Source organism: Nothoprocta perdicaria, unplaced genomic scaffold (assembly GCF_003342845.1).
Source record: "Nothoprocta perdicaria isolate Ctin4 unplaced genomic scaffold, notPer1 scaffold_1, whole genome shotgun sequence".
In the NCBI taxonomy this organism is placed as follows: domain Eukaryota; kingdom Metazoa; phylum Chordata; class Aves; order Tinamiformes; family Tinamidae; genus Nothoprocta; species Nothoprocta perdicaria.
Window position 1 is genome coordinate 5,146,924 of NW_020454093.1, and position 71,774 is coordinate 5,218,697.

Consider the following 71,774-nt stretch of genomic DNA (forward strand, 5'->3'; position numbering starts at 1 on the left):
TTAATGATATGCAGATATGTTTATAATAAATATATCAACTGAATTCTCACTTGAAAAGTGAGAAATACGTATATATTTATATGGACATCTGCCAAAATCTAGCAAGTAATTTGGTTTTGCTTTTGTTTTCTTTAATACCGTTTCTTAATATACATCTGATTTAAGTTCCTTGTATTATTATTAAAATCCAATATTGTTTTCATGAATAAAGCTGCTTTTGCCTGGTACAAAAGATTTATTTAAGACTCTGGTTTGGCTTCAATCCCAGAATATCCTGATTTCTAAACAAACGGCAAAGTGTATCATATGGGTATCATGATTAAGAAACAACAATCTTCACTGTGGATTCTGAGCCATATTAATCCCTGTTACAGCTCAATTTATTTCACTGGAGGTTACATTTCTTATTTTAATATACTTGCCATGCTCTGTCTCAGTGCAAAATTTGAAAATGGATATATGTAAAATGAAACATTGTCCTGATACAACTTTCATTATTCCGCATCTGGTCCTAGGTTCTGATTCAAAAAAATACATTGTAGCTGCATCCCAGTCTGAAAAATGTTTCAAGAAAGTTGAATAGTTTCCCAATACAGAAACATAAGTTAACTGGGTAAATGTATTTTTATTATTCTTAATCAGATAACACTTTTAAAAGCTCTTAAAAAAGCATGCAATCCTCTTTTATAATGCTGAACTTCTTATCATAAAGTATATTCTAAACATTCTCCTGGACCAGCTCCCATAGGTCTTGTCTAGTGCAAAAGATAAGAAAGGAACCTAGAGAAAAAGCCTGACTTTTTAAGGTCAGTAAAAGGTTTCCACAGAAGATTACATTTCCCCACTTTCTCTGCTTTTGCTATTAAATGCTGAACTACTTTGACCAAATTTTCCACCTTCAGAGAGCAGCTAAGCTTTGAACATTTTAGTGCAAAAAGAGTTTCAGAAAATTATGAATAAAACCAAACAGGAACTCTAATGTTGTTAAGTTGCCATCCTTCACTGTTTTCAATCAAAATTCATGACCTCATTTCTACATTTTCAAACCATTCTATAACTGAGATTGCAGCTGGTGTATCAGAGATTTCTTTACAATGACTTTGGAAGCCATTTTCTTCTTTAATCTTTCAGGGCCAAATATTGCTCACAGTTTTTAAGGTTTCTGTTTCTATTATAGATCACACTTCTTTCACCCTTCCTTCAAATTCTTTGTTTTTCTAAAAGGTTTGCCCCACAATCTATCTTGTTACAATAAACATTCCATATCAAAAATTTCTGTAGAAGTATAAACATGAGATCATTTCTAATCATGTTCTACTGGGGAGATCTGCTGAAGTCTCAAGTGCTACTTCTCAAATTCCCTGTTGCTTAGGTTGTTCACTAAAGCATCTCTTGACTAGCAGTGTGATTCTTTGTCAGGAATGTGTAAAAGTAGCTCTAAAGTTTTGCAGGTCTATTCGGGAGGGGGGAGGTGGGAAGGGGGGAAGCTATTTATTACCATTATTGTTGCTATAATTTTCTGAGCTCATCATCAGGAGTAGAAAGCAAGGGAAAAAAAGGCACGTGTTGGAAAAATCAGAAGAATACTTCTCAGCGTGCCATGGCATAGGTATTTGTCTCAGATCTGTTGGTGACTTGGAAAATATCACATTATTTAGATGCCTCAGTGAAATGTGTGGCTATTTTGTCAAAGAGATAGCAGGAATTACATGCAAAAGAACCCTGAAGTGTGGGCAGGTTATAGCGTATTTGGTTAAATATGTAGATTAAAGCAAACACAAAATAGCAGGTTGTGCCTGCTAGTGGAATGGAGGAAAAGCAGACAAGTGAGAAAACAGCAAAACAAGTTTAGTGTTGGGAGCTGTAAATCTCTCTCTTTTATTGCTAGTCATACAACAAATGTGGGGCTTAATATACTACTACAAGCATTGCCTACTATCAATGCACAATTTACTGAAGGGCCATGGCAAACATGAAAAACCTTGAAGAATGGCATGTTCCATTTTGTTTCCAGCTAAATATGAGAGCATACAAAGAGGGCTGAGTTCCAGGTGAAAATCAAGTTGAAGTCACATGTAAGTGCACATTGGCGTATGAAAATAGAGGTCTATTATACTGCTCATCCTCTGTTAAAGCTCCCTTGGGGTTTAACACCTTCACAGGGCAGAACTGATTTTCTCTCAGCCGTTCTATTGCAAACTCTTATCAACACTCAACTCCTGCCTTTTAAACCACAACCTTTATCCTAGCCCTAAGCTTAACTCTGGGCTGATCAGCAAATCTCTGAATTCTGCATTTTTCAGGGAACATTCATTTAAGGAATTCTTGACACCCCGAGATTTGTTCTAGCGCACCTACCATCTCTGGCGGCCAGACCCTAACTCGGTTACTCAGATATTACCGCTTTGACACACTTCCGCACTGCAGCTCGGTTAGAAACCACGAGGGAGTTTAAACGTCAAAGTACCTGCGGCGCCGTTCCTATCTCTTGGCTTTAGCCAGTACTGCTTGTCAGGGGAGCCCCGGCGGCTGCAGCCTCTTCCCTCTACTCGCGATGCCGGCGGTGGCGGCGGGCGGGGCTTGGCAACGCGGGGCGGTAACGGTCGCGCAACGGCCGCCCAACGTTCGCGCGGCGCCCGTTGGGTGCGGGCGCGCATGCGCGGGGCGGCGCCGGCAGCCGGCCCCGGCCGGGGCAGCGGCGGCTCCGCGGCCATTTCCTGCCGGCGCTTTTGCGGATCCGGGTCGCGGTGGCGCTAAGCTGGAGCGGCGCTTCTTCCAAGCTCGCGGCCCGTGCGGAGAGCGGAGCCGAGCGGAGAGTGGGGCCGCACCTCGCACCCCGGCCCTGCGAGCGGAGCGGAGCGGAGGTGGGAGGCTGCGCGGCGTCGCTGGCGCGCCCAGGCCTGGAGTGAGTGTTGCGGCGGCGCCTGGGCAGGGCAAGGGCTCCTACCCTGGGTGTGCGGCCGCGGAGGGGCCGGGACCGCCTCCCCGGAGCGCCTCTGCTGCTGTCGAGCTGCGCTGCAGGCCTTGACTTGGGGAAGTAGCTTCTCTTTCTGGTGTCTGCTCCTGTGAAGGCCCGAAGGCCCTTAATTTCGGAACTACACCCCGAGTTCCGGCGCGCGGTTCTACTCCCGATGAATGTCACCTGCCGAATCCTTAGGCCTGCTTCGTGTGGTGCTGGCGGTGCCCAAAATGTCCAGGGCTAGATGGGGCGCATAAACAGTTACCTTGTTTACCTAGGACTAGAAATGGAAAAGTCTAAGAAGCTTGTTTTGGTGAAACTAGGTTCCTTTAACAAGCCATGAAGTTATCAGTGCAGTCATTTTCTACGCCTTTCTTCTTTAATGCGAGTGAATTAGCGCTTCTGCATAGGTGTGGTGTGTTTTGCTCTGTGCGTTGTTAGAATTGCGTGTAAATTTCACTCAGACTACACCTGGATATCGAGTTACTTTCTTATTGTGCGGTGTTGTCTTCTGTCTATGGTAGAATCAGAGATGAACACCTCAGATGACTTAACCTAGGGACTGTGTTGATGCTGCATGGTGTTATAGCAGGAACTATAGCAGAGAATGCCCATGAATGTAGCTGTTAGTGTAGTTTGTACTTAAGAGCTCCCAATCACCAAAGTTTATTCCAGTTTTGCATGTGGTAATTGGCTTTTGCATGCCAGTGCATGTGAAATAAATTTCGCATCTTAGGTTGAGTTTTAGGCCAGGAATACTGATAAACTGCAAAATGTTACGATTATATATATAACTATATAATGTTACATTGTTGGACAGCTTGTAGAGGCAGATTTTTTTTCATTTAATTTTCTGTTAATGGATATTATATTCATCATATATATATCATATATATAATGTGTATAATGATGCAAAATCAAGCTGTCAGTTGTGTCAGAATCAATTTTAAAAATTAAGAGATAAAAATGTAGACTTGCTGTCAAAGGACTTACTGTCCATTCTGCAGGCACACACACAAAACTACATTATGAATGTGATGTTCTTAAAATATGAGTAGATTACTTTCAAATAACTTTAATCCTTTAGCTCTCTGTTTGCATATCATTATGAAAATGAACCAATTTTGCTTGCAGTTTGTGATCAGCTGCATCATTCTTGTGGTGTAGTCAAGTGTTTATGTATGTTGTGAGCATCTTGGGGTAGTTTTTGAAGTATAAAACATACTCCATTAAAATAGTTATTTTATTTGAAACAGTGAACAACTTTATTTTCTCTCCTACAGTAACTCTCCCACAGTAAAAGCTGCAGTTGAGAGATCTTTAAGCAAAGCTAATGTTTAAAGTAAATAAATCAAGTAGTAAGAGTGAAACTTGAACAAGACTTTTCTTTCAGCATAACCTGAAAAGTGATAAGCAGGTCCACAATCATTGCACAATTTGTAGAAATAGATTTTAGATTATAGCGTTCTTAACCCCAGAGTTTAAAAGATAACTAGTTGCTATTTTGTTGCCTGATATATTTTTCTCTTAAAATATTTTTGGCTAGGTAAAAGGATACATGTTTGCTTTCAGTAAAGAAGAGCATGTTCCCAAATTCCTCCAACTTGGGTCGTCCATCCTTCCCTCCAAAACATCAGCAACACAGTAGCTTCTTCAATAAGCTTCCTCTAAACATACCACCTGCTCTTCTCTCACACCAGCAAATTGTTGATGCTCAGTTTAACATTCAGAATGCAGCGTAAGTACAATAAGAGTTGATTGGGGGCAAGGGTTTGTAAAAGGCAGCTGTCTTCTCAAAGACATATTTCTGTTTATAGAAAATTGTCAGCATTTTAAAAATTATATTGCGTAAAACTTGAAATCTAAAGAAAATATCTTATATGTCTTTAAAAAACAACTAAAAAAACATTATTTCAGCTCTGTTGGTGAGCTGTAAGTTTTAATGCTCTTGTGTGGAATATATGAGATACTCTTTCACTAGTTAACTAATTTACTCACTAGGTAATAAATTGTAAAATTTGTAAGTTTCAACAAATTCAGTTGTGTATGTTCACTGGGGAATCCAGGAAGGAGATGAGAAGAAGAAACTCTTAACACATTGTGTGAAATTTGAAAAATAATAGTGCTTTTAGCCCCTTAGCTTTAATGCTGTCTTAAGCTAATTTGTTTGCAAAGCTTTAGCATATGTGCTTTGAGGAATGTCTGCCTTCTGTTTTGCAATGAAATGTGTGCTGTCTACTGAAACTTCCTTTTTTGGATAGAAAGGACAGGTGTATTGGTTCTAAGAAAAAAAAAAAAATGACAGGGCTTGCAAAGTTTGCTTTTCTTCAGTAAATAAAGCCAACCAAAAAAAAAAATTGGGGAGGTATTGTATGAATAATAATTATGGACTATAGTCTTTCTAGGGCTCTGTTGAGTGGGAACCTTGCAACTCTTCCAACTGTTACACCTCAGCCATTGACTTATGGAAATGGCAGTTCAGTACGTACATCTGTTGCGCCTACGTCATTTCGAGGAAGAAAGTAAGTTCTTTTGTGTGTGTGTGTAGTTAACTGTGTAATAATTAATGTATAACTAATTCTGGTCATAATGTGTGACACAGGTTATATAATGCATACTTTTGTGACTTGAATTTTGATGGAGCTTTTAAGAGTAGTTAATAAAGCCTTTCTGTCATAGTCCACATTTCATATGTTATGGCGCTTTGTAGCGTTCTTTTACTTGCTTTGAGAACTTTATTCCATATTACTGATTTAATGTGTAGCTTTTCTCTTACAACAGTTGTAGCAGAACAGACTTTGTTTTATTTGAGTGTTGCAATAGGTCCTAGTCCTGACTGGTAGAAGGCTTGTATCGCTGCATTGAATGTTTTCTTTTTGATTTTTACCAAGTTGAGAGCAAAAAAGTTTGTTCAGTGTTTGGGGAAATTGTGATATTTTTCTGATGATGGACTAGATATTTCTCCTGCAATTCTTAATTAAGTTCCTTTAGTTTAGGGAGCTTCCTTTGTACAACAAGAAGAGAAACTTTGGATTAATGTGACTTTTATTTCTTCCTGACATTTTAGAAGAATGACTTTCTTGCTTATCAGCTTAGAAATAATTGATTTTTTTTAAATGATTCTGTGAATTGGGTAATAGGAAGGAAACCTTAAGAAACCCCATCTTTGAAACTGTTGCCTGTACATTATTCTTATTCCTGAGAGACTGTGAATAGCTGTGTAGTGCTGAACTATAACCAATTACATAGCTATTTATCTTATTAACCAAAGAAAGTCCTGGTTTCACATGCAGTGTGTATATTTTTTCCTTGAGCAGGCTGACTTATGGAAAACTGCTGTGTTAAGGGACTTGCAGTCAACTAGTTCTTTAGATCTTTAATGAAATCTTCTTAAGGTATTTTCCCTAGAGAGCAGTTCATGTAAGTTCTTCTTGGTCAAAATAAGCTGAAGTAGTTTTGTATTTTGATTTAATATGACATGAGCATTAAATGCCTCTAATGCCTCTAAGATTGTAGTAGGTACTGTTATTAGTAACTTTCTTCGGACAGAAGTTGAAAACTTGAAAAACTGAAAGGATGACTTGAGTTCTTGTCGGTTAGATAATTAATAAATCTTCATCAGAGTTACCAAGGAATTCTGATGTCTGCCTTACTGACTACAAGGAATAACTGTAGTTTTATTGATGATTATTTTATTCATATAAAATATGAACATTTGAATTTCCTGTTTTTTTAAAATGGGTGACTGTCCCCATACGCCTTAGCTTTTATGCCAGTACATAATGTATAAACAAAACCTAAATGACCCTTTTAATATTCTTTAATGTGGCAGTGTATTCAACCACTTCACCTTTCAGTGAAACCCTTTCTCAATAAAGGGTTCAGATGCCAAGGGGCTATCCATAAGATCACCATCTCTTTTAAACTACATATGAATTTCTAGTGGCTAATGAATTGAGGTGGGGAATTTGTTTGAAAATGAGACATTGGGTTTTTTACCTGCATAGCTTAGTATTAGTTTGATTTGTCAAATGAATAGTGGTTCTTTTTTGCCCAGATTACACATTTTACTGTCTGTACAATCTAAGCCTACACAGACAAATGCTACATTTTGAATGGCTATTATGGTAAGTGGTGTTTTTTTTTTTTTTTTCCCCTCCCTTCTCCACTGCTGAGTTTCGTATTCATCACTGGGTATTCAGAACTCACAAAACTTCTCACTGCACTTCTGTTGATTTTAGTTGAAAAAAAAAAATGTACTACACAGTCTTTTTTTTTTTTTTAAGAATATATGGTCACAAATATAGTATGACCAGTATTTATCTTCCCTAGCTGTCCTACTTGATTGGACTTGCAATTTGGTTTCAAATAGTTAGTATAAATACTCTTGTTAAGCAGTTTGCATCAGTCCACTTCAAGGGTAGCTGTACTTCTGCAGTTGTATATTCTGTTGCATTTTCCAGTCCAGGTTTATTTCACCTAATATCTAGGATGGGGCATGCCTTTTGATTCTGTAAAATGCTTGGTTTTAGTGCAATAGTCACAGTAATTAATCATGAGTATTTGTACTTTGTAGCAAGTATGCTTTAATAAATTGGAGCTTTGCAAGCTTAGAGTTGTTTTTGTGCTTTGTTTTGTAGGAGACTAAGTGAACAAAGCGTTCCATACGACGTTAAACGGCAGCGGTTTCATTCACCTCATCGCGAAGCAACTGTAGTTAACCAAACAGTGCCTTTAGCAGAAGACCGTAGATACTCCTTCCCAGGATCCTCTCCATCTCAACCGTTCCCTGCACGTTATGTTCCCGATTTAACTGGGTGTGTCCCTCCGTTGCGAGACACTTCATTTTCAGACCCTGTGGAGACCACGCTCCCTGTGGCCAAAGATAAGGTAATACTTCTGTATGCTGAGCTTTACGTTGTCCTGGTGAGAAGGTGAGACTTGTGAGGCTGTGGAAAACAACAGAAACTTCCACGGGGTCATTAAGTCTCTGCTGCTGTGCCTTTCTTGTAAGAATAGCAGCGTATCGGAAGAAAAAAAGTTATGGTTCGTATGTGTATATGTAGAAGAGGATGTCCTCAAGTGGCCAATGGAATTGTTCCTTAACAAAAGGATTGCAGCAAATCATTCTTCATATTTCATCTTGCATTAACATGATAGGATTTTTGGTATAAATATTTGTCAGTTGATTATAGTGTGTAGAAGTATTGTCATTAAAGAGGAAACAATTAACACCTCTTTCCACCAAAGATCTGACTGCTACTTTGATTGTTTGAGTGAGGTTGAAATTTAAAAAAAAAATAAAATAAATAAAAGGGGGATGTGGAGAAAGGAAGAAAAACAACTAGCTCAAATCAGTTTTTAATCTTTATTTTTATGTCTATTGTAGCTAGTCAGACTAGTGACTTTAAAGTTGGCAGAAGCTATCTGTGGTCTTTAACTGCTTGTTCCCTGAAAAGCTGCAGATGCTAATGGGGCAAAGCTTATTTTATTTGGATAGACATATTTTCTAATATTGGACAAACTTAATAGAAACTGCAGAACTATCATGTGGGGAGATGTTCAATATGAACTTAAGCAGGATAAACTTTTAAACAAATAGATTATGGGAAACAATGTTGCTCTTTATTTGTTTTTAATGGAATGCTTTCTGTTTTTTTTTTTTAATTTTCATATAATTGCTTTTCACTTAAGAGAAAATATTTTAGTGCTCTTTACTTTTTGAATGTGTGTGTGAAGTTAAGTCAGCAGGTTTTGGAGTTGTTTCAAGCGTGTCAGCAACAGACCTGTGACTTGAACAGAAAAGAACTCTGCAGAACAGAACTCCAGAGGGAAATTCAGCGAATTTTTCCACGTATGTTTTGAATTTGACCATTTGTTATCAGTTTGAATGTTCTTGACATTCCCTGTTTTCCCTTCTTTCCAAAAGAGCACGTCCCATCAATTTTACTTCTGTGGTTCTCTTGTTGACAGAGAGCAGACTCTTTTTGGTTGGATCCTCACTGAATGGCTTTGGCACTCGTAGCAGTGATGGTGATCTGTGCCTCGTAGTTAAAGAAGAACCAGTAAGTAACTTGAATGTATTTAAAGTCTGTTTGCATGGTGCACTCTCTGGAATCTGAGCACTTTATATTTGGTAACTATTTAATTCTATGATTCTATGATTTGAAGAAGGTATGTAGTTTCATCAGGCTTGATTCTAAAATAAGAAACAAATGTCAAATCCTTGGATTTAATAATATATATTTTGCACTAATAGTGGCTATGAACTGTGGCTCCTGTGCTATTGCAAATATAAATTTGACTTTTAAACCTTTTAACACAGCAAAATCTTTGAAAATTATGCTTTACCTTAATTACAGAAATGGCAGAGTAACAGAATTGCTGGATAAAGAGAATCTAATTGTTAGATGAAGGAACAACTTTTTTTTTAATTAAAAAAAAAAAAACTTGTTTAGATTTTTGGCTACCATGTTGAAAAAGCAAAACCAGACATGTCCATAGTATATGTTAAATAATTTTTCTCCTGAAAACTGTTACCTTGGTGAAACTGTAATAGGAGAAGGCAAGGGCAACCTTTCCGCTGAGGAAGTGGGACTTGATCCTTCAGAGTTCTGAGATCTCCAAATGTCTGCTAGGTACTTTAGATCTGAATTATTTCATTTTTAACACTAAGGATGTTGACTGTAACACGAAATATGTCAACTGAGGAATGTGTTGGTATGTATGTTTGCTGCTTATTATGGGTTTTAATAGGCTTTCCTTTCCTTTTTTCTTTTTTTTTTTGAAAAATAAAGCATACTGGTTATGTAAGGATAAAATAAATGGGATATAATACTTTTTTCTTTAATATCATGTTTCAGGTGAATCAGAAGACAGAAGCAAGACATATACTCAGCTTAGTCCAAAAACTCTTCAGTACTAAACTTTGTAAGTTCCAGCCTACAATGAGGTGGTGAGATTACTGGCAGCTCTGCAAGGAGTGTTGACCTACAGTTATAACTACCTGTGTACTTGTGTGTTGTTTAGTTTCTAATCTTGCCTATCTTTTCTCCCCACTCCAGAAAAGTTGGTCATAGTAACACTTCTTATTTTGTATAATGGAACTGCTGGATAGCTAAAACAACCTAAGGGATACCCTGCAAACTAGTGGATTTAAAGAATGGGTAGCATCTAAAATAATTTTTTTCCTAATTGTGGTACATGATTCAAAAGTGGATTTCTGCTTGCAAACCTCTGCTAGTCAACTGTTATTTCTTTTAGAGTGCAGTATTTTACTTAAGATGATACTCTAAAAAGTTGTACAGTGGGATGTCACTCAAAATAAACTGTAGAGAGATTTCTTATGAACCTTGGTACTGGTGAAATAGTTAACTAGTAGCTACTGAAAGAGATGCACAGAGGAGAAACAGGTCTGAACTATGGTTCTTGTAAGTTGTTCAGACTGCCTTTAGATGAAGAATTCACAGATAGTTCTTGTGAAAACTTCCTACTTCAAAGAGATTTTTTTACCATCCTTTGAATTATTAATAGACAGCAGGTTATTTTATATCAATGATTTTGTCCACTTAGTTCTCAGACTTGTGATATGTTCTTTGATGCAGCTTCTTTTGTTGCTGCTCTGAATCCTCTTGCAATGCTAAGAAGAACAAATCATAAATTTCAGTGCAGGTTTCAAAACATCTTCACTGGGAGGTGTTTGTACCCAGATTTCAGCAACTCACTTGAAAAGAGCCTGATGTATCCATTTGAGTATGGGCATCTGATATTTAATAGCTTACTGCTGTTGTATATTGTTATTTGCATAAGCAACCTAGAGCTTAGTGTAGCATGCCTAGCATACAAGTCATTCCAGTGTTTTCTGGGAAGCACAGTGATAAAGTAGTAGTGTTCTCAGAGACCTGAAAGGGATCATCTAAATCAATGACAACCATCTTCTATCTTCAAAAGGCTGTGTTCTGCAAGACTCTTTAGCCAAAATCAAGTTTGTGCTGAGGAACAGAAAGGCGTTGCTGTCATGGGAGTGATTCCTGGTGGGGTTTGTTGTGTCATGGTCCATATCTGATGCAGGACAAGAGGGAGCTAGGAAAGCAAGTACTTTTCCTGAGTTTCAAGCTGTGGCTTGACTATGCTGAAGTTTAATAATCCTGACACAAATAAGTACGCTGATTACTTTAATCAGAGCTTATTTAGACAAATAAAATTACTGTCATTCAAATGTTCAGAATAATTTTTCATCTGAAGATAGACTTTGAAAGCTCCCTGAAAGACAGCTGGGAGTCTGGACAGACTTCATGTCGCCCTTTTGAGACATTAAGTACAAATGGAAGCAAGGGCTGACAATCATCTGTTTGTTGTTTATAAACTTGAATCGGAATTCCCAGTGCAGTGGTCATGAGGGCCATGCTTGTAGACTTTAAAGACAGATCAGGAATATGTGTATCTGCTGTTGTGTATAAAAGCAAGTGCGAGGTTGGTCTGTTCAAAACTTCCTGAAGAATTACAGTAAAGAATTGCAAGTGATGGTAACCTGTAAGCTTAGTCATACTATTTTTCAGCTTCTTATTTTGGGAGAGGGAGACTGCAGCTGTATTCAGACTCTCAACAAGTGTGTGAGCTGTCATTATCCTTTGCTTCACACAAGAGAATAGAAATAAATGTATTTTAGGCCGAGCATGAAAGTGAGGCAAATATGTGTCAGGGTGTGTGAAATACAAGAAGGAGGGAGAGAGAGAAGCTGTTTGATACTATTTAAAGCCATATTTTATAAAAGAGATGAAGGAGTAAACGGAAATAACTTTTGTTAAAGAGGGTACCTGGTCCAAGCCTTTTTAGCCTTTTCTAGTTGTAGGATGAGAGAAATTTGCAGTTTATAAACTTGGGAGAATTTTTTTCTAGATATACTTCCTAAAAGCTTTGCCTTTTTTCCTTCCTCTGTGGTAGGACAAGACTAGACTATGCATGCAGGTTGTTGACAATTTTTGATGTGTGCCATGTTTTGGATTCATATTTTATACAGTTACACTCATTCACGCATATTTGCAGAATTAATCTCTTCTTTTGCTGAAGGAGTTTTACATAAGTGTTCAGTTTTCTTTGAAGTGACTATGCTCTTTTTCACTGCAACTAGCCTCATTTCAGAATGTTCTGAGATGCTGGAGGGAGAGTGTTTAGATGCCTCTGTGGGTACAGCTAGAGAGAGGAGTCACTGTACTGAGTTGTACTAGATTGCACAGTCAGTGAATGTGGATTAAAATTCTTCTCAAATGCCTGTTATAATATTCTTCATTTAAAACCATTAGCAATGTTACTTAAGTTAGTGACATTATCCCTTTTTTTTTGATTGCCAGATTTGCTGCATGTCACTCTAGGATCATACAGTGAAATCAGATTCAGATAAAGGGTTACAAAAGAGCAAATCCATCCAAATGTGCATCTCTGTAAAACACTTCCAGAAAGCCTTAAAGGAAAAAAAAGTTCCTAATGACATATTTGAAGTGTAATATTCAATTATCGCTCAAAAGCAATGTAACTGACACTATTTAATGAAGATTGATACTGAACCTGACAGAAATAAAGGCCTCCTTTTCTTCTCAAAAGGAAAGGCTAGTGCTTATTATTATTTTGTAATCTACACTGCTCTTACCTTGGTCATGCTTACTCAGTTTAATTTCCTCAAACAAGGAAAAAATGGATAATATTAAATATGGTGAAATTCAAGTGGCCCTGTGTTTTTTGACGTAAGTTACTCAAACTGTGATGTTGACTGGATTCATACTGTGAAACTATGGGCTCTGCTTTTCTCTTATTTCATCATCATCTTAGGTACTTTTTTGTTAAGGATTGTGGTCAAATGCCATTTAATTTGTGAAGAATTAGGAAATCACAGATAATATGGCTATTGCAGGAGTTTTGGGGAGCTCAGTGCAAAGATGCATTTGGGGGCAGTGCCTGAATCTGGCAGCGCTTTAACTTCTGGTTTGAGTGGGCTGACACCAAGTAGCGTGTCTGTGCTGTGAGGATGGTCAACTGAGATGCAGTTCTAGGATTCTATGTCTCTGGCATGTCTTATCCCCATTAAAGCAAAAGGCTTTAAGGGAGTTTATCCCATCTTTAATTGAAAGGGATGCCATAGCTGCAAGTCTGATGCCTTGTTTCCTGTGTTAATACAATAAGAAATGTCTTTCTTGTTGCTTTTTTTTGGTAAGTTGTCAAAGGAAGAGTTTGTAAAGCAAACTTAAAGCCTAATCAGTGTGTAATGAGAATACATTAAGGGGTCTGTGTTTTTTATCAGTAGAATACATAATTTAAACTGTAAGCACAAGACATGAATAAAAAAGCAAGCAGATGATCATGTGTCCTCTCCACAGCACAGTGCCAGACTTGAGTGTCTGACCATCTAGGATGGGTCTGTTCTTCCCTGCTTTTTCAACTGTGATGATAATTTTTCAGGATTTGCATTACAACAACTGCAATGTAAGGGCAGTGTAACTGGGCTCCTTATGTTTCAAATTGCTGAATATTCTTAAAATCTTCCACTAATGCTTTTCTCTGACATTTTATGCTTTTTATTATTATTGTTATTGTTCTTACACAGTTGAATAGATTGTATTTTTGTTGCCCATTGCCCTTTTTTTTTTTTTTTTTTTTTTTTTNTTTTTTTTTTTTTTTTTTTTTTTTTTTTGTGTGTGAATATCAACATTTTGCATGGGTCTTGATTGGGTGTTTTCTCCCTTTCAGCAAGCTACATTGAGCGACCTCAGCTGATTCGAGCAAAAGTGCCAATAGTGAAGTTCAGGGATAAAGTCAGGCAAGTAGTCTGATCAACATCAATTCTTAGCCTTCCTTACAGGAAAACAGTTATATACTGTGCGTGTGAGTACTTCCATTGAAGTCATGGTTCCTCATTCACTTGTACTGTAAAGAGATTGCAGATTTGTGTAGCTAATATGCAGTGGTAATGAGTTTGCCTCCCTGGCAGCTTGCAACAATTTTTGTGTTTAGGAATTTCTATGATATGAATTAATAGCATTATTTGGTGTATTTTTGATCAATTTTGGTGTAGCCGACTCCAGTTAACTGATGCTTAATTGCACGAGATAAATTGGGGAAAAAAACTGCTGTGAAACATGTTTTATCTTTCTGTACAAATATCTTGAATATTGAACTACTTGAGAAGTAATTCATAGCTTTTGTATAAACACTATAAAACAAACCATATTTCTTGTAATGACATTTTTCTCTTGCTTAAATGTGCAAACTGTTTGTCTTAGGCTATATTCTTTAGGGAGATATTCAGGTTTTTAATGGTGTGTAGTATAACATGCACTTCACAGCACTAGGCGTTTTGGTACCTAGTTTTTGGTGGCATTTTATTTTTTTTCAGTAGGTAAGTAAGTGGAAAGAAGTGCATGTGTTGCATGTAATTGTACTCATACAAAGTACTCATACTCAATGTACTCGTACGAAGAGATGAAGGCAATTGAGGGGTGCACTAGAATAGAGAGCCATGTAATTGTAATCTTGGTCTTAGGAGAATCACCATGAGTGTGTGTGTTTTAATAACTGAGTAATGTTCAAACCTTTCGATATTTATAGGACTAAATTGCGTAAGAATTATTTATATCACTTTAACAGTAAAGCGTCCGTATTCTTAGTGAATGGGACTTTGAACAACTTTTGCTTCTAATTGCCTAATCCTTCCCATGTACATCTAACATTCTGTAACTCTATCTCTAGCTTTTTTAAAAAAAAACCAAGAAAAAACTCATTTTTAAAGCACAAACTCTGTTGTGATAACACTGAATCTTTTATAATAGGAACTAATAAACACCTCCCGGGTTAACTGCCTTTTTTTAGGGTCTTGCTATATAGTCTTTCATTTACCTGCAATCTAATATGTTTTTGTTTTTGGTTTTTTTTTTTTTTTTTTGCTTCCTTTTTGATCTTGGAGGCTTCTTAATGTTCTAACCTTAAAGAAAGATCACTGACACATAAAGGTTTATTATCCCAATTTTTTTTTTTGGATTTTTTTCGTAGGAAATAACTCTTAATGCCAGCTCTGCAAACACTGAGGCCTTTGGTTAAAAGCAATTCCATGGTGTAGAGGATGCAAAAGCATTCTGTTCTGCTGCATTTGATGTGCAGTGATGCCCTCTCTGTCCATTAGTAGAGCTCGAGTCAAAACATCACAAATCCCGTTTCAGTTGCCAAAACTGCAACATTTATCAAGTGTGCAAATTAAAGTACAAGAGAACTGTGATAAAACTTGTTTAATCAACATCTGCTAAAATGTTATCTTGGCAAATGGAGTTAACTGGAGTTGCATATGCTGCCTGATAATTTTCTTTACAGTATTTGCACCTATAACTAATGTTCTTACTGATGTTTGTACATATTTTAAAAACTGTCAAGTCGTAGCTCAAGCTTGTTTTCCCCTGTTGTTGTTGTTTACTACCTTCTCAAAACATCAAGAAGTCATGCTTAATTCATGCTTTAAACTGTGTAATATTTTTGGTACAAAGAATGTTTTAGCATAGCTAATTCAAAAACCTTTTCTGTATATTTATAATAGCTGCACCTTGCAAATCTCTGTTTTGGGAGGCTCCCAGACAAAATCTGTTGTTTTGTCCACAAGAGGCCATTCTTTTTGCAAGTTAAAATGTTATAACTTATTGATCATAAATTTGAATATTGTATCTGAGCACTGTGCTAAGCTGGATGTGCAATATGATATTATTTAGAGTGGTAAATTAAAGTGAGTAATATTTGTTAACTGTGTTCTTAGTTGTTATTAACAATGGCTCAAATTATAAGCTCTGAAACAGTTAAGATGATTTTTACAAAACATGCACTATTTACTAATATATTTATTGTCCTTGTGCTTGTTGCTTATCTCTAACTATCATTGCAGAATTGAATTGGGGATACTGTTATTAAACTGGAGGATCTCATAGATAAGGGTAGTTAAATTAGAAAGATGTAAGGAGATTCTTACATTCTGAGCTGTTATAATTAGTTGTCTTTCTCAGTTTATTGGTGTGATGTGCTGAACTAAAACCTCAGAATCCTGCCTCATATCAAAAGATATTTTACAAAACACACTATCCGTAGTAAATCATGTATTTGAAAACTAGATGGAAAAAGGATTTGTTAAAAATACAGAAACTTAAGTTGTCCTAAGGTCTAAGTCACTTCAATCTGAATCCTCTATATCAACTGACAACCACATTTTGTTAACAATGGAATTCAAGTCCATAATTTTACTGTATACAGATCCAAAATGATCTGTATACAGATCCATAACCTTAAAACTCTTCTTGTTTGAGGAAGAGAAACCCTAGAATATTACCTTAAAGTTGCACTTTATTTCTCTTGCTAATAGGTAATAAATATTTTCAAGCTCACTGTGATGTTACTTGATTCTTTTTCTCTTTCTCTATAGCTGTGTGGAGTTTGACTTGAATGTAAATAATGTTGTAGGAATAAGAAATACATTCCTTCTGAGAACCTATGCATACAGTAAGTTTTTAATATATTTTCTATTTCTTTGATTTTTTTTGCCAGCTTGTATTTTAGTCTTAATAGACAAACATTCAGTTGAACATATAATGTTAAGTTACTGTGTATAGTACCTAATTAGCTCCATTAGGTAGCTCTAAGATAATTTCTTTTTGCTCTAAGTGTATGGAGAAAAACATTAGCTATGTTTTTAAATGAATATTATAATACTCAGAAGATAACAAAATATCTTCATGTTAAGGTCCACATTTATTACAATGACTGCTTCAGTCTTCTGCAGATAATGAGATGGGGGAAGAAGAGCAGAACCAAATACATTATTGCATTATAATGTATTTGTATATTGCATTACCAATGATTATCATGTGATACCATTTAGGTTTTGTTTGCTTGTTTTATTTTTTCTTCCCCTTTCCTCCTGCAGCTACTGATAGCTATGTGTGCCTGCTAGCTAGGTGAGGTTGTCTTATAATACAGTCTTTCATTGGAAAATCTGAAATAACAAATTTAGTTTTCAGACTAACCCTAAAACAAAGCTGGCTTGTGTCCCTTCATTTCAGTGGGATATCATGGAACAGACTTCTAAAGTAATAAAACCCACACTCTTAGTGCTAAGCTAAGTTGTGGAGTTTTTGTTTGTTTTCTTGCTTAAGTAAGTGCATAAGGAGCAGACCTTGAGCTAGTGTCTTTTGGCCACCTGCATTTTTTTCTGCTTGCCGCCACCTTCAATTCTTGCATACATGAACTCCTCCCAGTTTAGGATAGGATGTTATCAGTACAAGTTCTGCTTACTAGCTACTTTTGACTAGTAATTAGAACTATAGTTTTATAATATCCTATATTCGTGGGCACCTTGTCCTGTAAAAGTTGTTAACTCTAATTTTCTCGTATACCCAGGAAGGCATCAACCTAGAAAGGGATTTCCTTCTAAGCGCAAAAAGTTTAGGAAAATGATCTTTATCATTCACAACTACAGGTATGGGGTCACTTCACTAAGTCTAATGTTAACGTTGTTCCCAGCTTCTGCCCCTGGTTTTCCTGTCTTGATGCTTATTTCTCTCGGCAAATTGCTGTTCACAGACAGAAATACAGATGTGAAACAGGCAGTAGGGGGTCCATGTGGTCCAGCTTATTTATTTTTAAAATTTTATTTATTTATTTTCCTGTCCTGATGTCCACCTTTATAGGGCTTGCAGGCTTCTTAGTATGTTCAGTGTAAATCAGTGTCTCCTGATGATAGTGATAAATGCCACTGTTTTCTTCAAGCCAAGGAGTTACTAAGGGAGAGACTTTTGTTTAAAAAGATAATCTCCCCAATGTGCAAGACCTTCATAAATAGGTCATCTTTATCAAGCATAGTCTGTCATCTCTTCCTTTATATAAGAAGACTCAGATGACTTCAGGCAAACAAAAACAAATGAAAACTATTGTCAGACATCTAGTCTCTCTGCATTTTTTAAAAAGTCATCAACCAGGACAGATGGTATTGAAAATGTTAGCCTGCTAACTTAAAATTTGCATGGCAGACAGGCTTCACCCTACATGTGAGGAGGGGAAACCCTCTTGTATAAGGTATACTGATATATTTATATCATGTAATTAGATGCTCGAGCAGATAAGGAACTGATTAGCTTTGTGAGCATGATAAAAATGTTTATAAATATGGGGTATGTGGATACTCTTCTGTCTCTCCCAAACCAGCCCTTCTATATTGGTGCATCAGGTGCTGTAGAGGAGATCAAAGTTTATATGCCTAGGTGGAGCAGAAGGTCCACAGAAGGAGAAAATGTAGGTAGATTAACTAGAGCTACTAACTGGGATCTATTGCTTTTGTGTTATCTGTTGGTCACCTAAGGAGGCATGTCTGGAATTCAGTCAGCAATTCATAGGTGGAGTTTTTCAGTTACAGCGGAAGCTGAAATTCTGTAGCTTTGAACAAATGGTATTATGATGCATTTTTGTGAGGGATTAGTTTATTAACTGTTGGAAGAATGTCAGAAAAACTTTAGTGGCAGTTTTACCCACTAATTTCATTATATATTAATGATGAATAACGAGCAGACACAACTTGATCTCGAAATGAATTTAATTAAAACAAAGTCCTTTCCAAAAGTATTGTGAAATACGTTTGCACTTCACACTCGGAGCAAAATCCGTTTTATAATTTGGGCCTTTTTGTCTCATGAAAGCATCATGTTTCTGTTATTGAGAATGTTATTGTTATTTTCTGTATACTATTATGTTTTATTTAGTATCAATTTTTAATTTAACCATTAGTGAATGATAGAGAGAATCAGGTGACTGGTCACAGAGAATTTTGTTTTTAAGAGGTCTTCTGGATCTACCTTGGCATGTGCAAGAAGAGCATGCTGTTCAGGGACGTGTCTACTGAACGTGTAAACAGGTTGTAGGAGGCAGCTGCTTTGATAGGATTTCCAGAATAGCAGCATTAGGGAGACACTGCTATGGAAAGCATCTCTTGTCCTGGATGAAGGAGTTGCCGTCTGACAGGCTCCTCGCTTGATAGGCAGCATACAAAACTTTGCATAAAAATGTCAGGCTTAAAAAAGGTACTCCAAGTCACAGATTATCTAGTCCCTAGTAAGGCAGCTCACTGGGCTGACAATCAACTTCCACATACCTGCAAGTAATCAGTGAGGTGTCCTGTGAGCTCCCAAGGAGGTGAGGGTTAGGGACATCTCCCTAAAATGTGTTATGACTTTGTGCAGAAGGCTTTACAATTCTTCTGTGACTCCAAAGATCAAAACCAGAATGTGACTATATTGTCATCTTTCGTGATTAAGTGGATAATTTGATTTAATGTGATATTTTATCTATCAGAACTATCTGTTAGATAAATTTCATCAGTTTCATCAGAAGCTACTGAGGACCAGGCAATCTTAGAGTTAATGTTTGGACGCGGTGTTTACTGCTTTCTTTTTTCCCTCAGGGAAAATTAAGGATGAGCTCTGTGTTCTTCAATTGGAAGAATTCTTTTCTTTGTCCTCAAAGCTTATATAATAAAAAATTTACATTTGGTCTGTCCTGAAAGCAATTTAATTCAGAAAATTAGTACAGGGAGCTGTTCCGTTGCCTGAACATCCTGTTTTGTCTCATCTGAGAGCTATCTGGCATGGCCGTTTTGTAATGCATCTGTGGATCTTCCTACTCAAAAGATATAAAAATAAACCTAAATTGAAAAGTATTTTTTATTTAATGGATGATGATTGTAGGATAATTAAGTCAAGTCTATAAATGGTCTATGAAGAGGTAAAGTCTATAAAGAGGTAACGTTAATGTGTCATTGATCAAGTGGGAATAAAAATTTGAGCACTGTCTAGTTATTGTGCTTTTTTTATAAGTATTTGTTGTATTTACAGTTGAGAATCGAGTTCGTCCACTAGTACTGGTTGTGAAGAAATGGGCAAGTTTTCATGACATAAATGATGCCAGTCGTGGTACTCTAAGCAGCTATAGTCTTGTGCTGATGGTTTTGCACTATTTACAGAGTAAGTATATTTGTCTTTTGAAACTGTTCTTTTTAAGTTTGCATTTGTGTAGCCTTTAAAATTAAACATGAGCAAGGATCATTTTCCGGACAGAAAAATCAGAAAACAAAGTGGTGACTTTATTCCTTCCCTTAGTACTGCATTTTATTTAACAAATGGACCTTTTCTCTGGAGTCAGAGTTACAAATTTGAAAGGAAAAAAGAAAATCAATGTACTGCAGGACGTGGTGTAACTATAAAATAAACTCAAGCTCTCATTTTGTTTTTAAAAAAATGTCCTCTATTAGATATCCACTCTATAGTGGGTAGCAAATTATTTAGTAGTTCCAAGGGAAAAAGCTAAACATGACATTTTCAAGTTTCTTTTATTTGGGAACTTTTGAGAAAATTGAAGACATGAAAAATACTGGGTGGTGGTAGTTCTGTGTTTTGGTCATCAAAGATGAATAATGGGGCTTTTATATGTGCAAGACTGCATGTGCAGGTAGGAAATTTTTCTGATTACTGTCTGCTGTGAGGTGACTGTCTCACAAGAAGTTGGGATATTTGGCTGCCACCAGCAGAATCTTATGTTGTGACTTTAATACATGGAAACACTGAGTTTTTATTAGGAGCTGGGAAGCCTTCCCTGCAGAATGAAGGAAGCTGTGCAGTCCAGAGGTGTTCCAGAAGAATAGACTGAAATGCCTTTCCCCCCATTAGTCTCTGTTGTTAGAAAAATTTGTGTTTGTAATTTTTAAGTTGCAATTTTTGCTGAAGACTTAAGGAATTGTATAAGAAACCATGTAGGTCAGTATGTGGTTTTTGTTTATGAGGAGGTGGGTGATTTCCAAATGGTTGGCTGTAACCCCGGAGGTGCATGTCTTGTGCAGTAACATGCCTGCAGAAATATTTCCTCAGTTCCTGTCAGTTTGTATACAGACTTCGTATTTTGCTGCTTATATTCATTATTTTTTGTAACATGCTGATTGTTTTTGTTTAGTGTATTTATTTTAATAACAGTGTATTCTTAGTATTTTTGTGATCACATCTGTAGATAAGCTGGACAAACTGTCTAAGTTTTCATTTTCTTTTTCAGTAGTGTTTTTGTTTGTCTTGATTTATTTGGCTGAAGAGACAACAATTCAGTTTAGTTCTTTGACAGCTTGTCTGGCCTGAAATATAGATACCCACTCTACAGTGGGTAGCCAACTATTTAGTGGCTTCAGGATCATGCTACACCCACCCTGTACTAGGACTGAAAGCTTTTTATGACTGCTGACTCCAGCTGGTAGTTTTCTTTCAGCTGAGCAGTATCTGTTTTATAGGACTTAGGAAGGCAGTTTGTATGTCTGAGATCTAGTTGCCTGGGCTACATCTGAGCTCTTTGATCTGTGTAAGGTGTGCATGTTTTTCATGTACCAATCATGAGGATAGTAGGATGCAAGTAAGTGTATCCTTTCTCTACATTACACCAAAGGCATTTGGTAGTGTTTCATTGACTTGTTTCTGTGAAAAGAAGAAATGAAAAACGGAAAAAATGCTGTGAATCTGTTACTGCAGCTCTGACATGATATTGTAGGTGATAGATCATTAATACAGATTCTTAACAATAAAAAATGATTGTTGATGGGAAGAGATAAAATGACATGTCCCCATAAAAATAAAATGCTCACACTGGTTATCAGATACAAGAGTGAAACTGGTGAGAGCTACTGGGTGCAAATTGCTCTTCAAGGGTGAAGCACATGCAAGAGATGGAGAGATCCTTACAGTGTCTAGCAAGTCATGACCATCTCAACTGTGATTGTTAGTGGAAGCAGGCCTTTTCACTGGGAAATTTGTTCTCAAAGTATGTTTTCAGGGTGTTGCAGTAACTCTAGAGACAAGGAATATGGAATTTCTTGTATTAGATGCCAGGTGTAGTCAGGAATAGCCAGTTATTGAGCTGTGCATAAAAGTAATGCACAAAAGGAAGAGTGGGAGCTGCAAGCAGATATAAATGTGTAGGCTTGCAATGATGTTAACGACTCTACAAGCATGAGGGCATTCGCTGTAGTTATCAGTGGCAGCTGCTCATGAAGTATCAGCAGTCTTGAGGGCAGAGGTGGGGACTTTTTAGCTAGTGTGCCATGAGTTCTTTCCTTAAAAAGGTTGGAGAAAGGTGCTCTGGACATGTATCTAGTGCCAAGTGTTTGAATGCTAATGCTTTTTTCCTTAAGTCTTAAATTTTTTTCTTACTTATGCTGCTTGTATATGATACTACTAAAAGCTGCTTGTGTGCTAATCATAGAATTTGCTAGTAGGAATTTGTTGATGGTACTGGGCAGAAAAACAGCTAGGAATAATTGTTTTCTTTTAGCAGTAAATGTCATCTCTCTTCATTAGGCAAATTTCTGTACTACTTAATTTATTTCAATATTCTTATACTAGTGTGGAAGCTTTTTGACCTACGGTTAGTGTGGCTTGAGTTTATTTTGTAGATGCATCAACGTTTTGTTCATGAGCCTCCCTCCAGGTAACAGGTCCAACTATCTTGTACAGTAGCAAAAGAAAAATTCAGGTGGCAAATGCTAGTGTTAAGTGGTAACTTTCTCCCTTAACCTTATTGTCTTAATGCATCACATAGGTAATGAAATACCTTCATTACTCATACTGCTCAGATTTTTTTTGCTTGTTCTTTCAGTAGAGTAGAGAATTGGAAAATATTCAAGATGTTGTTGAAATAAGATACTCCTTCATATTTCCAAATGCCCACAAGCAAAATAAAAACGATTATTAAAACAACTGTGATCATATTATTAGCACTCATGTTAGTTAATATAGTATAGTCTTTGAAAATATCCCAAACATGTTCTGAGAATTCTACTATTCTAATTTTTATCCCTATGGGGGGAAAAAAAAAAAGATGTTTGAACATCTCTTCCTCTGCAAGACCTTGATTCAAGGGTGAATTAAAAGCCATGGCAAACTCTGTGTTGGGCATAATTACATTTTCCCAAGTGAATGATATGGACCAATTTTGTTTAAAAAACATGCTGATGAAGTGATATTAAAACCTCCCTATCTATGGATGATCTAACAGTTTTGTAGCTGCTGTTAAGAGTTGACTGGGATGTGAATGTTTGGGGGTTATTTTTCTATCTTTGTATTTGTAGCACCACCTGACCTGTTCCTACATCCAGAAGATGATTCTTTGTCTTGTTGTTTTTAGTATGCAATATGTTTTGCCTACCCGTGATCTTCCTAAATGATTAATTAGTATCTCTAGTGTCTTTATCAACTCTATATTCTCCTTTCTGTTTAATAGACCAGCTAACAGCATTAGATTATATCTACCTTTTTTTTTTTTTTTTTTTAATAGGAATTTTGCTAGCAATACTGGCTAAATATGTTGGGTGTTTTAGCTCTGGTTCAAGTTTTTACTTATGGAGACTCAACGTGAAAAAAACTTTGAAACTGATGAAATATATATATATATATATATTTGTCCAGAATCTGCATATATCACAGCAGGGAATGTAATCAGACTGTATTAGATGATTTAAAAAACAAAAGAGAGTTTGTATGAAGCTGTGTTTCTCTACTCTTTAAGAGGGAGTTTCTTGTGGCCTTGAATTAACATGAATTTTGCAAGGAAGGGGGTAGCAAGCTACTGCAGAGTTTTTCTTGTCTTCTATAAATAGTATTATCTTAGTAATAGCTTCCCTTAACTCAATTTACTACTTATACTACATGTTATCTATGAAAGAAGTAGAAAGATTTGTGGAATGAAAGTAGAAAGATTTGTGTTATTTTGCAAAATGCATGAAAGTTAAGTTCAGGGCAGATGTTTCTAACATAAAATTTTAGTCCAGCTCTTTGATGTAGTCGATATGATGTTGTTTCCTGTGAATTACATGAATCACAGCAACTTTAAACTTTTTTTTTATAGCCCTACCTGAACCCATCCTTCCATCCCTCCAAAAAAATTACCCAGTAAGTGTTTCTTATGAATTATTACTACATCATATATGTGTATGAAACGTATCTAAAATATGTTTTCTTAAGTGTCTATAACAGATTAAGTTAAACCTAGACTCTAGTCATTGATACACTAAGCATGAACATGAAAACGGTTAATTACTACTTTTGATCATTTCTTTAGCGAAAACAGTGAGAACAACTTTTTATACATGTGGAAACTTTACACTGGGACTAGTGCTGCTCATCAAATTGTCTCTATGCTAGGCTGCAAATGCTCCAGTGTCGTCTGTAAATGTTACTTATTTCTTAGTATATTAACTACTGTTTCCATCTGATTGTCATATATCAGGATTTTATAATGTCTGACAACTGGGTTGCTTGTGTCTTTCATGAGATATTTCTTGATTCAGAGGATTCATTGTATACGTATCTTGTGACCTCACAACACTGTGCTTAAGTTGACACACAAAATCCCCTTTTTGGACTTTGCTGTTGTGTCCAGTTTATACTGTGAGGTTTTCTAGACAACTGTGTGGGTCTGTACACTCTGATCCGCAGCAGAATCAAGGCTGTAACTAGTAAGGCTTAATCTAAGGAAGATTACCTAGAAATAACAGCTACTCTTAAATACTTGTCTGCAACAAAGGAGTTATTGCTGAATAGTTGTGAGCAATAATTTGCATAGAGGAATTGAGTGTGCTTTCCTCCTCACCTTACTTCTGATGTATGACACTAATTCATATTCATAGTTGCTATAGTTTGGTCTTCCTGTCTGTGTGTGCTTAGTTGTGCTGAGTTAGTCTCTAAAAGCCATTCTTTCTATTTGCATACACTTCCTATTGTGCTGAAATGAGAAGATTGGATGTCACTGTGTATCAGGGAGAAATATTGTGAGGTCGGCCATCCTGGGTAATTAGATAGTAAAGATGCAAAAAAGACTTTGAGCAACAGTAACCTGCAGTTTTATCCTTATTTTGTGATCTTGTTTGTGTACTTTTTAATTTTGTTCTTTATTCTACCATGCATCTTCTGATCCCTTCATTGTTATGCTGAAAAGCATTTGACTGTTTTTCATTTCTTGCACTTTTTTACTGTTATTTTATTAGGCAGTTTGGTAACTCCACTTGCCTAAAGGTCATGCCGTAGTATTTTGTAGCATGTGGTTTAAAGAAAATAACTAAGAATCAGTAGGTTCTGTATCTCTTGTTTAAATAATTGTTAGCACCAAGTTTATAGTTTGAACTGTGTAAATGTTTTTAGAGTACCTCACAAATGCTTTAAATACTTTAAATGACTAAGGCAAATTGAAAGTTTTGAATTTGTACAAAATGCAGGGGTGATTCTTGCACCCCATGACAGTAGAAAAACTTGCAGGTTCCTGTGTACTTCCTCACTGTAATAAGAGTAACTTTTTATTTTAACATAGATTTGTGTTAGATATTTTGTGTTTGGGAGGACAGACAAAGCATTCTAAGGTTACTAATAAAAATATTTTATATACTCTATACTTCCTTACAGGAAAAGCAAAAAAAAAAAAAGCTAGAAATTTGCAAATGTATTTTAGATGTTGTCCCTATTAATATAATTGTTTAAGTGTCATAAAAGTTAGAATTTCAGAATACTGATACAGTGAGTAAATGTAAGGTTCAAAGTAAGGAATATACTAGAACAATTCTGGATTTATGCCTAGCTTACAATAATAATTGCAAATATGGGAAAATGTCAGTGCCCTAAGAAACAACGTATTTTACTTGTGCTTGCAGCTGCTAAAAGCAATGCCCCTGTTCTCACGCTGCCCATAGGTTCTGCCTCAGAAGGGGAGATGCAGCATTTTTCTACTTGCAGGCAGCTTTTTTTCAGACACAAATCTGCAGCTCTAACTGCAGCTTCAAAAGACTTCTAAGCTTTGAAAAACTGCATGTTTTGAATTGCAGGTGCAATATAGAAGAGACATCATACATGCCTCAAATAAGAAACCAAAGGCAGATCCTCTGCCTCAGAATCCTTTCTTAAGGAAGATTCTTGTGCAGTCAACATTAAGCTGATTTTTGCATTGAGTATCATGATATATAGAATTCTTGTATGTACACTTGTATTGCTTTTCAGTGTGTAAGCAGCAGGGAGAACATGTGTGAGCTTGACGCATGTTGTTGCGCAAATATGGTGCGTGCTGCTCTACGCTAGGGTTTCCTTGAGGAACCAGCCAAACAAAATGAGAGGTCTGGAGAGGGCAGGAAAAAAGAGGGAAGGGGAAAAAAAAGAAGGAAAAAAAAGGGGGGGAAAAAAAGAAGGAAGAAAGGGGAAAAAAAGTTTTGTGAGCACTTTTTCTGGAGGGTTTTGAAATGATGGATAGCTCAAAAATGATGGCTAGCTCAATTATTTCTCTTCCTACCTCCTCTCAGTTTGTGAGTTTCTTTTTCCATTTCTCAGAATGTTATGAGGCAAATGTGCAGCAGGCAAGTGAAGAACTAGTGCTAAAAGAAATTAAATTTTTTTTTGCCCTCTAGAGCAAGTTAAGAAGGGAAAACCTGCAATTCTACTTGAAACTGAGCTAATTTTAAGGATGCTTTGAAATTCCCTCATTACTAGCTTTCCTTAGGTATACTATCTGTAATCTGTACTTTGCTCCATTTATCTAGTTATTTGTTGAGTTCATCTAATAATAAGAGCTGAACTGTTATTCCTATTTTAGAATAGATGAATGACCTGGGATAGACTAATGAGGGTTCATGGGTTGTCTGTGGCAAAGCAGAAAATCAGTCCAGATTTCCTGTTGCCAATCTGATGTCTTATTCACTGGACACGGAGAAATTGCACTGTTAAGAAATGGGAGAGTGGTAAAGACTCCCAGAGTGGGAGTCTTTGAAATGTGTTCTGTTTTCTACTCCTCAAGTGAGTCCTTCAGGTTTGCCTCAGGTGCTTACGTGACTTCTGTAAATTCAATAGAGAAACATTGAATATTCTGAAAAATGCCTTCACTTGGACTGTACTTCTATACCAATCACCATTTTAAAAACACATTTTTTAAATTATAAAACTGCACATTTTTCTAGCTTTATGCTGTATCAGCAAATCTTACTGATAAAATACTTCTGGATAAAATGGTGCTTTGTATCATTTTGCTCTTTCTATTGCATTTAAGCACATACAGACAGTCATGCAAGTACATCTGTCTTTTGCCATGTTTTATTGTAATAGTAATGGATACATTGTCTTTTACTAACTTACTAGTTCATTGTGTTCTTTATTCAAATTCAAATCAGTACAGCATTACTACATGTTGTAGTTACAAATTAACTTATCTTGATTAATATGTAAAAACATAAATAAAACAGACAGTACACTTGCTTCAGTGTTTGAGTTGCACTTAATGTCAAGATTGCTAAGAACAAGCAACATCTTTTCTAAATTAGGACTAGAACTAAAGAAAATAGCTTATTTATTCTGAAAAATAATATCCCATAGACCCCCTAGGATTTTAGTTGCTCAGTATATTAATGGCCTTTCAGTGGCTGATTTTTCTTGCAGATGAGAAATTTCCAGTAATTTGAATATATAAAGCATAAAGGAAAACTTGTGATTTTTAAAAGTGTCTACTAACGCTAGTAAGGAAATGCTTGGTATCAGTAAACATGTGTCATGGTAGCTTTGCTGCACATTCTTGCCTTTATTGTTGAAGTTGGCAGTTCTCATTCCTCTTTCTCCTCATGCACAGGCAAGGAATGACTTTCACCCCTGTAGGTGTATAAAATATCATATGTGCTGCACAATCCAGGGGAAGCTTCTCTTCCCTTTTAGATCTTTGAATGTGTGCCATGTATGTCTTCATACATGCTTTCAACATGCTTTTCATGTCCCCTCCATGCTTTTTTTGTGTTCTGCTGGGTTGCAAAGTGTTAGATTCTGAGTTCTGGTAACTGTCCTATTACCTCATACAAAACTCTATGCTGTGAGAGCAGAAGCTGAAAGGTTTTACAGCCGGAAACATGACTTTTTTTTATGGATCATACGTTGCTCAAGTTGCCAGAAAACTTTGCTGGAATTGACAAAAGAGGACAAGATCTTACAAATCTTCCTCATTTGATCACTAAGCTCATTTGACTCAGAAGAAGTATTGCTGGTGTGAATAGGGAAATAGTGTGCAATATTTTCAGTATATCTAGTACTAAAATTTGGAGACTCCTGCCTGTTTTTTCTCTTTAAAACAACAAAATGGGGAGAGGGAGATGCACTAATACGACTAAATAGGTTCCTAAATTTTTGTGCATCTTGGGTTTATTTTCCTAAAAATTCACCAGACATTGTGGTAAAATATAACATCCTGACATTATCAACTTCTCAAAACCAGTTTTGTCAGCGCAACAGAAATGATATGATGGATGCCTAGCACTGTAGCAAACTTAAAACAATATTAACTTAGTCCTGAGTAACTTACTTTGGTAGTGGTGATTTTTCTTTTTGGCAAGTCTGCATCTTTTAGAAAAGAAAAGCTTGCTTCAGCTTAAGTGACGGGGTCTGTTGTGTAACTCGCTTTTTATTCTTTCAGATAGCTGAGACAGAGGAGATGCTACTACAATCTTTGAACGTATTATGTGGGAAGGCACAAGTTTGAGCTAGTGGGGTTGACATCAAATTAAATTCTGTGCTGTGGGAAATGACACCTTCCTTCTGGACTGAGAGTTGTTGTATTATGGTTATGGTAACTTAGTGACATCTGTGTTAACTTCATACACCCTGTCTCAGCTTGACTGCAGCCAGCTCAGGCAGAGTAAGGCAGCCTGCACTCTACTCATGTGGTTTCACTAGTCTGTAAGCATAAGTTCATGTTGGAGAATTTCAAAATTCTTAAGCAAACAGAAGGTAAGGGATGGACTTGCTCTCCAGGACAAGGTGATTCTATTTGAGCTCAGTATCTAGCACAGCAGCACAGGAAAAATGATGCTTTTCTCCTTTTGATTTGTGCTTGCAATTTTAATAAGCAAATGATGGGCAACCTTAGTGTTGTTATAAGTAAAAATACATACCAAGTTAAAGCTCTGTGTGTGTGTGTATATACTCTCTGTTTTTATTTTGACAGGACTCTTTTGATCCTACTATGCAGCTGCACCTTGTTCATCAAGCCCCACGCACCATTCCTCCTTACCTCTCAAAAAATGCATCAAGTCTCGGGGATTTGCTACTAGGCTTCTTCAAATATTATGCCACAGAATTTGAGTAAGTATTAAACTCATCTACTATTTTGAAATGTGTAAAATTTTGCTTTCTTTTGTTGGACACATCAGTATTATAAGTCTCTTAAATAGGAAAGAATAGCAGCAATGCAGAAGTGATAACTGACAGAGAGGAAACAAGTGAAAGGATTTGAGGGCAGTGGAAATGCTGATATAAAAAGTGTTATCTAAAATCTTTTGATTAACCATCTACTACTTATTCTGTAAAATAGCTGCCAAAAGTTAGATAGCTCTGGCCTCCTGAAATAGCTGGATTATATATATGTAAATGTTTAAAAACTGCATATCTGTACAAAAAAATCTATCCTTGTTTTTAACATGAGATACATCTTATGATGTGGAATTGCTTCAACCCTAATGGTTGCAGGTGTTTTCTATCATTCCAAGTCAGTGAAGAATATTGTCCTTCCTTACTTTATTGTATGTTTCCTTACTTTATCCATAACCAACACTTAGAGTTATAGAGGCCATTTTTACTTAGGAATTTTCTCATGTCTAGGTGGTTCGCTAACCTGGTTGGTTTGATAGAATTTTACCATCTGATCTTTCTCGTGAAAGAGAAATAGAAGACAAAGTTAGAAAAGAATCTGAGGAAAACCGTAGGTTATGAACACTTTACCAAACTGCTAGTTGAGAATCTCCTACAAAGATTGCTTGTGCATATAAAACACTAGAGGTTTGTATGTAAGCAGACTCTTTAGACAATCTTTAAGCTTTCTTTTAACATGTTTTGCAGATAAATGTTGTCTTTTATTTGTGGAGATTCTATTTGGGTTTTGTCTTTTTAGCCATCCAGCTGCTGTTTGCTAAACCCCTAAATTATAGAATGGTGCTATGTGGTCCTTAAAAGTACATCTCCAAGTTCTTAATGTACGTAGGCCACTAGATGCTTCTTTTGCTACTAATATGTATAATGTTAATCTTCTCAGAAACTGATCTGTTTAGTAAATAACTGTCCATGGTGAAAGAAGCTTCTGGATTGCCTGTGCAAAATGCATTCGGAGCAGATTCTTGAGAAGTTGGTCTCTGTGTTTTGTTGCTTAAAGTATCATTACCTGAACTGTTTGCAGTCCCTGAATATTACTTTTTAGCATCTAAGGAAAAGATGTTATCAATATTTAACTTTAGCGTGATGGAGGAACTTCTGGTGGTTTTTTTGTTTGTTTGTTTTGTTTTTTATTTAAAAAATAAAGGCTGAAAAGATTGAGGGGCTTGTGTAGGTCTAGAAGCAGAAGAAAAGGAGATCAAAAGGCCTCTGGATCTTCTAAATCTAAAGAAGGTTGGAATTCAAGTGAAGATTTGAGGATGGGATATGAACAACTGCTAAAAGAAAAACAAGACTACAGGTAGAGAGTGACAATAGGATAGGTTCTGAAGAGAAGAAAATATTTCAAAAACAGTGAACATATTGCCAACTGTTCAACATTAACTATCTGTTCAATATTTAAACTTTTGACTAGTTATATTATGCTAAAAAGAGCTATAGAAAATAGCTCTGTCAGGCTGAGATATATCAGAAAATGATATAGGAGCAGGATGGAGGTCTCAAAGGTATTAGAGTTCCTTAAAGTTTTAGAAAAACTGTTAATTGGATGGAGGAGAAAATCCCAAATTAGTGTCCTTGCTCAGAAAGGCAGATAGAACGTAGTGTTTAAATATTTTTATTTGTCTGATAGCCAGTCACCAAGAACAATCATCATTCCAAGCTGTCCATAGTGTATGTCATCTTTGCTTTTAGGTTGCTGTTAGAAACAGTGTTTGGAAGGATAGAAATATTATTGCAAACGGGAATTAGAATGAGAGTTAAATACACATAACACAGAACTCTTAGTGCTGCCTTTTATGGCACTAATATTTTTTTTCTGAACTTGTAGAATATTTTTATTGTTGTAATCAATGTTATCATGCCTTGCTTTTCCTGTAAGACACTTACTTGGGTCCCTTTTTATGCAGAATTACAGAGATTTCGTTCCAGGTGACATGACTTCTAAGTCAGGTCACATATTTAAATGATCTGTACTGTGCCAGTGCAGTTCTTGCTGTTGAATGTGTGTGTGTTCTTTTGTTTTTTGTTTTTTTTAATCAAAAGATTACTAAACAAAGGACTACAGTAGTCACACAGGTGACTTGAATAGATTCCTATCTATGAAGTAGGACACAACTACTAGGTTTGGTGGAAAGGATGTCATACTAGAAAAACAGCCTGCAGTCAAGAATAACGAGTGAAGATCAATGTTTGGAACACAATGAGTCACTTCAGTTACCTGCCTACTGATAGGGATACACTTGCATGTATTGGTTGGGAAGCTAGAGATGAATTATTTCAAATTTTCCCCAAAAGCCAGTAGGTATTTCCATTAAAAACTGTATGTTATTTTACTTGATGTAGTACTACTTACTTACAGGATGGTACCAATGAGTCAGCAACAAAGGGAGAAAGAAGAGCCTTGCATGCTGTGCCATTTTATCTCCCTGTGTTGTGGTTTTTCCCTTTTGCTATTTCATCTGCTTCATTAATTTAGACTATAAATTCTTTCAGAGGAGACTACTAGGCTGTACTTAACACAGTGCCCATCCAACATTCCTACCATGTTTTTTTAATTTATTTTTTGCTCTCTGTATAGAAAGTCACTGTTCTTCCCTTCATAAGTTACTAGTAGCGTTATCTGGAAATGGCTGCGTGTGTTGGGCTTAGAGGCCACATCTGGCCCAGCTCATGCAGTTTGCCAGTGGGCTTGTGTAACCGGCCTGCCGCAGGGTTCAAGGTGCAGTGTCTGTGTAGCGGTGCACCTGACTCAGCAGCCTCAAGTATGCGTTTAGCATAGTCTAGCATTTAGGCTTTCTCATTATCAGAGTTCTGCTGATTATGCAGAGAATCTGATAAAACAGGAAAATGTATGGAGGTGTTCCCGAAAGAACATATTTGGAAGCTTCTCCTGTGTTTACCAGGCTCTCTGAAGAGTGTCTGATTTCACTTGTGCAGCTGTGAGTGAAGGCAGCAGGTTTTTGCTTGGCTGGCTTTTTACAGAGTGAGACCTTGGAGCAAGGCCTTGCTTCTCTCTCCTGAAGATATTGCTAGGGATCTAGTGATTATCATTTTGAGCACTTGGGACCCTACATTATTTTTTTATTTATGCAGCAAAGTGTGTGGTACTTCACAGTATTTCTGATTCTTACAAACATGACCTAGTTGAGGAATTAAAAAGAGAGACAAAGGGAGTAGAATGAAAACTCCCTTTGCTTTGAGTCTTTGAATGCTAGAAATGGGCATCGACATGTATCCTGATTTTTAAGCACTAGATCAAGAGAAATATCAATAGACATATGTATAAGTAATCCAAGATATCCTGATGAATGCTTCATATGCTGTGGCCTGCACCTTTGTGTGTATGAAATATCATACACACAAAAAGAAACCCTATTCATATAGTAAATAGAAGAATAATGCCTATGTTTTGCTGAGGAAGTGCAGTTATTCAAACAGCTGACTTTCATAAGTAGCTTTAATCATGAGTTGTTTCCAAACTAATTTGTAGAATCTGTGGGGGCAGACTATTAGCTGGTGCAAACTCTTGTCACCATCGGCTTAATGGAGTTATGACAGCTGAGCTATGACCTAAGAAGCACAGAATTCTTCCAGATTTAACTGATGATTTACAGATTGTATTTTGATTTACAGTGGATTTTTACATAGCTGGAGGAATGTTACTCAGCCAGGTTCTTCCCTCTTTGCAATGTATCAAAAGAATCTGTATTGTCAGCAGTTCCAGTCAGCTGTGCAAAAAACATTACTGCTGGCAGCAATGCTGCCCCCTTATTTCTAGCCCTTATCTAATGGTGGGGGAGTGGTGACCCACTGTTGGCATTCCCAGCCTTTTGCTGATATGGTGGTTTCTTGGTTTAGTTAAGAGCAGCTGGGAACTGGCTGTATAGGGTTGGTTAAGATCCTAGAACTGTAAATAGTTTGATTTGGTTGCCATTATTTTTGACCTATAGCTGTGCCAAGCACATATTTCCAGTATTTTTATTATTTCCCTCTAAACTGTATTGCTATTCCCTCTTTGGTAACATCACTTCCTCTGTTTTCACCTTTAGAACATTGTATGTAGAAAGTAAGTTATCTCCAAATGTATATTTGCTGCTCTGGCACTACAGCTTTAGTTCTAAAATTTGGCATATATGAAGCATGACTGCTTCCTAATAGGTTCCTTGCAGCAGGAATGCTGACCTGTAAGTGTGCTATCTTTACATTGGCCCATCACATACTTTGCAATGAAATCCGTTAGGTGACAGTCTGGGCTTAAACTCTTTACCTTCCTTTTTCCCCACAGAAAACTGTGAAAGATGGATTTACAAAGTACTAATTTATTTTGTATTTGGGGGAAAAAAATAGGTTCCAGTGTTCAGGTTGATAGTGGTTTCTGGAAAAAAAAAATCATGAAAGTATGCTCTTCATAGAAACCTGTGGTGTTCTGTATTGCAGATGTTTTCATAAATAAATGTGTTTGAAAAAATGTTGCTTGTTTCCTACCCATTATTCTTCATATTGTGAAGATTAAACTGTTGTCCCTGTTTCAGGTTATTAAAAAGGATTGTGCTATCTATAGTATTTTGACATCTTTTTAATGCAAACTGATATTACTCATTATTAACAGTTTGTAAGGTCAGTAAACTGTTTTTCTTTTCCCTAGCTGGAGTCATCAAATGATTTCAGTTCGTGAGGCCAAAGCTATTCCAAGACCTGATGGTATTGAATGGAGAAACAAATATATTTGTGTGGAAGGTAAAATGTAAAACAGCATTATTATTTTTGGCTGTTAATGCTCCAGACACTTGAATCTGTCATTTGGACTTTACCCATCATATTTAAATGTGATTTTTTTTGTAGAAAACTGTTATCAATGTAGCTTGTTCTATAGTTACGTAACAGTCTCACTAAAAACATCTGAGAAGGAAGCTTTAAGTTCTATAATGTTTAAAAATAGGTCTCCTGACCTTTTCTTCAAGTGAACTCATTGCCCTGTTACTTTTGGAACAGAGATGGGGGATTTTGAGAAGGAATGGTCTTCGTGACAGTAATCTGGTTTTTGCTGGTCTATAAAAAGAATAGTCTTCAATTCTTCCAAATTTGAGCTCCTCCAAAAACACAGTGGGCACATAACCAGATTCCTCTCCAAGACTATGCTTTGTTCCAGTAATGCTTTGGCATCACAGTTCTAGTGACTGAATGTGTGTATGTGGGTTCCTTTGTGGCTACTTGGCTTATACAGTTACTGTGGTGACATTGGTGATGTTCTCCAGAACAAGGGGTCAGCTCAGGCATACTTTTGGAGTTGAAGCTCTTAAACACTTGCTTCACTATATATGTGAATTGCTCCCTGTCCTCTTAATGCCTTAGAGCTGCTATAGGGAGCCTTCATGAAGAAGGACTATGAACAGTTTGCAGGCACAGGAGGTATGAAGCTTGGAACAGCAAAAGAAAAAAAAATAAAGGAAGGATTATTATTTTAGGAGGGAGAATGAAAAGCAGAATAAGACTGGGAACTACAGTGCAAAAACGAAATGGTTAAGTAAATAAGAGAAGGAATCGAGTACTGGAAGGCAGCAAGTGAATGGAAGTCAACTGGACAAGACATCACGATAAAGGAACCAAGATAAAGTGGAGGCAGAATCAGAAATGGTGGCTGAGTATACTGGGGTGAAAAGGGAAAGGTTTAGGATGAGGGAGGGAGCCTTGGCCCTAGGTCCCAGTGGGAGCCTCAGTTAGGATGAGGAGATCATGAGTGAAGTTTCAGGATAAATAAGGAATGGAAAGAATTGTTACAGACTCAGAAAACTTGGGAGGGAAGAAGGCAGGAGTGCAGTGGGCTATGAACACATTCCATAGTTCTTGAAAGTCTGTGTGTGCACGCACACACTGTTTCCTCCATTAATGCTGCTCTTTGCAGAGCATACTTAGCTGCTGGCTGATAGTCATTCTGTGGAGAAGAGCTATTGAACTTGGCAGTAATCATATGGATGAGGGTGTGGAGTAACGTGGTAAAATCCATTTGTCATCTGGAAGAAAATTGACTACCGGTCACAGGGAAAAGTACCCTGAAAGCTGTTAAAAAGGTTGAGATGGCAAAGCGAACATGCAGAATTAAGAAATGTGAGAAGGGGAGTATCGGCACAGCTGAGATGGGTTGGGATAGTGTATTGGAGATTGTTGGGATACAACTGGGATAATTGTAGTCATTGCCCCAGGCACTGCCATTCTCACCATGGGAGCTGGAAATGCTCCACAGCTGCCCCAGCTGCACCCGCGTGGGCCGAGCCAGGGCCTGCAGGGGCTGTTGCAGGTTCACTGTCTCTCTTAACGCTAGAAGGTGGATGAATGGTTGGTCTTTTCTTCAGTTTAGTTTGAAAATAATCTCAGCACAGAAATTAGGCATTTTAGAGTGTGTATTGAATGTGCTTGATTACATATAACTCTCTGAAGAGAGTGTGTTTTGCATTTGAACTGTTGAAGCAGCAATTGTCTGTAGCAGGCACATCTCATTCCCTCCTGCTCCCACGTCCTTTAAGACTTGATTAGTGCGGACATGATTCTCACACAGCAAGTTCCTATTAATAATTCTGAAGGAAAAATTTTGATTTCCTATTCATATTCCAAGTAGGCCTCATATCTGTAAGTCCTACTAGGGTGACATGTTTTCACCAAAAATAGGTAGATAAAATCTTCTGGTACTGAGAGAGAACTCTTGAAAAGTTCGATAAAGATGTTGACGTATCCTAGTTTGAAAGTCTCTGTAAGCTTTATCTATTTAGTTGACTAAAATTTCAGTAGCTATAACTTAGTAATTTTTAAAACTATAGATTTTATAAATCTGCCTGCAAGTTGCCATAATTCTACAGGTAGCATTATGTTTAAGCTTGCCAAAAGGAAAAAAAATCTGCTTTATTTTCTTTAATTATGCCTTAATACTGAATCTCATTTGCATTTTTACCGTTACAAATGAATGTATAATTAGCAGTGTGGTGATAGCAATAATGGTCACTCTTAAAGGATGTTCTGAAAAGATCACTATCAGAAGATCTAAACTGTTAGGGACTATTCTGGTTTAGCTTAGCTTTTGTCTATATTAGATGGTATCATATCCTTTTGAAAAAGACACATTTAGAAAAAAACAGGAATTTGGCAATTTTGTAAGACAATTAATTGACAGTCATTTAGGGAAAACTGTCTATACTGTGCCTGATTCATGCTTGTATTTATAAATCTTTCATCTCCATGAGAATTTAATACACATTAAATTCATTTCTGAAAATAATTCTTCAGAGCTTGCTGTGCAGCTTTGAATTTGTATGGTTTCTTGTATTTTTATTTGGGAGCTTTGAATTTGTATGGTTTCTTTTTTTTATTTGGGAATATGATCCCTTTTCTTCAAGCATCACAGTGTTGAAGTTGTTCAACTTCTTTTCTAAAACTGTCAATGAACTACCTAATGAAGGATTTTCACTGTCCTCATGCTTAGAAAATGTTAGTGGTATAAATAGTTGCCAACTGCAAAATTATTGCTGCGTTTCAGGGAATGAATGAATTTGAGGGTTAGTAAATATGCAAGAAAAATAAAGGGAAGATGTGAGTCAGCTTTTGTGGCAAGGCAGAGCGCCTTTTCTCCCTACTGTCAATTTTACAAGATTTTACCGCTTTGCTGTTGTTACTTTCTAAAAACATTTCTTTGATACAAGATTAAATACATAAACACCCTAGCATTAAAGAAACATCAAATGTGGGAAACGCAGAAGTGCTCTACTGCTGCAGGTGGTAAGGGATCCGGATTTCTTGTAGCAGTATCAGATTATGCGACTGTCACTGTATCAAATTATGCCACTAGAATTAGAGAGCTAGATACTTGTTTTATTATTTGCTTGCCAGTGCTGTGATCCAATATGATGCTGCAATGTACGATGCACCTTAAAATGTGTAAACATTCATTAAAATACTTCATAGATAGTTTAAAGAAAAACCTTCTAGGAATATGCTAAATGCAACTTTTATTGCTTGGAACAATCTCCTTGATTGAGAGTTTAAATAGCTTTCATATTAAAAGCCTCGTGCCATGGAACATTTTCCAGATTTGAAGTCCCATTCTTCATAATGTCAAAATCACTTCTGAGGTGTGTTTAATGTAATATTCATTCTATGTGTCTCTAAATAAAAGCAATTCATAACCAAGTCAATATAAATGTTACCTGATATAACGAAGACTTCTGGCATTCCCAGGATTCTGAGGTCTTTTCAGGCATTCTGCCGGTGTGAAATATGCCACATTTATTTAAGCATTTCTCTAGTATGGCAGGAAAAAAAAAGTATTAGATCTGTTTGCAGTGTGTTGCAATGCATAGTCTTTGCATCTCAGTTCTTTAATATTGGCTTATTTACTGTAATGTGGGCAGCCATCACAGTAACAAGGAGTACTTTTAAGTCTGTCAATATATTTAAAAAAACAAAAATCTGTCAACATAACTGATTATGCTGGCCAAAAAATAGTAGTCAACATACAGATTTTTAATTCATTGGAAATGAGAAGGAAGCCTCAACATATGAATATATGAACATGTCAACAAATGAATAGATGAAGTGGATTAGATTTTTAGTAAGATAAATATTTCATTACTAGTTAATACTTTTTTTACATAAAAAGATGAGGATATTTTACTGTAATTCTTGTATTTCATTAGATTCATGTCATTCAATAATCAAAGGGAACAGTTCCAAGGAGGGATATGTGCAATAAGTTCCAAAACATTTTATTTTGCCAAATCATATTCTATAGGTCAGAACAAACTATTAAGCAGTCACAAATAATTACAGATTCATGAATTCAGCATATCCGTGGTATACTGCAGAAGTAATAGTCTGATTTTTATTGTGAATTACCTAATATTGAGTGTTTGAGGGGAGGAATGAATGAATTGCAGAAGCAAAGTGGACTCAACAGCTTAAAACCCTCTTGGGATCTAATAATATGTTACCTCTTCTGTGTGTATGGGTGTGTGCTTTTTTTTGTTTGTTTGTTTGGTTGTTTTTTGTTTGTTTGTTTTGTTTTTTGTTTGGGTGTTGGTTTTGGGTGAGCGTGTGGTTTTTTTTTTGATTGCTTGCTCAGTGAAGACAGCCTAACGCCACTGTTCAAAACACTTTTAATGTTTGTGTTTGATCTTGCAGAGCCTTTTGATGGGACAAACACAGCTAGAGCTGTACATGAAAAACACAAGTTTGACATTATCAAAGATGAATTTATGAAGGTAAAAAATGCATCCAGTTTAATCTTTCCAGACAATTTAGTTTTATATATATATATATATATATGTTTTTTTACACTAAGGAATCTATTTGTCTCATGGCCATTGAGATGGGATTTCATTATGCACTGTGGTTAAAATGGACTCTGCATAAAGAAAGGAGAAGTAGTGCAATTATTTGCAGGTTCATGGCCTAACAGATATGTCAGAGTTGTCCTGGAATCTAGGAAGAAGTGGAAATAACCTATTTTAAAGACCTATTTATAAGCTCTGGAGATATCAGAGGATAACTTCTTGTATCAGGCACTTCCATGTGTGTGAATTAGAGGCAATCATTTTTCAGTCAGAATATCAATGTTAAGATATCATTATTCTTAACATAAAGAATGTTAACATCTCTGTCTCCGCACATACTCTCTCTTCTTGAATAGACATATATTTCTCAACGGTTCATTACATTTTGAGCATCTTTGAATTCTTGTTCCCTAAAAAAAGAAATCTTTTTCAAGAGGGAAAAAGTACCAACTTTGTTTTTTCTTGCGTATCTTTGGGGCTTAATGCTTACAGTGGTATTTAAGTATTAATGACACAGAAGATGATTTAACCTTTTAAAACCTTGTACTTCTTTCCCAGTCTTGGCAGATATTACGAGACAAGAAAGACTTGCACTGTATATTACCTTTAAGAACAACTATACAGAAAAGATAACCGACTTCTATCATTTGCTCCTTATTGGATCCTGCTGAAATAAAGAACAGTATCAAAATCAAGATGCAGTTACCCTATCGTTTTTTATGACATGTTTTTCTCTTTAAACTTTTGTTAAGAAAATCTTTATATGAAAGATTGCATATTTTATTATTGACATTTGTTAATACAGCTTCAATACAAAAGTATGTTCTCAGAAAATGCTTGCATTGTTGACTTCTAGAAGAGACTGATGTGACTCAAAAAGCAGCCCACAGCAGCCCAAAACTATTTTAAGGAAAGTATTGGAATATATTGACTTCTTGTTTCCATAATCTATGTAATCATTAATTCAGACACACTTAACCATGAAATAAAGGAATTCAGAGCTAAGCAATGTACGAGTCTGACTGTAATCCTTAAGGCACTGCACACAGAACACACCTAATGAACATACAGCCTGGGCCTTCCATCTGCTTAACTCAGTATGCACTTTTGCTCAACCTTGCACCTTCCAATTCCACTTCCCTCTTACGTGGAACGACAAGCAACAGTTTATGAAGATTAAACCAGATTATATTTGACAACATGCTGGATACCAGGAACTGTAATCTAAACTGGAATTTTCAAGCAGCAGATCTACTACAAAGAAGTTGAAATAAAAAATGACAAATCAATATATGTAAATGTCATATTCACACAAAGTCGTCCAAATACCTTTTAGTGCTTCCTTTAACGTATTTGTAGTAGTAGTGATGACTGCAGTCAAACACTCCTCCTGCTACAGGAAGCTGGGCTTTTGTTTTAATTTTGTGTAAATATTTGTAAATTGGTCAGCTACTGTAAATTAAATTAAAATAAGGAATCTTGACAATTTTAGCTTTTCCAAAGTTGTGAAACTTCTTTTAGACCTGCTGTAGCACAGTTTGTGCCTCTCATGTATTTGTTATTGAAGACCAATTCATTGTTAAAACTGTACTTACTGTCAATTTTTTTTAAGTTTAATATTTTGTATGGTGTTCCATGGAATAAAATTTATATGGAAAATACAACTCCTTTTTCTAGTTTGATGTTATTTGTATTGGATATTTTAAATAGTTGCTATTTCTTATAACTATGTAGAAAAGAAAATGCTATGTATAGGTCTTAGGTCCTTTTTTAAAAATCATAAACTTCTATAGGTCTGTTTTGCACTGCATGTGTGTACAGGTAAATGTTTAAACCAGTACTGTTTCTAAGGAGATTTTTAAAGTCCTTATAACAATGTAAAACGTGTGGTGAGTTTTTGGAGGTTTTGAGGTTTTTTTTTTTTTGTGTAGATCTTAAAGTTTTTCTCCAGGGGTTTTGAATTTAAAGTTTAGAAACTTTGAACTCTGCCTACTGTGAGGTTACTTGATTGGGATCTGGTCTGTCTAATAATTTTGCTTCCTTTTACAGTTTAAGCAGTTTCTTTGATTTTATTGAACTCTGGCAGTCCACAAAAACATTCTCATTCTGTATCTCTGCTCTCCCTCACCAACTCCTCCTCTCTTAGTAGGGTGGTAGACTTGGTCTTAATGAAATATTCACTTTATAAATGCCCTGTTCTATGTAAAAAGCAACCAAAGTGGTTTTAGTATGGAATCATGTCTGGATTCTAAGATGCTCTGCAAACCCAGGATGTTTTTTTATAATATTTTTATAACGTGCCCTTTTCTTGAAAGGTGGTCATGGTTCTTGTTTACAAATTTTTCTTGAAATAAGATAAGCCAGGCATATTCATGATTAAACTTTGGAGGAAAAAAATGCATTTTGAGTAAGCTGGATGTGAAGTATGAAACTACATGTACATGTATGTCTTTCTCATAAGAATTTGCATCTGAGAACTTTGCAGCAGAAAGAAAAATAAGTGTCACCTAAGGAATTAATATGCACACTTTATTGCACTATATTTTAAATTCCTTCTTCATATCTGTTCTAAAACAGATAAAAGTATCATTTTCTTGCAATGTGACAACTTCTGTATGTCTCTTTTGCAGCCTATGCCCCACCAGCTCAGTGGTTCTTTTAATACCCTGCAAGATCTGTGACTATACTGGCCTGTGCATTTTAAAAGAATCTTATTGTATTTTTTTCTTAAATTCTGGTACTTTTGGTAAGCTCTATTTATAATCAGAAACATGAAGACCAGATGGTAATTTTTCCCAAATGTAGGGAGATGGGCATGTTCATAGTGTCCTCTAACAACACAAAACTCGCTGCTAATTTGCTGCGTGCTAGCTGAGCTGCAGGCGCTTTCCACTGACAAAGGCAGGGTGTGTGTCTTGGCCTGGCCAGTGGCCACAGAGAACTGCCATAGTCCTGTGTAAAATAAGCTCTCTGTAGCTACTGGCAAGTGGTTCATTGGCAGAAGCACAGAATGGCAGTAGTCACATATGTTAAAGAGCAGCCTGAGTGACTGGGAAAGTAAATTTTATGGAATTCATACTGTGGTGTATGAGTTCCCTCAGGCCAAGCAAAAGCAGCAGCACTTTCAGTGGAAGTGACAGACCAGCAACCAGTGAGTGTAATGGGAGTTATGTCGTGGGCTGTGACTTTTGACAGAAAGTATCAGAATATCACAGCATCAATTGTTTTGGGATGGGGTGGAAGTTCTACATAGGCTGAAGGTTTTGGGGGAAGATGTAATGACCTGGATTTTTATCTACTCTGGGCAGGTATCCAGAGTGAGGAATCCACTAATAGTTATCATAAATCTTAGTGTTAACACAAAGGTTTTCATTTCTCCTCCACTTCAAAATAAAAACCTTTGTGTCCTCCCTATACAGACTAAGGAATAGTCTTATGGGAGATATTCTTTAGAAGGTCTCTCTCTTTTTTTTCTCTTTTTTTCCTTCCTGACTGACCATGGTCTTGATGTTTGTGCAAGGTGACAGCATCTCTGAGGCTTCACTGGCATAAAGAAAAATGCTATATTTCAGCTCAAATGTATTTTGAACCAACTTGGGAAAGGAACATAGCATCAAATAATGTATGCATAATGTAGTCTGTGTATTTTAAAGTGTTTTAATATTTTAAGAGGTTCTTTTTAAGGAATTCTTTATGAAGAATTCAATGTATAACGGTTTTGAGAATCAAACTGAAGGGCAGCGGAATGATTGGGATGAAACAGGATGAAATGCCTATCAGTCAGAGTAAACAGATGCAAGAAGAAGGGTAGTCAATTCAAAGTAGCCTTTGCATAGAGCATCTTGAATGCCTTTTAGAAGCTATGCTTTACTTAAGTTTCTAGACCCAGTTCTAGATTTACTTAATGTTAAATGCAAGTCTATTGGAGAATATTGTTCTTGATGTAATGAATTCTTCTTCCTTTGGGGTTTTTGTATATGTTTTATAGAGTTCTTGTTTTTGTTAGTAATCCTGTTGATCTGTTAATCCCTGGATGTACTGATACACCTCTTTTACATTTATTATACAAGGTGCTTGTAAAAAGAGCATGAAAAAGCACGTTATCTTGGTCTACTTACAGCTCAGATTACGTTATGAGAACTACACTAGCTCTGAAAATAACTTGAATGGGTCCTGGTAAAAGGTTTGTCACCTTCCTGTAGTTGTGTTGAAGATGAAAACAAAACCTGTGTGATGTACGTACTTTCCCTCTATAAGCATTTCTGCAGGACTGCAATACGGTGTCTTCCATAGGTAAGGAATACCTTAAAAGCAAATTCTCTGCTGTGCTGTATTCCCTTCCACTGTGCTTGTGAGAAAATTTGAAGTATAGTTTTAGAGTCTATTTCTAGGATAGTTGTTTAACAAATGATGTTTGAGTACAGAGTATGTCTTGTAAACTGCGCTCCATAGGCCTCAGTGGGTGAGTTGGGGAAATCTTTTTTGTACGTGCTGTTTAGGAAATATTTTGCAATGTGTTAACTTTATCAGGAGGGTTTTAATTTTGTACCGCAGGGAAAGCTTGTACATGGAAATACCAGCTTGAGTATTTCTATTCTTATAGCTCTAGGACAAGTTTGCTGATTCATTTACAACCAGCCATTTATCTGAAGATCCAAAAGAAGGGGAAATAGGAATAGTTATACTGTGTATTCAATGTTTATACTTGAAAGCATATGAAAATTCTTTATAAACTGAGTCTGATTGTCTCTGTTATTTATATATATATTTATATATTTGGTTAGTACAGTTTGGAAATGTTTCTATTTCGTCTGTGAAAAGCACCGCATTTTGTATGAAAATAGAGAATAAAAAAAAAAGTGACTTAAACTCTACCTAGAGATACTGGTTGTCTTTGCTTCCAGCCCCTTGGAAGGGGAGGTGAGGCAATTTGAAATGCCCAATTATTTAATATCTGGGCCAGTTTAGGGAGTTGAACTACATTCCCTGCGCTTTGTTAAGAGGTATCCGATGCACTGTAACTTTTAAGATCCACTGGTAACCAGTCATCCACCAGTAACTTTATCCACCCTTTCTCTGGAGCCAAGCCCAGGCGCCCGGCTTTCCTGAGCCTCCCAAACAGGCTGTTTGGTCGGTGCCGCAGCCCCGGAGGGACAAGCGCCATGGCCGCGTCGGTGGCCTCAGCGTGGGCGGCCCCCGGGCCCGCGCCGCCCCGGGCCCGCTGCCTGGTTGGTGCTGGGAGCCGCGGCCGGCAGGCGCGGGCCGAGCCACTGCCGTAACGTTGCCGCCTGCTATTTAAAGCCTGCCCGGAGCCGGGAGCAGCGAGCGCTGCCGCCGGGCATGACAGTTGCTTCAGGCAACCCTGGGGAGGACAGGGTCGGGGGTAAAGATCACCGGCGCGGGCCTGAGCTACCGGCAGCATGGAGGGTCGCCGCGGCGCCGAGTGCGACCGGGCCTCCGAGACCTCCTCCGTCCTAGAGGATGAAGAAGAGGAGGAGGAGGAGGAGGAGGAGGAGGTTGTGGATCCCGAGGAAGCGGAGGAGCTGACTAACAGGTATGGCCTCTCTGGAGAGGCAGCAGCCGTGGACGGTGCTCACGGTTTCGATGCAAAGCACCGCTCTGGGCCACTATACCTGTTTGGGCCTAGTTTGTCTATTTTACTTTCTTTTTTTAAAAAAAAAAAAAATATATATATATATATATTTAGCCCTTGTTTTTCCCTTTTCCTCTTCTTCCCCACAACCGTGAGCACGCGTGGGTACAGTTAGCGGGGCAGTTTCTGGAGGACGTGGCTGTAACTAAGTTCTGGGCAGTGAGTGCTGCCCTTGGCTCCGGGCAGCGCTGCTATTTCGGGAGCCGCGCGGCGGTGCCAGCTCGGGCGGCGGTGCCCCCTGCGCCTCCCTCCCCGGCAGCTCCTTGTCCCACACCGCTCCGACGCGCTCCGGAGAGCTGCCACCCTGGGGCCATGGCCCAGCACGGGATGGGAGCCTTTTAGCTCCTTCCTTCTGCTGCCTGTCTGTGCCTCCCTTCCCATTCCTCAAAAAAGGGGATTTTTTTCTCTCAGCCTTCCCCACTGTGGATTTGGATTCGGGCGCCCAACACAGGGTCATGGTGGGGAGGTTCAGGCCGTGCTCCGGCGCCAAGGCCGGTTGTCGCCCCGATGTTTTGGTTCCCGTGGGAGTGTGTGGGCCTCGGCTCTCTCCATGGTGCGGCTGCAACCGGATCCTGCGGGGCCGGAGGAGGCGACGGGGCCGAGGTGCGCCCGGGTGTATCACGTTGCGCAGCTCTGCCATGCCCGGAGCAAAGCTGCCCGCTCCCACTGTGCGATGCACAACAGCCCCAGCAGTTGTGTCAACGTCTTCCTTAAGGAACAGGGGCTGCGTGGTTCATAAAACCTCTTGAGTCGTTCTTTATTTCCAGCCCCTCTGAGCGTATCGCTTTTGGAAGCTGTTGCCTGCTTTGCCCCTCTCCGCTGGCGGCACAGGAGGGCAGGAAAGTGGTGGCCCCTGCACAAACCAAGCCATGCCAGGAGCTGCAGGAAGCGAAATGGAGGTCGGAACGCTAGGAAAGCGCAGTGAGAAGGAAGGGCTAGTTTTCCAGAGAAATGGGTGAACGCTCCCAAAAGTGAAAGCTGGTTTTTTTTTAAGGAACGTTTTGCTGGATGCTTTTGCATCCCAGGAGAGGACGGATGGCATAACTAAAAATAAACTTAACATGTATTTCTACATATGTGTGTAGAAATAACCAAGAAAACCAACTGAAGCTGAGGAATAGCAATTACTCCTTGTAGACAATTACAACGTGGTCACTTGGGTAGATATTCTTGATGCTATTTGCCATGAAATACCATATTGTACTATTTAAATTTAAAGCACAGGTAGGAATGTCTAACCCCTCCCACAGGTGTGCTCACTGTCCATCGCAGACGCTCCCGGCCAGGCCGGGAGGGCGACTCTAGTTTGAGGCCTGAGTGCAGCCCTCCTGGCCGGGAGCGTCTGCGATGGCCTCGCAAGGACGTTCAGTTTGGTGCTTGACTGAATCACAGCAGTCTTTCCCTTAAGTTCTCAGTGTTGTGTGGAGTTGTACCATTCGTTATCTATCCTTGCTCGGCTTGATGATAAGATAGGCTGGAGCTTACTGGGGTGTTTTTAACTGTTTCGTGCTACTGAGCTTTGCTTGATTTAACTAGGCTAATGGAGATGTAAAATTTTGAGTTTTGACACAGTTAGGATAGCAGCTCTGGGATATCAGGAACAGTTTGTTAGCATTAAATAGAGGAGATTCTCTAAGGCATATGTTTTGTAGTTGCAGGTGTCAGTATCTGTTGAGCTTTAGGACTTCTCCAATGCTGTCAGTCCGTGCAGAACTCTGAGGAAGGGCTGACCAGGCCCTAAAGATGAACTTGTGCGGTTTGTAAGTTAATTATTAGTTGAGAAACGCATTTTAAAGACTCTGTTGCAGAATAGAATTTCTGTAATGATTTGAAAACACATCTTGGAGGAGATGTGACCAATACCTAAAATTGGCTGAAGACAGCCTGTGCTGGACCCTGATGTCACTGGTTTATTTTTAAGCCCTCGGAGCTGCCTGCTGCTCGGCTGTTCCCGCTCTCCGTGCAGCTGAATAGCACCTGATTCTGCAGAGCTGCGAGCAGCAGGAAACTGCTCGCTGCCGCCTCCAATTTCCATTGAAAAGGGCGCAATCTCTCTCAAGCATGCTAAATATTCCCGTTGTATAAAAGCATTACGCCCCAAAGCAGCGGCTCCCAGGACGTTGCTCTCTTGTGTCGCTGCCAGACCCCAGGGCCTGCCTGAGCCACCACTGCTGCTGTCCCGCTGCTGCCCCTGGGGCTGTGATTCCCCACGCACAGGGCGCTTTCCATTGAGAAAGTGCCTTCCTCTAGGAAACCTCCCACAAACCAGAAGTTTCTTCAGTGAAACTTTTCTTCTTTTAAAAAAAAAAAAAAAAATTATATACATATATTTATATATATAATTATGTATATATTGAAAATGATAAAAGGGGCTGCAGCCTAACTTACAATTTGCCCAACAGTTATCATATCTGCCCATAAAGAGCAGAAAAGTTGGGGCTTTACCTCTTTAGCAGTTGTTTCCATGTAATCTTTAAATGGTCGTGCATTTTCTCATGCAGTTTCCCAGTGCAAACAGTGAGGCTAACATGGGGTGTCAGAAGCAGTTAGGAGGATGGGCTGAGGCATCGTGTCCTTGTCTGCACAAATACTCGCCTCTGATGTTCTGCCTGGGCTGGCCCTTGGGTCCTGTCCTGTGGGAGATGATCATCCTAACGGATGTCTGCCACCTGGAATTAATGGTTGAAATAGTGAAAATATTTTGAAAGGATGTGTGCTATATTTTTAGGAAAGTAGCAGGCATGAGCATGAAGATAACCAGTTTTAATTCTTCTTAATTGTGGTACTGAAGTCCAACTGTAGAAAGAGAATAGCTACCCAATTTACCTCTCCGCTAGAATATCAGCCTCTCTCAAATTTATCTGATCTGCATTACAAGGCAGCTGATGTTACATAGTTCTGTCTCTTACACTCTTATATGTTGACAAGGGAAATGTAGCTGCACACCCTCCAAAGGGAAGTAAAAGAGATGTGGGGAAAGGGTGTTTCACTTCAGTTTTCTCTCCCAGCCCAGGGAGCTCCTGAGTTGAATTAAAGCAGCCTTTTTGCAAGAACAAGGAATGAAGTAGAGCGTCCTATGGGAACACATCTCACTCGGGTGCTGCTGGGGTTAGAGGTGGTTTCTATTCACTCTATTGCACAGAAAATTAATTAAATTTGCCAGCCAAAACACTTGGGGAAAACTCCTCCCTTCTGTATTTCCAAGCTGTGCATACTGGCTGAAGAAAAAGCAAGGCAAAGTAGGTACTTCTGGCTGTAACTGTTCATGAAGGACTGAATTTTATGCACATAATTTTCAGTTATTTCAAGTAAAGAGGCCAAATGTAATCAAGGCTAACACAGATGTTTTGTGCTATATTTGTGAATGAAACACATGAGAAGCCTTGCTGTACATCAGGTAGCATGGAAAAATAGTTTAAAGCATGATTATATTAAAAAAAAGAAGCAGGCCTTGGAGTGGACTCAAACCTTAATGACTTCCTCAGTACTAATGCAATTTTTTTGTTGTTTTTTAATGTTTAATGTTTTATTTGCTTTTTAAAGTCAAGTTAATATTGTCGAGTCATGTCACTAGCAAAGGGAAACAACAGCAGCCAATTTGATCTGGATTTCTTTGCTTTATATTATCTTTCTTTTGGAGGCAGGTCAGTGACTGCCTGTACGTACTGGGCTGTTTGGCCTCTGCGAAGCCTCTGCCTTTGCTGGCAGACCCTGTGCTTTTCTTTCCACCAGCTGCTAACGTGACTTTCCTACATGAACTACTAAGGAAGGAAGAGTCAAGGAATATTGGGTTTCAGTTTGTTATTGCTTACCTTTTCTATGTTCTATTGAAATACTTACTGTATCTATAAGAAGACAGTTTAAAAATAGTATAGTATATATGTCTTTTAATTTTCTGCCATTGTTTACACTCTTATTTCTAAGATTTCTTTTTTTCTAAACCTTGTCACAAAATGTTTCTCTCTTTTTTTAAACTGAGAGCATTTTTAATTTCAACATACACTAGTGTACTGGTTGCATGTCATAAAGCTTGACGTTATCTTCATAAAATGTGGTCATTTCAGAAAGAATTGGGGCCTCGGTATATTTTCACTGCTGAGCACATTCTGAGCTACTTATGAACAGCTATAGTTGTTTACACCTTGGCAAAGCAAGTATGAGTGTTGTTAAAATGCTGACAGTATCTTTAGCGCAAGGTTTAAATAACACTGTGAGATAACCAGGCACTGGAGAATAGGGCTCCAGAATCAGTTCAATCTCTCAGTGGTAAAACAAGGTCAGATCAAAGACTGTTTTCTCCTGCATTCTCAAGAGCATTTATACATCTCCACTTCATAGAAATAACCTTGCAACATGAAGTCCTGCAAAAATTTGTCTGAAGCATATTTGTCAGGTGAAATATAATATTGTTTGTGCTCGTATTTCTTAATCTATGCATGTGCAGTAGTTTTACAAGTTTGAAAAGTATTTTCACTTTAATGCATTGAATTTTACTGATTTTTTTATTTATTTTCCTTTTTATTTGACTTTATGTTTCAATTTTTTTAGTTTAAAGGATCTTATCCAGAGTGAAGATGTGAAACCCAAGCTGCAGTACATCATGACTAACCCCTCCTTTTCCATGGTGACAGTTCAAAGTGAAGATAGTGGAATAACCTGGGAAACCAGCTCAAGCAGATGTTCAACTCCCTGGACCTCAGAAACTAGTGCAACCTCTGATCTTTATAGTATGGAAAGTTCACCAGTAGGTTCTCCTCCAGGAAAAGTTATCTTTATTATGGATGAAGGTAAGATTATTCGGAAGAGGAAGCGTCAGCCTTCAACTAGGGCGATGATGCCTGCAAATCTGAAGGGAGGCCAGGGCAATAAAAAACGTGACTTCTCTGGAATGCAGAGGCAAGAACCAAGAATGGTTCTAGCAGATGTGCAGGGCTCAGTATTAAATGTTGAACAGATGGAAGCACAAGATACGGATGAGGAAATGTTAGAAGACCTAGAAGATCTTGAAAACATTGCGGGAGAGCCAGTAAAACGTGCTCCAATCAGATCAATTTTTCGAGAAAGCAAACTGAGAAAAGTAGGGCCAATCCTTGGCGGACCAGTAAAGTCTAGAATCCAGCTATTCAACTCAATTTTTGGAGGAACTGGGCCCCCTCCTGAAACACTAGAAGAAAAAACTACAATCCAGAGATCTAGTTCAATTTCAGGAGAATCTGAACATTTCCTTGAAACATCAGTAAGAGAAAGATTGCAGAAGTTCAGTTCGTTTTCAGAAGGAACACATCCAAAACCTTTCCAGAAAGCAAGAAGTAGAACTCTTGACACACCATCAGAGAGAAGGAGAGAGCAGAGACGGCAGCTCTCATCGCAAGCAAATCAAAGCTATTCGTCACCTATGGAGCCCCTTGGAAAACGGCTTCTCAGCAAAGACAACGTTTCATCTAAAAACATTAAACCCGCTCAGTTGAAAGAAAAACCTAGCATATATTCAAGCTCTGGTGCAGAAATAAGCCTTCAGCATGAAGAAAGAAAAGAAAGGCCATCTCTGGCTGAGACTCCAGGCCAGGTGTCAGGATGGGCCCTGGAGTCCGGCCTTCCTGAAGAGGCAGCGAAGCAGCAGAGTTACCCTCACAGCCCTGTGGCCAAGGGAGCAGTAACACAGAGGTCAGCGGTCCTTCCATTAGACCCTGGTGACAAACCAGAGGAACAAACGCTCCTTCTCCAAGCTGGGGCCCCAAACCAGAAACCAGAGCAACCACTGCTGCCTGTGCCCGCTCTCCTGCATGAACTGAAGGCTCCGGGAGTTCAGCCACAGTCTGCTCCAGCAGATTCTGCTGAGGAATTAGATGGACAAGCCCCGCTTCCAGCATCTGTATCAGAACATCCTGAGAAAGAAATTCAGAAGTCAGCAATTCAGTCTTACTTACCTAGTGCTCCATCAGCTAAATCCAAATATTCTGTGCTATCCAAAGCAACAGAGGAGGACGTGACTCCTCCATCATCCAAAACTGCACAGTCAGAAGCTGAGCGTGTGTTTTTGTCACAATCTGGAAATGAAGCAGAGCAACAAGAAACTGAGTGTCAGTTATCAGCAACTGCAAAGTCAGAAACTGAGTACTCAGATTTGCCCTATTCTGCTAAAAAAAGAGAGAAACAAAAGATCTCAGTACCAGAGACCCCAGATGTTCATTTAGAGAAGCAAAGTATTCAGACTCATTCTATAACCACCCAGCCAGAGTCTGAAAAACAAGACTCTCCCTGCTTCATTCAGGAAGCAGAGGAGCAAGAAATTGAACCATATTCACATATTCCTGAAAAAACAGAGTCGAAATATTTTGGCATTTCATATCCTGTTCATGCAGAAACAGAGGAAATTCAGAACTCTTCACCTGTAAGTACAGCAGTAGCTTTGGATCACCCCGTGAGTTTCCCTGCACAAAGTGAGCAAACAGATGGTGTGCAACTGGAAACAGCCCAGGCAGGTTCCTCATGCACTGCTGAAGTAAATGAGGAATCAGAGAGACCACAGATGGAGCCAGAGCATCCGGACTTCTCTTTTTCCAGAGAAGAAATAGAGGAATCAGAGAGTGCACAGCTGGAGATGGAACATCCAGACTTCTCATATTCCAGGGAGAAAACGGAGGACTTGGAGAGTGCACAGCCAGATTTGGAGTGTCCAGATTTCTCATATTCCACAGAAGAACTGATGGAATCGGAAAATGTGCAACTGGAGATGAAGCATCCAGATTTCTCCTATTCCAAGGAAGAAATGGTTGAATCGGAGGGTGCACAGCTGGAGACAGAACATCTAGATTTCTCATATTCCAGGGAAGAAATGGTTGAATTAGAGGGTGCACAGCCAGAGATGGAGCATCTGGATTCTTCATATTCCAGAGAAGAAAGAGAGGAATTGGAGAGAGCACAACTGCAGAGAGATCAGCCAGACTTTTCCTTCTCAGGGAAACAAAAAGAGGAATTGCAAAGCGCTCCACTGGGGATGGAACGTGCAAATTTCTTGCATTCCAGGGAAGAAATAGTGGCATCAGAGAGGGCACAGCTGGACACAGAGCATGTAGATGTTTCCTTTCCCAGGGAAGAAAGGGAGGAATTGCAGGGTGCACCACCGGGGAAAGAACATTCAGATTTCTCGCATTCCAAGGAAGAAATGGTAGAATGGGAGGATATGCAGCGGCACAGGGAGCATCCAGTTTCCTCATATGCAAGAGAAGAAATGGTGGAATTGGAGGATGCTCCTCTGGGGACAGAGCGTCCAGATTTTTCATCTTCTAGGGAAGAAATAGATAAATGGGAGAGTTCACAGGTTGGAGCTGGGCACGCGGACTATTCCAGGGAAGAAACAGAGGAACTGCAGAGTGCACCACTGGGGATGGAGCACATGGATTTCTCCTTTTCCAGGGAAGAAATGCTGGCATCAGAGCATTCACAGCTGGACACGGAGCATCCAACTTTCTCATGTCTCAGGGATGAGGTGGAATTGGTGAGTGTAGAACTGGACACAGAACATTCAGCTTTTTCAAGTTCCAGGGGAAAAGCAGAGGAATCAGGCAGTGCAAAGCTGGAGAAGGAGCATCCAGCTTTATTGTACTCCAGGAAAGAAACAGAGGAATCAGGCAGTGCACGGCTAGAGAAGGAGCATCCAGCTTCCCTATATTCCAGGGAAGAAATGGTGGAAGCAGAGAATACACAGGTGGAAACCAAACAAAAATCTGTTCCTTTGGAGCTGGAACATCCAAAGCTATCTTATTCTCACAAGGAAGCAAAGCAACAAGAAGCAGCACAGCTCATACTGGGTCCTTCACATTCATCAAGATCAATGGAAAAAGGAGAGAAAGGGAAGACTACTGGACCTGAATTGGTGTGTGCATCTGATGTACCTGATTCCACTGGAAGAGCTGAGACACAGCAAACTGGGTACCTGGGATCAGAACATTCAGATTTACCATGTCCTACAAATCAAAGAAAGCTGCAAAAAATGGCACAAGTAGATTTGGACAATTCTCATTTGTCAGATATTCCTGTCAAAGTAGAGCACCCACAGTCTGTGCAGCAGGTTTCACAGTATGGAGATGAGCTGTATTCCCTCGGCAAGGCAGGGGAAGGAGAAACTATTCAACTGCAGTCAGAGCATCTAGATTCTTCCTACTCTCCTGTGAAAGAAAGGCAACACAGAACTTCACAGCTGACCCCGCAACAAGCAGATGCATCATATTCCACAGGCAGAACAGACCAACAAGAAATGTTACAACCCAAGTCAGAACAAGCACATTCACCGTCTTCCTGTGGAGAAGCAGCACAAGAAGCTGTGCAACAAGATTTAGAAGGTCCTGAACTGTCACATGTCATTAGCAAAGCAGAGCAACACACAAAAGTGTCATTAGATTCAGAGAATCTTCCTGTGGCGTTTACTGCTGGAGAAGCAATGCGGGAAGGAATGGAGTCAGGATCTTCAGACTCCATGCGTCCCACCAGGAAAGCGAAGCCCTGGGAAGTGGCACCAGCAGAGCGGAAGCCTTCGCCTCCCTTCTCCTCCACTGCAGATGGTCAGCAGCAGGAAGGGACACCACTGCATTTGTCACAACCCACATTGCTCTCCTCTGGCAAAATGGAACAAAAAGTAGTGCGACAAGAGCTGGAACAACAGAAAACACCCCAGCACAAAGCTGCAGAAATGGGACTGGAACATTCAGATTTGCCAGAAACCTATGGGAAAGGAGAGCCCTGGGAAGTGGAGCAAATGGGTTTGGCCCAGTCATATTACTGTGACCAAGGAGGACCACAAGAAATGGCTCAACCAGAGCTAGGACATCTGCCTTTGTCATATTCTCATGGGCAAGGAGGAGAAATAGAGATGGAGCTAGAGTGTCCAGAATGGGCATTTTCCACAAGTACAGAAATGCAGGAGGAAATGATAGAGCAGAAATCAAAGCAGCCAGATTTTTCACACACTGCTGGCAAAATGGAGCTGCAAGAAATAATACCTCCAGAGCAGGAGCAAACATTTTTACCATTTTCTACTGAAAGAATGGCAGCACAGGAAATAGAAATGAGGCCAGAATATCCAGATTTGTCATGTTCCTTTGACAAAGCAGAACAAGAGATGTTGAGGCACCCAACTTTACCCTTTAGTTCAAAGCAACGCAGAAGTGCACCATTGAAAGTTGAACATCCAAGTTTTGCACCTGACATTGATGAAACAAAACCAGGAGACACTGTGCAGTGGGGATTAGGACACCCAGAGCTGTCATATTCTGTAGGAAAATCACAGCAAGAGTCAGAACTTCAAAGTTCACTAGAAACTCTGGATGAAGCAGCCCAAGATGAAGCTACGCAAGTGGAATCTAAATATCCAAAATTGTCATGTTCTGTTGGCCAGATAGACCAACAAGAAACTTCACCATTGAATTCAAAATATCCAGATTTATCGCATGCCAAAGAACAAGCCGCTGCTCTAGAGTCTGAGTCAAAGCACCAAGACTTGCCTAAAGTGACCAGGAAAAGGGCTCCACCAGCAACTGCAAAAACAGAATCAAAGCATCCCAGTTTGGCAAGCTCTGTTAGCAAAGCAGAGCAGGCAGAAATTGCACCACAGGAAATGAAACACCCTGATTTGTCACATTCCAGTGATGAACAAAACCAACAAGAAACGTTACCATCGGATGAGATGCATAGCGAGTTTCCTATTGACAAAGGAATGTGGCAGCAAAACACAAAACAACAGTTAGAGCAAACAAAGTTTTCATATTTTGCTGGCAAATCAGAGCAATTAAAACATGCCCAACAGGACTTGGAACAGCCAGATTTATCACTTCCCATTGATGAGCCAAACTATGAAATGGTCCAGTCAGAAATGGAACATGCTGATGTGATATATCCTCCTGACATAACAGAGGTGCAGCAAGAAGTGCAACTAGAATTAGAGCAAACAGATTTAACTTACCCCTTTGGAAAAACAGAACCCAAAACAGTGGAGCCAGAAATGGAACATCCCGATTCGGCACTTTCTGTGGGTGCAGTAGAAGAGGAGGACATGGCCCAGATAAAGTTGGGACAACCTGATATGTCTTATCCTGTTTCTGAAACAGGAGCACAGCAAACTGCACAGTTGAAATCCAAACGCCCAGGTCTAGCATATTTTACAGACCAAGTGCAGGAAAGCACCCAGCCGAGGGTGGCACAACCAGGAGTATCATATGCCCATGACAAAACAGGACAGTGTCCACCTACCCAACTGGAACTGGGCCAAGCACACTTGTCATCCTCCACTGATGAAGGAAGATGGCCAGAGAGGTCGCACATAGTCCTGGGGCACCCTGAGACAAGGCATTCTGTGAGGGCAGCAGAGCATCCACGGGCTGGCAAACTAGGAGGTCCAGACGTCTTATCTGATGGTGAAAAAGCAGAGCAGAAAGGAATGTCGGAACTAGAGCTGAAACACCCTGATCTGACATATTCCATTGATAAAACACAGCCACAAGTTGCTACGCAGCTGAGCTTAGGAAAGCCAGATCTCTTATCTTCGCCTAGGAAAGCAGAGCAACCACTTGCTGCTCAAGAGAAACTGGAGCAGTTGGGCTTTGTCCATTCTTTCAGCAAAGCTGCTCAGCAAGAGAAAGCCCAGCTAGGACTGGAACATCCACAGTCGTCTTATTCTGTTCACAAAGCAGAACAAAAAGCTGCATATGAAAAATTAAACCGCTCAGATTTATCATATGCTATTGGCAAATTGGAGCAGCATGAAGTCATACAAACAGAAGGAGAACAAATGGATTTGTCATGGCCAATTGGTGAAATGCAGCAGCCACAAATTGCTCGGATGGATTTGGGATATCCAGATTTATCATGTTCCACTGGAACAGTACCGCAATGGGAAAAAGATCAACCAGAGCTGCAGCAGCCGGGAGCTTATTCATCATCTCATGACAAAGAACAGCAAAGGGAAAGGGCAGCAATGCACTCAGGTGACCCCGAGTTGCAGCACTCTGTTGAGGAAGCAGCAGGATTACGAACACCACAGGTGAAATCCGAATATGCAGATTTGTCATTGTCTGTGGACACAGCAGGACCTCATGAGATGACACAATCAGAGTTGAAAGAACATGATTTGTTGCATTCTTGTGTCAAAACAAAGGGATCACAGGCTGCCCCACTGGAGTCTGAATATCCAGACTTCTCGGATTCCTTGGGCAAAGTAGAGCATCCTGATTCGTCCTCTTCCATTAGTAAAGGAAAGCAAATTGCACGTCTGGAGTTCAGATTGGAGCCAATGTTGCCGTGTTCCCAAAGCAAAACAGAGCAGCCCAGCAGTGCCCAAATGGAAGTGAAAGCCCAGGATTTCTTGTATTCCCCTGACAGAATGGAGCAACAAGAAATGGCAGAACAAGTGTTGGAGCATCCTGATTTACCATATTCACAGGTGAACTTGGAACAACCAGTTTTATCCCATTCCCTTGGCAAAGAACAACAGGAACCTGCGCAATCAGCATCCCTGTATTCCCATGTTTCATACTCCATAGGGAAAGCAGAACAATTTCCAGGGAAACAGCCCAAATCAAGATGTCCAGATTTGTCATATTCTCTTGGCAAAGCAGAGACTCATGGAAAGAAACAACCAGAGTTACTGTATTCCTATGGTGAAATGGAGCAGCCACAGATGGAGTTGGAGCAAGCAGAGATGCCACTGTCTGCAGAAGAGGAGAGGAGGGAGGGCACACAACCTCAACTTCAATGTGCTGATTTGCAGTGCTCTCCTAGTGAAATGGAACAACCAGAAACTCCTTCTGGCTTTTATGCCTTTGGCAGCATCGAGGAGCAGGAAACTGCACAACCGGAGCCTGAACAATCAGATTTACCAAGTTCTACTGACAAAGCAGAACAGCGGGAAGCTGCCCTGCTGAGAGCAGGGCACTCAGAGAAGCAGGACTCTGAGATTGCTTCATCTCTAAGTACTCCTTTGGAAACTGAACAGCCAGATTTACCCTTTTATGCTGAGGAAACAGAGAGTCGGAAAATGCAATCTTATTCATCTCCTCCTGAGCAATCGGTGTCTGTTCCTTTAAGTGTTTCACACACTGTTTCTGAAATTAAAATGGGAGGAAGTCAGAAGTTTTCACCTGTAGCTGCAGGCCTGCCCCCCAAGCACTCAGATTTATCTTATACACACTGTAAAACACAACAGTCAGAACCGATACAACCTCCGACAGCTTTCTTTTTGGCAAAGAATAACAAAATTGATGTACATTCGGCTATGGCTGTACAGTCAGAAACTAAACCTGCAGTTTTAGCTGAAGCAGGGAGAGAGCAAACTCCACACTACTTTCACACAGCTACACAACTGGAATCTGAAAAATTAAGTCCATTGCATTCTATAGATAAAGCAGAAACCCTAGAAAATCAAGTTTATTTAACTGTACCTTCAGAACTGGAGTCTGAACCCTTAGTTCCATTCGATTCAGTTGATGAAACATATCAGGAAGAAAATCCATCTTATTCAAAAGCTGCCTCTGAATATTTGGTTCCTACCTACTCTCTTGCTGAAGAAGAAAAGCAAGACATGGAGCCATTTATTCCCCAAACAGCACAATCAGAGTATAAACATATAATTGCGCAACATGATGAAACAGAACTGCCACAAATTCCACTTTATTCATCTAAAAGAGCAAGATCAAAGAGTGCACAATCAGAGAGAATATCTCTAGAGCACGGAGCAGACCAAGGCAAGGAAGAGGCTCAAGATCGGTCATTGGACACAGAATATTTTTCATCAAAACAGCTAAGAATTCCCTCCAAATTTACTGCTGAACAGGATGAGCAAGAAATGCCACCTGATGTGCAGCAAGTGACAAAGGTGGTGACCGCAGAGTCAAAGGCAGCTGCTGTAGCAGACCAGCAGGCACTGTCATCAGATTCATTTGTGCCTGTTCATACGTTGCCTGAAAAGTCAATGTCACTGCTTTTTGCTGATGACGAAGAGAAACAAAATATTCCATTGTCTTTATCAGGCATAGTGGGCATGCTTGGAAAGCAATCAAAAATCATTTCGAGCAGCTATAATGAAGAAAAGGATAGGCACGAAACACAGCCGTACTTTACAGATCAAGAATTCACATCCTCAGAGCAACCAGGGGCTGGTACATCAGATCTTATTTATGGGAGTGTTACACACAAACCTCAGCGTTTTTCTGGTGAAGGGGGCAGCTTTTCTACAGCAGAGTTGAAGTCCATTAGCTGCATTTCTTCTGATGAAAAGCAGCATCCAGATGTTCCATTGTCTTCTTTTGGGCTAGCTAGCTGCCTCACAGGAGAGGTGAAAACTCACTCAGTTAGTTCAATAAGAGCTGCAGAAGTAGATAAGCAAGGAGCTCAGTTTTCTTCAAATGAAGCTTCTGATATTAGATCAAAACAAATCCCAGCTGAAAGTTGCAAAGAACTTACACTTCACAGTACTATGAAGAATAAGCTAGATATAAGCAGAGATTCTGATGAAGCGTCACATGAAATTTCCCACAGATTGTCCTCAGAAACTACTCACAGAATTGAAAGGCATGATTTACAATCTCCGGAAAGAGCTAATCCAGGTCCAGAAAAAGTTCCAAAGAAAGAAACTAGCATTGGAAACCCTACAGAAGTGGAAGCAGTGCAGTATCCGGATGTAGACAAAATACAGAAAGTGCCTGAGCATCACCTGGGAAGAAAAGAAGTAGAAATAGAGCATGTGAGAGCTGTAGAAGATAGCCAACACGCTCCAGAGCCAACTGAACAAAAAGATCTATTTAATATAATTTCAGAAGGTTATGAAATCCTGAATATTCATGCTCCCATGCATATTTCTTCTGTTGATGAAGAAGAAAGTCAACACATGCCTGATAAACTGGAATACTTGGAAACAAATCCTTTATTTAAGAGAAAATTAGCAGGTGATGGCCACAGAGCCTTAGCTTCTGGAGCAACAATAGAAACTTCAGAAAGCTCAGTACTGGAAAACCCTGGAAGCAAGAAGGACAAAGTAGAAGAATTGGTCAAAGATGCTACTACTGAGGAAACTGGAGAACCAGAAACAGATGAGTCCACATTGCCAGAAAATAAGAACGACACAGTGTTGGACCCTGATAACGGTATGGCTGATATGGATTATTTTGAAAAATATACCTTGATTGATGACAGATCTCCAATTAAGCCAACTTTTGAGAGACCAAGTTCTTTAGTTTCAGTGACAGAAAATCCTAATGAACTTGAAGAAGAAGACCCATCTTTTAAAGAAAGCTCTGAGGCAAATACTTTGGAAGAGGATTTTTCCTTACTTGAGGATCTGGATGAAGTCTTTTATGGTACCATAACAGGTGAAAGCACAGATTCTTATGCAAGTGTTTCAAAACTTCTACCAGCACAAAAATCAATTGAAATAAACAGTAAAAAAGTTACAAACATAGAAGATGAACGGAAGTCACCAGGGACCCCGCTCTTTGATTCAGAAGAAGGAGTGTTAGAGCGATCTCTGCTGTTCCCTACCAGTGTTGCTACAGTTAATCCAGAGCTCCTAGAGGAGCCGCCTGCTCTGTCATTTTTGTACAAGGACCTCTACTCAGAAGCAGTGGGAGTGAAGACAAAGGAGGAAACTCCTTCTGATGAGGAAAGTGGTAATTCTAATGCATCGTTTCCTAGTAGAAATTCAGACACGGATGATGGAACTGGAATATATTTTGAAAAATACATTCTTAAAGATGAAATTCCTGTTAAGGCCATAGACCAGCCTCCAAAGGATGAGATACCAGAATATCTACCTGTTAGTGGAGATATTTCAGATCAGAGCTTAGAGGATAAACACGAGCAGTGGCCTAGTGATGTTTCTGATATCAGAACTGATGTCCTGCCAGACTGGGGAGTTGTGGAGAGAGAAAAAGTACAGGTTGACAGTGACATTAAAGCAACAATTTGTAAACCAACCCATGCCATTCCTTTTGGAAGCCAAGTAAATCTTTTAGGTGCAAGAAGTGCTACCAGTGAGCAAAGAGAAGAGGAAAACATACCTGTAGAAACAACAGAAGAATTACCAGAAGCAGCTGCCCACCACGTGTATAGGCAAAGACTAGATTATCAGGGAGCTGCACATCAAGAAGCAGCCAATAAGCAGGAAGAACAACATGAAAAAGCAACTGTTCATCAAATGGAAAAATACATCCCACATGTGAGAACACCAGTTGAAGACAGTGAAGATGATCAATATGCCCAGGCAGATCTTCCACATGTCCCAAGCACTGAGCCAACAGAGAAGCCAGGCACGCAAAGAGAGGAGCAGCGCCCAGATATTTGTGAAGATCTTGCTGAGGCAATGGACTATGATGTGATTACTCAAGAGGAACTTCTACAAGATGAAATATCCTCTGAACTGGCACACGAGGAGCTATTATTTGAAGACAGGGACTCTTTTGAGCATATTGGTGACAGTTATGAATTCATTGAGGAGCCAGAGCAAAGAACACCTGCTGAACTTGAAGATTCAGGCTTTGTCGTGATGCATCCTGAAAAATCACCGACAAACATACCTCAAGTTGAGAGTCCCCAAAGAGAACTGAAGAAAGCACAAGTAGATACCTATTGTTACCACTGCAAATCTCCGATATCTGCTATTGATAAGCTTTTTGGAGAACACAAAGACCACGAAGTCACAACACTAAGTGCTGCTGCTACCAAGATGAAGGTAAGAATTAATTTTGGTGGAGGGAAGGAAATGCTGAAGCCAATTTCTCTAGGCCTCTTCTCTGGAACGACCCTCAGAGAATAGTGTAGAGGCTAAGTCATAACCATATAAAATGAAAAATTCTCCTAAAAGTCTATGAGAGATCTGGAAGGGAGAATTTTAAATCATTAAGATATTATCTAGAGTCATAAGCTTGCCAAACTGATGTTTTTATTTATTCAGATGTTTGAATGACCTTATTTAAATGTTGCTTTTATGGATTTTCCAGTTTTTATCCTTCTTGTTTGCATGAGTTTGTCGGATGTGTATGTATAGAGGGAGAAACGGGAGGAGTGATGCCTGCTTGTATGAAAAAGATGTATGAAAAGTGAGAATTTCAGTGATAGCAGCTCGTTACACCTAAGAAACTACAGAAACTTCCATATGCTGGTACCAGCAGCACCATAAAGTGTTTCCCAGCCCAGTTATGTGTTGCTTGCTTAGAGATATCAGAGTATTTACACAATTTATACTACACCATTTTGTTATAACTGTCCTCATTTTCGATTCAGTTTCTGACCAGCTTCCCCTCACAGTATTTTAACTGAAATGCAGGTAGGGCTTTAACACTTCCTCCTACTTCCCACTGTTTTTAGGCCACTGTTTTTAGACCCACCATTCTAAAAGGTAGGTATAAATGCTTCTGATTTCAGCAGAGTATGCCTTCAGTAGCAATACTGGTGAAAATGTTTTCACTTCTGCAGAAGCTCATTTTTTATTAAATTGCTTTTCTGCTTATAAAAAAGACACACTTGTCAAATCTAACATGCCATGTCCAAATTGATCACGCGTCTTCCTTAATTTTCAGCTATTCAGTGTCACCCCAGTGTCAGAAAGGTGAGCTTTTTTCTGGCATATGTACAGTTAGCAGTAATGGAGAGTCTGTAATTTCATTGCAGTTCTGGAAGGGCTTGTGCCACTGATTTTTATATTTTTATGTTAACTCATAGGTAAGAAACAAACATTACAAGTAGAAGCAATTAGGTACCACTTGCAATTATCACTCTTTACGACGTATTTCCGTGACGTGCAGAGACGTGTGAGAATGTTGCCCTGTTTTGTGCATGGCCATTCACATTTCACTCCGAGGTGCTAATCAGCCACCAGGAAATCAGCAATAAAGTCACAGATCCCAGCCCTCCCTCGGCTGTAACCACATTGCAGCAAGCAGAGTTAAAGCACAAATAAACGTCCCAGCAGATCATTCCCTGGCTGTGGAACGTGGACATGCAGCCAATATTTAAATCTAGCCCAATGCAGGCTTGGCTTCATGTGATTTCCAGCGCTCAAGGCTCCGGTTACTCTAAGACAGCGTTTGTCTGTTTCTTGTTACCTCTGTATAATTACTGAGAAAACATTAACCTGGCAAAACACTTGTCACCTGCATCTTCACTTCAGCAGCACTGTTTCACCACGAGAAGCGAGCTATGGATGGCATCTGTCAGATTATTTTGGTTATCTCGACAAACAGAAGGTCGTCTCTGCATTTCAGTTGTAGGGCCTGAATATTTATAAATGCAGCCTTCAGTTTTACAGCCCAATATGACATTTATAATTAATGGAAAACCACGCGCTAGTTTTCAGGCAGATCTAGCTGTAGATGTTTGCCATGATAGGAAGATGTTACCAAAGCAAGTCGACTTCATGCTGTTAGTCAACTTTATGCTAATTAGCCAGTCAATTTATGCTGGCTAATTAAAGTATTTTTATAAATTATAAATTACACCTGAGTAGATGCTAAGCTTGTTTTCCTGAAAGGTCAAGAAGGACTGCGGCCTAAGAGAGATTTCTGTGTCATCTCTGGCACTTGTTGTTCCCAGGACCACTTTTGTTTGCATTTCTAGTTCAACCAGTGATTTTGATATGAGCTTTGGCTGTCAGCATTGCTAGTTCAAGCAATGGTTTATAAGAATCATTGTTAAAATTATGCTAAGAAAAATATATTTGTAAGCTACAAAACTGATCATTTCCTGCATCTTGCATTCCTCAGACCTTCATGAGGCTTTGAGTACCCTCAACGTCCAGCATAGCTGTTTTGAAAGTCGTAGTGTTCAATAACTTGCATGAGTACTTGGTACCCTATTAAATTAAGAAACTGAGCTTTTTTTTTTTTTTTTTTTCCATTGGTTGGTTTGGTTTGCTGTGGAAGCAATGTTTGTGAATGTTCTTGTTGTTCTTTCTGCGCTTGTCTTTGTAGCCAGGGAGATGCTTGAACTTAATTTAGCAGTTATTTCAATAGCAGCTTCAGAACAGAAGTATTCATCTCAAATATGTTTTATACAAAAAAAAAAAAAAAAAAAAGAAGTAACATGCTCATGTACTGAAACTTTTACAATTTCAGGATCAATTAGATGAATTGCTAATGGCATTGGAAGAAAAGTCAATGAAGATTGAAAAGTTCGTGAGTGAAATTGAATCTCTATTTAACTCTGTTGAGGTAAGTCCTGTGTTTTGTCACACTACTTTCCCTCACAAAATTGCTTCTAAGATATGTTTCCTTTGTTCCGTAGTGTCATTGTTTCCACTAAAATAAGTTGTTTCTCCAGTCCTTAACCTGACTTCTCCTGTCTCAAGTAGTTAACCTGAGGGGAATGAAGATGCAAAAGTTTGCTTTTCTATATCTTACTGCTATGTGGAATATGATGCTGGAGGAGTCCTGGACTTCCCTATATTTTGTTTGCATTTATAAAGAGCTTACACTGTGTTTATATCTATCTAAAGTCCTATGTTAAGCCCAAATATGTTATTTAATGTCCTGAAGTTCTTAAACCTTGAGGACTCTCTTAACTTCAGCTAGAACTATGGATTCATAGGTATTTTGTAATCAGACTCCCTGTCTCTATGCTTAGCTAAAGAAGTTTAATTCTAAAAACACAATACAAAAATCTGGCATTGTTTTTAATATATTTCACTAGCATTATTTCTCCTAGGTGAGCTTGCTTGCAGAAGTAAAATTCTCTTATTGTCAAGAGGACAGCAGGAGTCTGGTAGAGGGCTCACATATGGGTAGTTGAGAGTTCCAGTGTATTCATTAGCTGCTATAATTTTAGTCTGTGGCCCAGTTTGCATCTGCTTTTATTTTCCAGGAAAACTCTAAGAAAAATGCAGAGTTACTGGAAAAGCAGAATGAAGACATGATTAAGAAAGTGGTAGCACAATATGATGAGAAATCAGAGAATTTTGAGGAAGTGAAGAAGATGAAAATGGAATACCTGTATGAACAGATGGTTAACTTTCAACAGACTGTTGATTCAGCAAAAGAAACCTTGGAGACAACAGTGAAGGAAATAGAAGAACTTGATGGATTTGTTTTCTTAAATGTAAGTATAAGTGACTGCAGTGCAATTTTTATAATACTAGTAAGGAAAGCATTTATACAATGCTTAAGCTGAGTTGCATATCTTTTCTAAGGACAGCTAAATCCTGCAGGCTCAGTTATTCCATTCTGAAACTGCTATTTGGGTGGCTTTTGTCATGCGAGTGCTCAGGGAACTGCAAAGGTGCTGCATGCGATGGGAACGTGCACTATGCCATCTGCTAGGCTTTCTGAGGGACTTCTTGAAAATTTGTCTAGAATTAACCATTCAAGAATGTAAGAAAGAAAACTGAAACAAGTAAGTGTCCTTGCAAATTATGCACATTGGAGGATAAGGTTTTCGTGGGCTTTTTCTTTGTTTTGTTTTGAATGAGCAGACACTAAATGTAATTATGCACTTAGATTGTTGAGAAGAAACTGAAAGTTTACTACTGACAAATTTTGAAATGGGCTAGATTTAGGAATGTGCATGCAGCATGCATGTCTGTAATGGTCTTTTCCTGATTTAGAAAACATCTCTTGTGAGTCTGCATGACTCAAGTGACCTGACTGACAAAATCCTCAGTCACTTTTAGCCTGTGCTTGGTTTTACTCTTATAGGTTAAATATTAATGGCTGTGGCTCCAATATAATTCCTGTATATAGATATATATGGCTCCAATATAATGGCTCCAATATAATTCCTGTGCCGCAAAAATTGTTTATAATTCAGTTGTGGCACTTCCTTTTCCTTAGAAGTGTATCAGCAATTCTGAAAGGGATGGCATTTCCAGGACAAGTCTTTTTCCATTATGGAATTAGTCAGGAGTTTGGAAACCACAGAAATTCTCCTGGGACTTCTTCCTGAGAAATGAAGGATTTGCCTTACTGTTTAAAGTAAATTTGTAACATTCATACAAAATAGCTCCCAAAGCAGAAGTTCCCAGCTCATGTATCAGCAGTTGCAGAAGCAGTGAGCAGTCTTTGGCATTCCCCACTCTTATGAGTTCCCCGAGGATTTAGTGTCCTTTAGCCAAGTGAATGCCTTGGGCGATGGGCTATTTTGGGATGGGTGAAAAATATATCATATTTTCCATAACTTCACTAGGTAATGGAGCAGTCCTTTTGCAAAAAGAAATCTCTGTAATCTTTTAATCTCTCTTTTGTTTTTCTCTTTTTTAATTTGATGGGGGAAGGAGGGATATAAAGTTTGGAATTGGGATTGAAAAGTGTCCTTGATGCACAGATTATTTCCGTCTGTAACAGCACCTGACTATACACCAGTCTTCATAGCTAGATATTGCATATTGACCCCTCAGGAGTTTCAAGTCAAATATAGACTTTAATTGCTGAGTCGGGGCTTTCAAGTGGAATGTTCTTAAGGAACCGAATTCTTTGCTGGCATGAAGGAGCAGAATCCCAGCCAGTATTAAGTCAATGAAGTTGTATGTGTTTTATGTCTGTGGAGAGTTGTTAGATGAGTGGCTCTTCAGTATTTTCAGGCTTTTAAAAGCTGTTAATACATTTCTCTTTTTTTCCTTCCTTAGTCATCTAAAGAACTGAATAAAAGGTATATGAAGTAGTCATTAAGTGCCCTGTAGTGAGTACTAGGCCTTGCTTGCTGGATGTTTTGTTTACTATTTTCAAGCTTTGAAATCTCAATGCTAGTATTGGTAACTACTTCTACAAACCTTGCAAATAAAACTAAGGGAAGAAGTTTTGTGTTTTTCACAGCAGCTGACTGGTTTGAAGTGGTTTGCATGTGTTCTGTAATGTTTCACTTAAACAGTGTTAAACAGTAAATGTCAACTCAACTTTAAGTTTCTAGAGATGTTCTTAAGCAGGTGATCTTGGTAGAACCCCGTTGGCAGTGCCAGACTCAGGACGTGTCAGGGGGCTCCTACCTCCCACGGCTGCATCCTGCCCCAGCTGCACAGAGATGCACTCGGACACAGCTCTCTGCCACGCACGGCTTTCCTCTCAAGAGCCCTGGATCAGGGAAATGCTCAATTGCAAGCTCCTCTTTAACCCATAGTTTTTAGGGGGTGATCTATGAACCCTCAGCTCGGCTAGCTCTAGCTCCTCCTACACTAGCACCCACACAGTGGGAAATCCTGCCTGGTGCCTCCGTCCGCTGTCCTTGCCTGCGGCACCCGGGTGCTGCGTACCGGGCACAGCGCGTGGACACCGACGCCTGCTGATGGATGGGGTGCAGAAATGACCGCGGGTCCCAGCACGAGTCAGGTTACAGCTCCTGAGAGCTGGTGCCAAACACCCTTTCCTGGCTCCCACCGCCTTGCAGCATTAGGGCTGTCAAGTTGGGCTTCCCTGTTGAGCGCCAAGGTGGGGCACTCTGGCCACATACCTGCATGTAGTTTGCTGGATAATAATGTGGTTGTTACAGCACAGGGATAAACAACAAAACAGTTTGCCAGATTTTCTACACACTTGATCTTTATTTATTAACTTACACACTAAACTTGGTGTTTGTTCTGTTTTGTGCATGGTTTTGCTTATTACTTTGTTTTGATAATAGCTGATTTTCTAAAAAAGGGTTAAGAGCAAGGTCTATACAACCATGCATGTCTTTCTAAGCAAAATGTATTTGTATCTGTTGTGCTTTGTTAAGCCTGTACCTACTTACCTGCTTCAGTGATTAAAAAAAGACAGGAGGTGAAATTCAGTTGCTTTGAAAAAATAATCTGCAGCTGCTTTACACTGGAGTCAGCTGCCTGAGCTCTAACGTTTGTAGCCTTTAAAGGCATTGTGTTAATAAGTAAGTCCAAACCACTCTATTCTTGGGAAATTTTAGATATTCTTGGGATTTTAAACTTCAGATCCTCACATTAGCATGGATCAAACATGCAGATTGTGTTCACTCTTACTATACTCCTTATGTAAAATCATAATGTGTGCTAAATATTCAAAATTAGGGAAATAGCTTGTTCCTTGCATGTTGTCCTCAAGTTCTTGGGAAATATTTAGGGACGTGTATGTCACGTGTGCTTTGCTTTCGGCCCTTGGACACTATACAACACCACAGGGATTTATATGAGTATGAATTTTGTTTGTTTATTTATTGGTTTTCTCCCAAATAGGTTACTTTCCGCAATGGATACTACTCTCTCCTTGGAAAAGGTGCCCAGTTCATTTTCACTTTTTGAACACTATGCAGACAGCCCGGGAAAGAGTGACCAGCACCCCTTAAATCGCGTGGCTGGTAAGAATCTCTGAGTACTTTCTTTGTAAAAGCTCAGGTTTTGGCTTTTTAGCCAACAGCGTTTTAATGCTTTGGAAATTTTAGAAAGCTAAAAACAGAATCTATTTGAGAAGTATAAATTTGCAAACCATATAATTAGCAATCAGAGTTGAATGTAAAATGAAGTCTAATTGTGCACAAGTGTTTGGCTTGTAGTAGGACATTAAGATGAGTAGCAAAGGGGAAAGTGCTAAAATGTGGGATTCTTGCATCATTTTAAATATCTGTTCCTCAGAATGACAGCAAGTCTGTTGCTGGAGGCTGGAGAAGCTGCTTTTTGCTCATGGGCAGGGAGAGATGAGGCAGTGGAGGAGTCTGCTGAGATGTTTGTTCAAGGAGGCCCCATGGAGCTGGGATGGGCAGCAGAGCTGGGGTGGGGAGGAGGTCATGGTGCTCCTGCTGCCTGAGTCTGGATACCCTCAACCCCTTCCCAGTCAGCTGCTCTAATGAGTAGATTCTCATCAGGGAAGAATTCTGCAGATTCCCTGGAGTCCAATACAATCTGAGGGCATGCCGTGGTCTCCATGTGGAGCATCCCTCTCCTCCACACAGCCATTTATTAGATTTATAGGTACCAAATATCTCATTACCTTTACTTCCTTGACAAATTTGCTTGAATTTCCCTGAGGACTTCAGAACTTAGCCAGTGAGGTTGGGTTGACATTCATATATGCAGCATTATCTGAGCTTCATTTCTTTAGGAAGTCAGACTAAGAGATCTTTGTAACCTGCTCTCAGCTGCTGTAAATAGAGTGATGAAAATGTGCTCTCTATCCTGGCTTGATTCTCTCTTGCAGCCTCATGGGTCCTGTGAGTCCCAATCTTTCCTTCTGTACTGTTACCTTCTGGCAAGGTCATACCCATGAACAGATTTGTTTTGTCTTTCTATATTTTCTTTTCCTATGGGTCTTTTCAAGGTATTTCCTGCCCATATTCCTGAGATTTGCTTTTGGTTTGATTCACATGAGCTACTGTGTTTGCTGAACACCAAATGGCTCCAGACTCTTTGCTTTGACAAACTAGAGATGAATGAGGTTGTCCACAAGCATCTGACCTTCAAAGCTCCCCATCCTTTATACATTCTTCTCTTTTCTTTTTAAAATACATGATTTTCATTCTTCTCTTCCCCTACCTAGGGGATAATTGCTGTTGTGGTTTTGATTTTTATTTTGGTAAGCAGTAAAGTAAAAATACATACTTTATCAAGTTTCTGCCTTTTTCCTGAAAGAAAGTAGAGGTGAATGCGTACAAAAACCTTTATTTGAAATTGAAAACCTTGAGGACATCATTTATCAAATACTGGAGGCAAATGTCAAGCTTCCTCAGAATTTGTTTTGACTGAAACCAGTTGATGAAATAGAGGTGAATTTGCCACCCTTCCACAATCCAAATATTCTTTCTGAAGAGAACAATTCAACTTCTTGTTATAAATTACTTCTTTCTAAAAGTTTATTTATTATTATGCAAAAGAAAATTAGAATTTTTTTTTCAGTGTTTCCAAAATGAATTTGATGTATAGTATTTTTTTCAGAAGTCCTTTTGAAATCTGGAATAATAGATTTCGCAATTATGGGATTTCTGTAATCATAAAAAACAACTTCACAGAAAAAAAAGGTTTTACCCACTGGATCCATTGAAAGAAAGTCCTTTTCTGAAAATGATCAGTTTTTAAATTGTTCAAATCCAGATACAGTTAAGAGACAAAATCTATCTTGTTTTTAGCAATGAAAAGGATTTTTTCAATGAGAAGCAAATGTAATGCTACTGTACTTGAAGTTGTCTGTATAAATTGTAAGGAAACAGCCAGCATCTGCATTTGCCTTGTTCATGCCACAGGGAATCATCATCATGACTGTGAAGACAACTGAAAAAAGAAAAGCTTTCTGATCAAAGCCTACCAAAACGCACATGATGTGGAAATTTACTGGGTGGTGAGAGAGAACCATGTTTTTGTTCCCTGCAATCACTTTAACAATGGACAGGGAGAGATGCATGGGGTTGCTTCTTTCTTTCCACTCCTTGGATGGATCTGTGCAGGTCAGAAGGCAGAGACTATTCGGTTTATGAGGAGTTTAGGGGGTACATTATTGAGGAATGTGCGTGGGGTGTCTGATGAGCTTAGGCTTCTTTGGCCAAAGCAGAGCTTGGGATCTCCTGCCCGTGCAGGTCCCTGCCTCATCTGAGTCTACAGGGACAGCTGCTGTTCTGGCAGGAGCCCCATCCCTGAACCTGCAGCGTGAATCCACCTCTGCACATGGTGGACCTGCTCCCCAGAGCCTCTGCTCCGGCTGTGAGAGTCCAAGTATGAGAAGTCTGTGCTTCCTTTTCCTACCTCTTTTCACAGCCCCGATGTGGCCAAGGTTTAAGTGGATCTGACAAACTATTTTCCCCAGTGTGGTGGTTCCTTTTCCTGACCACCTCTCTGGGGATCGGTTACATTTGCATCTGCTGGAGACTCTCTTCTTCTGCAGGCTCCCCCTCTCACCAGTGAGACATCTTACATTATTTGCTATGAGCAGGGAGAAGGAATAAGCTCCTTTCCTCAGGAGCCACTCCTGGACTCCACCTTTGTCTTCATCTACCTACACTTCATAGCATCCAGCCTGGGCACCTGGCTAAATCTTGTGATTCAAGATTATTTCATCAAGCTGCATCATTACTGCATCTTATTTGGACAGGGATGTGAGGGGAATGGGCAATTAGAATCCCATACTGAGCATTTAGGTTTTGTCTTTCCTAGTTTATATGAACATACTGCTCAAAAACTGCAGTGGTGTTGACTGATTGTCATCTCAAGTATTGGTAGTTGAGTGAAAATAAGGATTCTGGTTGTCTCCCAATTAACATGTAGCTAATTTGGCTCAAAATATAGGATTGTTAATAACAACTAAAGATTTTTTTTTTCTTTCAGTTCCACAGACTCCAACTCTGATAGCTCAAGAACCAAACTCGGCCACGAGTACCTCCATCGCAGTCTACTGGACTGTGCACGAAGGGGATGCCATCGACTGCTTCCAGGTCTACTGTATGGAGGAGCCTCAAGCTAGCAGAGACCAAAGCGGTGTGTCCTCTCACCTGTGTGACTGCAGCAGTCCTTGCTGCTGTGATCTTATTAAGGGCAGAGGCTGTTCTGTAGGGCAGGTGCACGCAGCTGAGTGATAAGGGGGCTGTGAAGAAATTCTGCATAGGACTAAGGACAGGTAGCTGAGGAGGAGAACATAAGCTGGATGCCATTCCTTCTCCCCTTCCTCCTTTCCCAAAATAAAAGGTAAATATTTTGGTCCAAAAAGTGCAGGATGGATCCTTGCAGAGAGGCAGCAACATCTCTATTTAGAAACTTTATGGAAGCGGCCCAACTGTCAGAATGTCCCTATAGCACTGTTGGTACTTACAGGAATCAGACAGAGCTCCCAAAAGGAAGGGCCTGATTAGGAATTTGGGGTCCTGCATATACTTTGGAAATGTGTCCTAATAAACTAGGACAAGAAAGGATAATCAGAAATGCAGTATTTCTACATGCGGTTTCAGTGTCATATAAAAATGACATTAAGATATTTTAATTCTTAAATATGGAAATTGAGAAAAGAGGATTTGAAATGTTTGTTCATTTGAAAGCTTAAGCTAATCATAGAATCACTTAAAGCACCTGGGTTCTGCTTAAATGTGTGTATGTGCCTGTGCACTGAAGGATGCATCGGACAAATTCCATCATGAGAAATTACGTTCTGGAGAGGTGAAAACAGAGTTGACAACTCTTGATTGCATGTCCCAAATTTGCAGCCTATCATTCTGAAGACTACTTGTGGGATTTGAGGGCACCGAACTCAAGGGCAGATCAAAAACTTTCTATCCAAACTGATTTTAAGAAAAATATTGAGTAATTCACTGGATAGTTACAACTTCTGTATTTTCAGTTAGCTCTTTTTTAGATATTAGTTGGCAGGAGAAATCATAGGCCATGCAAATGAAGTGCATGAGCATCATGGCCTGGGTGTGTGTATGTGTTTCTTGTAGCTTTGGTGGAAGAATATAGAGTGACGGTGAAAGAGAGCCACTGCATTCTGGAGGACCTGGAGCCAGATCGCTGCTACAGTGTGTGGGTCATGGCTGTGAACTGCACGGGATGTAGCTTACCCAGTGAAAAATCCATTTTTCAAACAGGTATGTATATATTTTGGCATTTGATTGTTATAGGTTTCAGATTCTTTACAAATTCTAGGTCATACTGTTAGTGAAACAGAAGAAGCTCTTTCATTTAGTCCATCTAGCAGATCATAGGCAGCTTATAATAATGTTTGCCTTTTTGTGAAAAGACAGCAGTAAAATTGTTCTTAGGATGAAAGTTAAAAGTACTCAGATGTGAAGACATTTTAAATCCCAGACCTCATGCCAGGGGCAATGGAAGGCACGTTACCAATTTTCCTTATGTGCCAGGATGCTGTGGGGCAGCTTCAGGAAAGCCATCCGACTGCTCCGTGCTGTCGCCTTGCCTTGGGAAGATATGGGAGATCACTGCATTTTTTGCCTCTCTGCCATCCTTCCAAACACATCTGTGTTGCCTTGATTTAAATCGTGAGCTTTTCATGGAAGGCCTGCTTTAGAGCCGGTCCATGCAGCGTCTGGCTCAGTGGGGCACAAATCTCAGGTGTGGCTGAGAGGCTCTGCTGCTGTTTAAGTGGTATAAATGATGATGAGAACTGCTTAGGAGCTTCACTTGAGTGATTAAATTTTTCTGAGATTTAATTTCTTAAATAATTTGTATTGGCACAACTGTTGCATCTTGAATTATGAGTAGGGTGAAGTATCCTGTGGTCTAGACATTGGCAGAGGCCTCTTGTGAGATAATTTTTTTTAGTGCTGCAGAGTAAAAACCATCATCAATTTCATGAATTTACAAAACATGGACAAGGATGTTTAGCAATTTCATAGTGAAGTAATTCCATATTGCACCGAGAATAGTGCTGAAATCATTTGACAGCAAGTTATCTTCAAATCTTTTGCTCAGTTCACTGGACATCATATTTTTGGGTAATCCTCTTTGATGTTCAATTTGTAGTTCATATTTTTAGCAAATAAGATTTTCTAAAAAACTCAAAGCAGAAATTCTGATTTTTCTCTATGAAAAACGAAGAGCTTAATGTAAGAAATCCTCTCAAATGGTCAAATAATAAGTAATTTCTAACATATAAATAGTTTTAAAAGGGCTCTCACCTCTCTGAAATCATTATTTTTAATTTGGCCTCATATCCACTGTTCTTTTCCTCAAAATTCAAGCCTTCCAAAGG

At 39.0% G+C, this 71,774-nt stretch overlaps 2 protein-coding genes across 6 annotated transcripts in view; both read left to right on the forward strand.

Moving 5' to 3' along the window:
• Nucleotides 1-2,859: 2,859 nt before the first annotated feature.
• TENT2 (terminal nucleotidyltransferase 2) lies at nt 2,860-40,660 on the forward strand. Of its 5 annotated transcripts, none has more exons than XM_026036714.1 (15): nt 2,860-2,905; nt 4,506-4,697; nt 5,356-5,481; nt 7,600-7,849; nt 8,699-8,813; nt 8,933-9,024; nt 9,823-9,889; nt 13,700-13,769; nt 16,404-16,480; nt 19,861-19,989; nt 23,903-23,946; nt 29,012-29,148; nt 33,857-33,948; nt 38,377-38,456; nt 39,087-40,660. In XM_026036714.1, the coding sequence occupies exons 2-15, from the start codon at nt 4,543-4,545 to the stop codon at nt 39,159-39,161; spliced, it is 1,509 nt and encodes a 502-aa protein (XP_025892499.1). In that variant the 5' UTR covers nt 2,860-2,905; nt 4,506-4,542; the 3' UTR covers nt 39,162-40,660. The 5 variants fall into 5 exon arrangements, with proteins under 5 accessions (XP_025892499.1, XP_025892516.1, XP_025892506.1 ...); XM_026036731.1 differs by having other exon boundaries at nt 29,036-29,148; XM_026036721.1 differs by having other exon boundaries at nt 5,365-5,481.
• A 3,288-nt stretch (nt 40,661-43,948) lies between these two features.
• Nucleotides 43,949-71,774, forward strand: part of CMYA5 (cardiomyopathy associated 5) — a 38,724-nt gene continuing 10,898 nt past the window's right edge. Inside the window, exons 1-11 of the mRNA XM_026035440.1 lie at nt 43,949-44,082; nt 48,730-50,384; nt 50,418-51,134; nt 51,201-51,544; nt 51,899-59,896; nt 62,277-62,372; nt 63,022-63,255; nt 64,778-64,800; nt 66,329-66,450; nt 69,401-69,550; nt 70,504-70,650. Coding sequence (XP_025891225.1) covers nt 43,949-44,082; nt 48,730-50,384; nt 50,418-51,134; nt 51,201-51,544; nt 51,899-59,896; nt 62,277-62,372; nt 63,022-63,255; nt 64,778-64,800; nt 66,329-66,450; nt 69,401-69,550; nt 70,504-70,650 — 11,620 coding nt within the window. The remainder of the gene's footprint in view (nt 44,083-48,729; nt 50,385-50,417; nt 51,135-51,200; nt 51,545-51,898; nt 59,897-62,276; nt 62,373-63,021; nt 63,256-64,777; nt 64,801-66,328; nt 66,451-69,400; nt 69,551-70,503; nt 70,651-71,774) is intronic.

Excerpts from the sequence above, each read along its gene's own strand:
- TENT2 (XM_026036714.1), top strand. The coding sequence starts at position 4,543 with ATGTTCCCAAATTCCTCCAACTTGGGTCGTCCATCCTTCCCTCCAAAA. Across the intron at positions 9,890-13,699 it reads ACTCTTCAGTACTAAACTTT|CAAGCTACATTGAGCGACCT; the intron begins GTAAGTTCCAGC and ends TCTCCCTTTCAG. Across the intron at positions 23,947-29,011 it reads CCCTCCAAAAAAATTACCCA|GACTCTTTTGATCCTACTAT; the intron begins GTAAGTGTTTCT and ends TTATTTTGACAG.